We start from the raw sequence: 72,089 nt of genomic DNA, 5'->3' as shown, positions 1-72,089 counted from the left end.
TGAGCTCTGCTTTATCTCTGACCATAAGCAGCTCTAACTGGCTCCTGTGATTTAGCTTTTTACAGAGACTGTGAGTTCGGACCTATTTAAAGACCTGTTTAAGTCTGGCCTTTCCCTTCCCCAGCATTAATTCTTTCCTTCCTCTTGGGCCCCACTGCCTCATACTCTGGCTTCCTCTGAGACTGGAGGGTAAGCTGGAAGCATTAACCCCTAGCTTGCCTCTCTCCTCTGTATACACATAGCTAAAGCAGGGGATTTGAATGCATGTGCAAGAATGTGTGTTGTTGAGATTACAGGAGTGTGAGCTTATCTGTATGCATGCATTTTTTGTTAGTGAAACAAAATGTGGAATGTGGAATGTGAAAGTGTGTTGATATGTTTGTTGATGTGTATCTGAGAGATGTGTTAATAAACATGTGTAAGGACTGGATTTGCATGTGAATGTATGTGTATAAGCTGTGTTTGTGTAGGTATAAATAATCATTTGCTGTTGGTATACATATTTAGTGGGATAGTGTGGCTCTGTGAGTACAAAGCCACTAAATACACATGTTTTATGAAGGCATACACTGAGCTCCAAACCTGACACTGTGATTACACATCACTGTGTGTCTATACGAGTATGTATAGGCAATATTGTGGGTTTGATGAGGGTGTTGACAATCTGTTGGTGCTTCTGTGTGTCCCAAGGTACAAAAGTCCCTTTCACTTCTTATTAGGAGAGGGAAAACAAATTCCAGATGGAGGTCTTGCCATAGTTGTTCGTGAAAAGTTGTGAAGCTGGAAAGCCCTCCTAGCTCAGCCTGAATAGCTAAGTCTGTGTAGAGCTTCCTGTCACTCCCTGTGTAGGCCTAGCTGGTATTCTCATATTTATTTTTCTCAGCATTCCTTGATAGAGGATATGTCAAAGGAATATTTGACAAATAAATAACTAAAACCAGAAAGTAAGGATTTATTTGCACAGATGAAAGCTGTCAGACTTCAGAAACCATGCTTTGCAAAATCTAAAACCCAACATATAATTATAGGGAAACAAATCACATGTAATATTACCACCATTATCAGGATTACAATAACCTGTTTATGGTGAATTGCCATCATTATGTTCACAAAGGTCATGATTTAGTTTAAACTATCAGCAGAAGAAAAAATATGGGATACAACTGGTTTTGTTAGGGAGTCCAGGTTTATAGGAAATATTCAAGGTTTTATTATTCTAGGGAGCAGGGGACATTGTAAATTTGGAGTTATCTCTGGTTGCAAATTAGTTTTCTTTGCTTCTTTTAGCTGTCATAGATTAAACACTTGCTGTAATGAAAGTAGAAGAAAGTGCCTTGTTGTTGTTGATGATGTTGTTGTTGTTCTTTTCCTCTTCCTCCTCCCTCCTCTTCCCCTTCTTCCTTCTTCTCTTCTTATTCTCCTCCTCCTCCTCTTCCATCCTTCATCTCTCCCCCCCCCCCCCATTTCTTTTGTAATGAGAGGAGCTTTTCTCCTTCAATACAATGTCACATCTAAGGGTAGGAACTGAGTTTCCTCATCTCATGAATCTTCCCAAGATTCTCAGTGCCATGGTGCTTCCAAGCAGACATGGTACCCAAGTTCTTATAGAAATAACTCGTTAGGTCAGCCACACTGTTTGTCAAGTTTAGTTCGGTATTGCTTGCTGAAATCAATGTGTAGTAGGCAGGTCAGTACGTTCCTGATTTACTCTTGTAAAGTTCTTTTCATGGTTTGTGTGTTTCAAAAGGTGGTGTTTCTGCAGGATCCATGGAGGACTTGTGAACCAGGCTCACATCCGTGCTCTAAATCTCAGTCTTTGGTAGAATGTACAGATTTGTGGGAAGTATTGAGAGCCTAGTTAGGGTGTTTTACCATGAACTTGTAGCCACACCAATCTTTAAGTTAGGTTTTGTGGGGTTATGATGGCAGAGTCAGAGAAAAACGTTTGGAAAGGAAGTTTTGATGGAAGAAGATGTTGTTGAGAATATTGACCTAAGAATCCCGGGACACTTCAGTGTAACTATGTCAAAAGATCCCCATCCAGAGCCTCATAGCTTTTTGATCCTCACTTGTGTTTTCCTCTGTCTCCATATAGATACTTAGTCAATATCGAATGGACATGTCCTGAACCTTGCCACAGCATATCAATCAATCTGAATCCTTGAGCATGTTATTCTAATGACACCATTGTATCTTTCTACTTTTTTTTTTTTTACTCATTTTGTGTTTCCTTGTTAAAAATTTAATATATTTTTTAATGTTTATTTATTTTTGAGAGAGAGAGCGAGAGTGAGCGAGCATGAGGCATGAGTGGGGGAGGAGGAGGAGGAGAGAGAGAGAGAGAGAGAGAGAAATAGAATCCAAAGCAGGCTCCAGGCTCTGAGCTGTCAGCACAGGTCCTAACGGGGCTCAAACTCACGTACCGTGAAATCATGACCTGAGCTGAAGTTGGATGCTTAACTGACTGAGCCATCCAGGTGCCCCTCATTTCTTGTTTTTCACATCATCAATTCCTTCAAAACTTATATATATATATATAGCCAATCTTTTCACTACTCTTTTCAAGTTCTTGTCTATGAAATATAGTCCTCATAGTTCATCATTTCAACCATACTTGTGTGAATAACCTCAACACGATCTATCCATCACAGCTACTATTATGTCATTGTCTCCTGCTACCCCTGTACCACTGAGCAACTGCTAGAAGCAATAGCACCAATGATCAGATTGGGACCATTGCAAGTTCATGGCAATGACTTTACCTGGGCTCTCAAAGCAGCCCAAACTATTGTCACATTTCTCTCCCTTTAATTGTGCAGAGACATTGTGTTTGGAAACTAATAACTGACCTCCTTGACTAAGTTTATTGTTCAGACTCTGTCCACTAATTACAATGAATATCTTTTGTTACTTTGTGCATCTTCTCAAGAGGCAGAACTTCCAACCATAATGTAGAAGGTTAAACTGTCTGTTATCTGACCTCAGAAGGTGTATAACGATGGTTTTTTGTCCTCATTTCTTACTCTCCTGAAGAAAGTGCTCTCACTGCCAATTGCTCCACCATGCAGGGCTCATTACCACATTCAGGAAGGAAATCAAACATGGTTAGAGGGGAAATAATCAGGGCTATGCTCTGCTTCCTCAAAGTTCAGGGAGAACCTTGCTGATGTTAACACTGTAGTGAAGGCCCTGGAGACAGAAAAAGACAAGAAAATGTATGTGCACTGCTTGGACAATTGTTGTGGGTTGAATTGTGTCCCCCCACCTCGATTTATATGTTGAATTTCTACTCCACTGTACCTCAGAATATGACTTTGTCATCAGAGTGTAGGTGGATAAAATGAGGTCATGTTGGAGTAGGGTGGGCCCTAATCCAATGTGACTGCTGTCTTCGTACAAGGGGAAATTTGGAAACACAGATGTATAGGTAGAGAGAAATTGCATTTGGCCATGAAGGTAGTTATCAAGATGATGTGTCTATAAGCCAAAGTTTCTGGGAAAAAAGTTTCCACACTGACAGCATGGAGCCTCCTTGGTATTCTCTCTCTCCTCTTTCTGCCCCTCCAATACTCTCTCTCTCTCTCTCTCTCAAAACAAATAGATAAAGTTTAGAAAACAAAAGAAATAACATGGCTCTTAACTCTAGGGCTTCTAGAAAGTAGTGAATCCCAAACACTTCCGTGATGGTTCATACCTAAAATATGCACATTCAGAACTGGAAATCAAAGACTGAGACTCCAGGTTTATCTGGGATGGGGATGAGGACAAGGCTCTGCTAAGTGAGGCATCATACCTCCTTGGGCCTTTCTTCTTCTTCTGTTTTCTGAGCTCTAGCCTCAAAAGATAGAGTAAGATTAGTTAGTGAGCTCAGGCATAACAGATGTAGCAGAGAATCAATAATAAATACATAATCAGGTCATCAGGGTATAAGTGGGTGAGGGTGATGACTGTAGATTGTAGCAGGTGCTGGAAGAGGTTGGAGGAGGGGATTTTAGGATCAACTATGAACTTGTTATGTTCATAACCCCAGCACCAAACACAGTACTGGCACATAGTAAGTGGTGAAGAAATGCTTGTTGACTTTGAGCATGAAATACATCATACTAATAACACTGTGTTTGGCTCTGTGCAGAGTAGACAATACTGATGATGCATTATTCCCCTCTTGAAGTTACTGTAGAACTGAGCTCAGACAGCAGATCTCAGCCCTGAATAATGTTTAAAAACCAGGAGAAGCTGACCTTCTTTTGTTAAATTCTGACTGGCTTCTCTTAGCCACTAGGTCACCCTAGAGGTGTGTGCTGAGAGAAGAGAGGCACTGGGATGACTCTGCCCATGTACAAATGGGAAATCAAGTCTCTTGCTCAAAGTACTCACTTGCTAGTTTTTGGAAATGAGTACAGGTGCCTGGGGTTAGTTACAGATTTGATGTCCTGGACCCACTGGTTCTTCAGGTTGTAATGAAGGCAGTCTTCTATTTTCACTGATTCATGATACTTAAGGGTACTTCTAGTCATGATAGAGCTGCACAGTTTAAGTAAGTAGGTTTTCTACTGGAGCTGGAATTCAGTGTGCTTCATTTGATCGTTTCATACTAACTAGGTTGTTTGATTGCCATTTTCTCCTGTGTCTATGGTAGTCCCATCCTCTCATAGAATAATATTTGGTGCAACATAATCACTTCATAGGTATTTCTTGAAGAGAAATGTAAAATGTTCCACATATTTTATATTTGTAAATAAAAAGAAGTGAGTGAGGGACAAATTGTTATTTATCTGTCAAAGGTATCTTATCAAACAGATAACAACCTTCAAAGTTTCCATGGGAATAATGAAAGGAGGCCTTAGGACTGAAATGTCTGGTATCCCATTTTGCAGGAAGGAGGCAAAAATGGACCTGCCAATGCCATCTTGTGGCCAGGAGTGGAATTGTTGTGACGATGGTAGCAGGCACATGTAAAAATTTAATCATTCATTCATGTAAGTAGTTTTTTCTGGTGAGCTAGGTTTGGGATAGAATAGTGAACAAGTATGCTATACTTATGGAAGTTATATTCAAGTCATACTAACTGATGGTGAATAAGTATTTGAATATTTACATATTCTGTTAAGGAGGAAATAAAATATTTATGTTGAAAGAAAATTACGGTGGGGGGCAAGAATTAGTTGACATATATGAGTTAAGCACACTTCACTGATAAGGTTGTATTAGTTGATATCTAAAGGATGTTGAGAGGAAGATAGAATATTCTAGAAAATAACAACTGGGGAACGTGGAACGATTTAGAGCAAAACCCTAACACAGATAAGAAGAGAATATGTTTGGAAGAAGAATAGAAGGGCTGAAGTAAAGGAAAATGGTGACAATTGGTATGTTGAAAAAATAGAATATACTGCTCAGAAATAATAGTAAATAACTACTTATCATATACATACAACAGTATGGCTGAATCTGAAAATCTCTATACTGAGTGAAAGACACCAGAATTAAAAGAATATATTATTTGTTCTTAGATTTATGAAAGTTTTAGTGAGAGAAAATAAATATATATTGAAAGAAATCAGATCAGGCTTTGCCTGGTTTGGGTACAGAGGTGGCGACTGGCTCCAGAGAGGCAAGAGAAACTTTTCCAAAGTGTTGAAAATGTTCTATGTCTTAACTGGGGTGGGAGCTACAGAGGCATTTATATATGTTAGAACTCTTCAAACTGTGCATTAAAATACTTACATTTTATTGTCACAAGTTATACAGAGATAAAGTTGATTTTTAAAAGAGGAAGAGGGGCTCACAATCACTAACTGATTTGCTGATAACAGTATAACAGTCTGTTGATAACTCTAAAATTTGGGGATCATGAAAATGCTCCTTCAGAATACCTATTCATTTTTGGGGACACGTTTAGTCTCCAATAGTGTTTCTTCTGGGAGAAGCAAACATGTTCCTGATTCTTCTTAAAGTACCTTCAACTGATGTTGGTTTTAGTAACATAAAAGCCTCAGTGCCTAGAACCTTTTCAGTATTGGCTTTAACAGGAGAATGGTGCAGGATGATAAAAAGACCAATTCAATAATTGTGGTGGGTGATTGTACCTTGTTTGTGGTGATGGTATTATGTCTGTAGCATATGTTCAAACCATCAAAATATATACATTAAATAAGTACAACTTTTTGTAGAAGTATACCTCATAAAGAAAAAAATGAAAGTAAAAAATAGTTTCTAATAATAGCTTAAAATTTTAATATAAAAGGAAATTAAATATTAACAAATACTAAAACTTCTAGTGATTTTCTCACTACCTTTAACCATACAGTATAGTTATCTTCAGAAGGGAAATTCTCCTTCATTCTTTTCCCACACTCTGTTATTCTGAAATCCATTGAATCAGGGATTTAGGAAATTTTGGAAGGAGAATCCAATGCTCAGCATACCTAATCCTCATTCTTACCAGTCTCAAAAAGTTGTGATTCTGGTTTAATTTCACATCTGGAGTTTAAAGATTTTCTGGAAGTTATTCTAGAGTCCTTCATCTTCTCAGGTTGCCCACTGTCTTCCCCTAGGCTTAGGCACTGAAATAACCTCTTTGTACACTTTTGTTGTTTCAATTACATTTGCTCACACTAAAATTAAGCTTCCTCAATCAAGGATAATTTTAAATAATACATAAAAATGAAGAAATAAAATTAAGAAACCACAAATATCACTCCTCTGAGTTGCTATTATTAGATTTTGGATGTATTTCCAGAATATTTTTCTATGCCTTATATTTCTTTTTGAATTGGCCATAGCCTTATGGGCAAATGTTTTTTTCTTTTTTCTTTAATGTTCTATCTTGGTCATTTTACATACCTTTCCATACTCTTTGCAAATACATTAGTTAAATGTTACATGATATTCAATTGTTTATTCTTCATCTGGGTCTTATAGGTTATTATTAGAATGTTTTCCAGTTTTTGTTTTTATAAATAATGAATCTGTATGTGCCTTTGAATTTTTTTTTCAAATTCTATTTTTATAAAGAGATCCCAAGATGGAGAATACATGTGTTTTCTAATTGTTCTGGTAGAAATTTCAAGTGCCCTTTTTAACAAGGTTTACCAACTTGTACTTCTAGTGATAGTGTAAAAATAATTTTCACCTTGGTGGTCTATGGAAATGGCATTCTTTTATTTATTTATTTATTTTTTCAATATGTGAAATTTATTGTCAAATTGTTTTCCATACAACACCCAGTGCTCATCCCAAAAGGTGCCCTCCTCAATACCCATCACCTACCCTCCCCTCCCTCCCACCCCTCATCAACCCTCAGTTTGTTCTCAGTTTTTAAGAGTCTCTTATGCTCTGGCTCTCTCCCACTCTAACCTTCTAACCTCTTTTTTTTTTCCTTCCCCTCCCCCATGGGTTTCTGTTAAGTTTCTCAGGATCCACATAAGAGTGAAAGCATATGGTATCTGTCTTTCTCTGTATGGCTTATTTCACTTAGCATCACACTCTCCAGTTCCATCCACATTGCTACAAAGGGCCATATTTTGTTCTTTCTCATTGCCCTGTAGTACTCCATTGTGTATATAAACCACAATTTCTTTATCATTCATCAGTTGATGGACAGGAAATGGCATTCTTTAAAATCTTCACTAATTTGGTAGGTTGACATATTTTTCACTGTTTTCTTATGATGATGAAAATTGGTCAACTCAGCATTTGTGGTTAATCACATCTCTCAGAGAGCTCTTGTGGGCATCCTGAAAATTGGTTCTACTCTGGAGGGTTACTAAACTCTGGGCCTTTTGCTCACAGAGATGACTTTGTGCTGATATGTGATGGCATGACAAATTATCTGCATTTGTGTTCCTAGATCAGTGAGGTGATTGGGTTGGTTGTTATACTATGACTTTTGGCTCAGGGATCTTTCCAACAACAACCTTGAATAACCCTGTTCCTGATCTGCTTGGTTCTAACTCCATAGATGATGGGGTTGAGCATGGGAGGAACCAGGAGATAGAGATTGGCAAACATGATATGTACTGCTCGGGGCACATGATGTCCAAAGCGGTGGGTGAGGAATGTAAAGAGCGCTGGGATATAAAAAGCCAAGATGACACAGATATGGGACGCACATGTACCAAAAGCCTTGAGCTGGGCTTGACCAGAAGGCAACCCCAGAACAGTTCTCAAAATCATCACATAGGATACACTGATGACAATCATATCAAAGCCAACCACAGAGAAGGCCCCAAAGAGCCCATATGCACGATTTACTCTAGTATCTGCACACACCAGCTTTAGCACAGCCATGTGTTCACAGTATGACTGAGGAATGATCTGGTTGGGGCAGAAGGGCATCCTGGAGACCATAATGCAGAAGGGGCTCACCAACAGCAATGCTCTCATCATCACAGCTGCTCCCAATTTACCCACTACAGCTGGGGTCAGGACACTTGAGTGACGGAGTGGGAAGCAGATGGCCACATAACGGTCCAAGGCCATAGCCATGAGTACCCCAGACTCCACAGAGGAAAAGGCATGGATGAAGAACATCTGGATGAGGCAGGCGTGGTATTCAGTCTCATGAGCATGAAACCAGAGTATAGCCAGCATTTTAGGTTGTGTGGAAGATGAGAGGACCAGGTCAGTGATAGCCAGCATGGCTAGAAAGAGGTACATGGGCTCATGCAGAGTGTGGTCAATTCGGATTATATGGAGGACAGTGGTATTGCCAATTATAGCCACAACATACATGGCACAGAGAGGAAAGGCAATCCAAAATTGGGAATTCTCGAGTCCTGGGATCCCAAGTAGGATGAAGTATGCAGGATGTGAAGAGCTGTTCTCTAAAGCCAGCATCACAGGATGGTTAATTTGGTTTCCTTGGGAAGGTAATCTATGCTCTACAGGTGATAACAATGAAATAAGTTATTAGTATTATTTATAATATTTTAGAAGAAGCCATTGAATAATAGGTTGATTGACTTTAAAAGTAAACTGGAATAATTTCAAATGTTTTAATAAATTAAATTTTGGAACATAAAGTGATGTCATTCTTTAGCCTTCATTCATATTTATGTCACTCAAAGTAGTGTCAGAACATACTAGCTGCAAGTGTAGTTTCTGTATAAGAATCAATATTATCCATGAAAGTAGAATCTGTTAAGAGAAAACTATCTTAACAAATAATGTCACTAATAGTAATTCTCATCCTTCTATTGTTTAGGACAAAATGATTTGTTTAACCTTTCCAACAGGTTCTTTTCAGCCATTTATTTAAGCCACTTGGGAACTTTTCAGGACAGGAAACCAGTTTGCAAAGCACTTTGTCTTAATGGCATTGTACGTAGTGAGGATGAGTTATTTTTGATTCTAGGAGTTACCAGGAGAATTTGGGCTGGAGGATAACTGAGTGACAGATTGTACACCTGCAGTTAAACCTGTTATGTATAGTGAATGTCTCCTCCTAGATTAGGGGCCAGCAACTGTTTTCTGTGAAAGGTCAGATCACGCATATTTTAGTCTTTGTGAGCCATACAATCTTGTTGGTATTAGTCAGCTTGGGCATGGTAGCATGAAAGCAGCACAGTCAATATGGAAATGTGTGAGTGTGGCTACATTCCAATACAATTTTATTTTCAAAAACAGGCTGCAAGCTGGATTTGGTCTGCAGGTGATAATTTACTAACTCCTGTCCTGCATGATGAATTTTCATGAGGTCGGCCCTAACGAGTACACCAACCTGAGCACTTCTCTACTTGGCACAGAACAGGGTTTTAATAAATGTTTGCTGAAGCAAACAACAAATAAATGTCATTGTTCAGGGGCAATGGACTTTTTACCTGGTTAGCCATATCTTAAAAATGTCCTAATAGAACCTCCTAAACACTACTTTGATGCCAGGTCACAAGACAGCTATATGTATTTTTCATGCTGGAGTCTGAGCTGCTGTCTGTTGACAGACATGAATGTCATCCTGTGCCAATACTTGCATTACATGGTTGACCCTGTCTGATCCCTCTGCTGACTGTTACCTATGTGGAGTCAATGACCAATTTAATCTCAATTGACCAGAACCTTTGTTCGAATGTCCTCCCTAACGGAAACACCCAGATAAGAAGAGTATCTTTTCAAATCTCCCTTAACCAGCCTCTGGAGACTAACAAAATTTCATTCAACCTGATGTAATGGTTCCTAAAAAGGTTTTGTTCAAGATCCCAAATAAACTTAATCTCTTTCTGACTTTCCCTATATTTATAGCATTATGAGAGAAATGTGGATCAGAACTTATAAATTTTGCTTTAATTTGGAAACTCTACTATCCTACCTAGATAATAGCTAGGGCTTTGCTCAGAACAAATACTCCTCTCCAGGGCATAGTGAAAATTCAGAAACACACACGTTATCTGGTGTTTAACGTTCTTTTTCATGCACTTCTGCCTGGCTTTCAGTTTTATCTTCTGTTTGAACCAGAATCTTCTTTTCTCCTTCCCTTCTGCCCCCTGTAAGTCACCCTCCATTTGTGAAGACATACTCACTGGGTCTCATGGGCACCTGGGAGAGCATAATGAGGCCATTTTTGTTATACTGATAAAGGTGCTGGGTAAACCTACAATGTCTCAAAGTGCATAATAATCTACTTACTCATAGAAAATGTTGCTATTTTTGTAAATATAACACTATTTGCTTTTACATGTTATTGTTTTTAATACACACTTACACACTTCTGCCCATCAGCCTTCGTGGGGAACTTACCTGTTCTACATACTCTTTTTGGAGTGGTGACTCTTCTTAGGTGGTGACCAGGAACCCAAGTCTGAGGTAGGAGATGGGGCTCTTGACTGGTGCCTCTCTTTCTTCTCTACATTTACATTCCCATGGAATCTGATGTCCTCACTATCAGCATTTCCTTTGTCTTTTTCCCTCCTCAGACTTGCAAGGAGTTAAGTCTGCAACTAATGTGGAGTGGACAAGGAGTTAACCAATTAACCATTAGTCAAGACTAACCAATCTTAGGTCATTTTTTTTTTTTTTTTTTTTTTGTGTGTGTGTGTGTGTGTGTGTGTGCAGTGTGTGAGGTTTTCAATAGTAATTCTGAGGGGAGACACAGGTCATCAACTTGCTGCTGAGTTGGGGGAAAGAGATGTACATTCCCTAAAAAGTAGGAAAAAGAAGAGCAATATAATTTCCCTTCTTGCCCAAAATTCCTTCCCCCTTTCCCTGCTTATAAATATGTCCCTGTCCTTGCCTACCATATGCTAGACCTCATGTGAGCATAGTGCTTATTGACAGAAGAAATTAAGCCATCTTTTTTTCTATGTTACAGCCAGGGTGATCACACATTGAACTTCAGATTCAATGTTTCTGTTCTCCAAAGTACAATATAATTTGTGAGAACTTGGCGTAACTTTTGTTTCAGGGAATATGGTTGCAAGAAAAATGTTCTCACACTGCTGGAGCTCAGTTTTCATCTGTGAGTATGGGTTTGAATCCAGTGCTGATACCACTACCTCTGTTGACTTCAATTACCCCACTCATTATGTAGAAATAGGTATGTTCATCAGTTTAATCGAGTTGCTCAAGTCTGAAAGGGTAAAGGATAAAATGGACTGAGATCTTGCTAAGGAATGGCTTCAGAGAAATTTAGTCTGTTCTCTCACTTTGGGGTATCTAAAACTAAGGCATGTAGCAAGAATGCCGAAGTGGGGTAGGGTTCAGATCCTGTGTCCTTTGTGGAGGGATTGAGTGTGGAGGCAGTCTGCCTACTTGTCTAGAATTTCCCTGGAGGACACAGTGTGAGCAGCGAATTGTCTCCCCATCTCAGAAGGAAATTCACCAGTCATGGATCTCTGGACCTGGAGCTGGCATAAGTCAGGTCATTCTGCACAGTGCATTGCGTTGCATTTCAGATTCTTAGAGACTCTGTGAGTCCTACTGTTCTCTGGGAAGGGCAGAGATGACTGGGGCACAGGGGACCACTCACCTTGAGCTCTGCTTTATCTCTGACCATAAGCAGCTCTAACTGGCTCCTGTGATTTAGCTTTTTACAGAGACTGTGAGTTCGGACCTATTTAAAGACCTGTTTAAGTCTGGCCTTTCCCTTCCCCAGCATTAATTCTTTCCTTCCTCTTGGGCCCCACTGCCTCATACTCTGGCTTCCTCTGAGACTGGAGGGTAAGCTGGAAGCATTAACCCCTAGCTTGCCTCTCTCCTCTGTATACACATAGCTAAAGCAGGGGATTTGAATGCATGTGCAAGAATGTGTGTTGTTGAGATTACAGGAGTGTGAGCTTATCTGTATGCATGCATTTTTTGTTAGTGAAACAAAATGTGGAATGTGGAATGTGAAAGTGTGTTGATATGTTTGTTGATGTGTATCTGAGAGATGTGTTAATAAACATGTGTAAGGACTGGATTTGCATGTGAATGTATGTGTATAAGCTGTGTTTGTGTAGGTATAAATAATCATTTGCTGTTGGTATACATATTTAGTGGGATAGTGTGGCTCTGTGAGTACAAAGCCACTAAATACACATGTTTTATGAAGGCATACACTGAGCTCCAAACCTGACACTGTGATTACACATCACTGTGTGTCTATATGAGTATGTATAGGCAATATTGTGGGTTTGATGAGGGTGTTGACAATCTGTTGGTGCTTCTGTGTGTCCCAAGGTACAATGGTCTAAGCCCTTTCACTTCTTATTAGGAGAGGGAAAACAAATTCCAGATGGAGGTCTTGCCATAGTTGTTCGTGAAAAGTTGTGAAGCTGGAAAGCCCTCCTAGCTCAGCCTGAACAGTTAAGTCTGTGCAGAGCTTCCTGTCACTCCCTGTGTAGGCCCTTGCTGGTATTCTCTTATTTCTTTTCTCTTAAAAAAAAAGTTGTTTTAATGTTTGTTTATTTTTGAAGGAGAGAGGGAGAGAGCATGAGTGGGGGAGGGGCAGAGAGCGAGGGAGACACAGAATCTGAAGCAGGCTCTAGGCTCTGAGTTGTCAGCACAGAGGCCGATGTGGGACTCGAACCCACAAACTGTGAGATCATGACCTGAGCTGAAGTCAGACACTTAACCGACTGAACCACCCAGGCGCCCCTCTTATATATTTTTTTCTCAGCATTCCCTAATATGAAGGATATGTCATAAATGAAGATTTGACAAAAATGTGTTTAAAAACAGAGAGTAATATTTTTTTTTGCAGAGTTCACAGTTGTCAGACTCAGAAGATACACTCTGCCATTTAAACCCAACATACATTTATAGGGAAATAAATCACACAAAATGTTACCAACATTATCAGGGTTATAGTAATCTGTTTATGGTGAATTGCCATCATCATGTTCACAAAGGTCATGGTTTGTTTTAAGATATCAGCATAACAAAAATCTAGGGTACAACTGTTTTTGTTAGGGAGTCCCAGTTTACAGGAAATATTCAAGGTTTTATTATTCTTGGGATCAGGCTCACATTGTAATTTTGGAGTTATCTCTGGTTGCAACTGTTTTTCTGTGTCTGCTTCTGTTAGCAGTTGTGGATTAAACACTTGGTGTAATGAAAGTAGAAGAAAGTGCCACATGCTTCTGTTTCTCCTTCTTTCTTAACTAGAGGAATTTTCTCCCTAAATAACATGAAACATCTCGGGATAGGACCTGAGTTTCCTCATCTCATGAATCTTCCCACGATCCCCAATGCTATGGTGGCTCCAAGCAGACATGATATCCAAGCTCTTATTGAAGTAACTTGTTAGGCCATCCACAGTGTTTTTCAACTCTAGCTGGGCATGACTTGCTGAAATGAGTGTGCAGCAGGCAGGTCAGTACTTTCCTGATTTGGTCTCGTAAAGTTATCCTCATGGTTTGTGTGTTTCAAAAGCTGGTGTCTCTGCAGGATTGTGCACTTGGCTCGCAGACCTGCTCTAAACCTCAGTCTCCAGTGGACAGTGAAAAGATTTGTGGGCAATATTGAGAGTCTAGTTAAGGTTGGTTACCATGAACTTGTAGCCACACCAATCTGTGAGTTAGGTTTTGTGGGGTTGTGAGGGCAGAGACAGAGAAAAATGTTTGGAAAGGAAGTTTTGATGGATGAAAAAGCTGTTGAGGATATTGACCTGAGAATCCTGGGATACTTGCATGTAATTATGTCGAAAGCTTGTCCCCATCCATAGCCCCATAGCTCTTCTATCCTCACTTGTGTTGTCCTCTATCTCCACAGTAGATACTCAGTCAATCATGAATGGACATGGCCTGAACCTTGCCAAAGCTCAGAGATACTCAATCTCTGAATCCTTGAACATACCCTATGTATATTTTCCCAATCTTTTCAGTCCTCTTTTCTTTTCAAGTTCTTGTCTATGAAATATAGTCCTCATAGTTCATCATTTCAACCATACTTGTGTGAATAACCTCAACACGATCTATCCATCACAGCTACTATTATGTCATTGTCTCCTGCTACCCCTGTACCACTGAGCAACTGCTAGAAGCAATAGCACCAATGATCAGATTGGGACCATTGCAAGTTCATGGCAATGACTTTACCTGGGCTCTCAAAGCAGCCCAAACTATTGTCACATTTCTCTCCCTTTAATTGTGCAGAGACATTGTGTTTGGAAACTAATAACTGACCTCCTTGACTAAGTTTATTGTTCAGACTCTGTCCACTAATTACAATGAATATCTTTTGTTACTTTGTGCATCTTCTCAAGAGGCAGAACTTCCAACCATAATGTAGAAGGTTAAACTGTCTGTTATCTGACCTCAGAAGGTGTATAACGATGGTTTTTTGTCCTCATTTCTTACTCTCCTGAAGAAAGTGCTCTCACTGCCAGTTGCTCCACCATGCAGGGCTCATTACCACATTCAGGAAGGAAATCAAACATGGTTAGAGGGGAAATAATCAGGGCTATGCTCTGCTTCCTCAAAGTTCAGGGAGAACCTTGCTGATGTTAACACTGTAGTGAAGGCCCTGGAGACTGAAAAAGACAAGAAAATGTATGTGCACTGCTTGGACAATTGTTGTGGGTTGAATTGTGTCCCCCCACCCCGATTTATATGTTGAATTTCTAACCCCCAGTACCTCAGAATATATCTTATTTTGAAATAGAGTCATTAAAGACATAGTTAGCTAAGATGAACTTACACTGGAGTAGGGTGGGTCTTGGTCCAATATGACTGATGTCCTTATAAAAATTGAAATTTGGACCCAGAGACATATAAATAGATAGAGAATACCATGTGGACATGAAGGCAGAAATCAAGATGATGTGTCTATAAGCCAGTTTTATAGCAAACCACCAGAAGCCAGGAGAGAAGCATTGAACAGATTCACTTTCATAGCCAACAGAAGAAACCAACATGTCTGATACCTTAATCCTAGACTTTTAAGCTCCAGAACTATAACGCAATACATTTCTGTCAGTTAAGCTATTCAGTTTGTGGCACTTTATTATGGCAGCCTAACAAACTAATACAGCAATAAATACATTTTATCCTTAATTTTAAATCTTCATCTATAAATAATTATACTCCACATGAGCCAGTGGGTTTTTTTTTTTTTAACTAGGCTTCACGCCCAGCATAGAGTCCAATGTGGGGCTGAACTTGTGATCTTAGATCAAGACCTGAGCTGAGATTAAGAGTTGGGCAGTTAACTAACTGAGCCATTCAAGATCACCAGCCAGTGGATTTTAAACATAGTTTTTATTAGTTTATCTAATTAATTGCTAAATGTAATTTAATTCAATTATTTATCTAATTAAATTGTTTTCTATTTAGGCAGTGATCCTACTGTGTCCCACATAACTTAGGGGTGGCCTTGTATGCATGTAAGGATAGATCAATACATTATTGAAAAAAATGATAAAGAAACCAGAAATAGCTTCAAGCAGAATTAATTTTCAGCAGAGAAAGTAATGCAATTCAGGGACAGAAAAATGTCTTTATGGCACTAAACTAATTGTCTGTATAAAAGAAAAATGAACCTTAACTCCTACCTCAAAAAAATCTTTACTGAATTATAATATAAACCTAGATTTGAAAGCTAGAACTATAAATATTCTAAAAGAAAAAATAGAATAATATTGTCATGAACTTTAGGAAAGGAAAGATTTCTTAGCCTGCAAAAAGCACTAGCTATGAAAGAAAATAAATCAACAGTTGAACCTCATCAAAATTTTAAAAAATCAATTTGAAAAGGTGGCATTATAAATTTGAAAAGGCAAACATGGGGTGCCTGGGGGGATCGGTCAGTTGAGCATCTGACTTCGGGGTCAGGATCTCACAGTTTGTAAGTTCAAGCCCCATATGGGGCTCTGTTCTGACAGCTCAGAGCCTAGAACCTGCTTCGGATTCTGTGTCTCCCTCACGCTCTCTGTTTCTGTCTTTCTCTCAAAAATAAATAGACATTAAAGAAAAAAGAAAAGGCAAGTCACAGATGGACAAAATATTCACAATGCCTATAACTGAAAAATAAAGTTCCATAATCAATTAATGAAAAAACAAGCAGCTTATTAAAATTTTAAGCAAATGATTTATTAAACTGATAAGAACAGATACTACACTTGATCTTAGCCAAAAGGCCGAGAAGCAATTTAAGCAAATGATTTAAATAGGCACTTCACAAAAGACAGTAGATGAATACACATGTGGAAAGTGCTCAGCATTATTATTCATAGGAAATAAAATACCAAATCACAATGAGATACCAATATAAACTTATTAGCATAACAAAAATTAAATACATTGACAACACTAAGTATTGGCAAAAATATGGGTCAATTGACACACTCAGGTTCTAAGTACAGCCACATCAGGAAACTTTTTGGCAATTTCTAATAAAGGTGAGCATCTCTTTAAAAAATTTTTTTTAATGTTTATTTTTGAGAAACAGAGAGAGACAGAGCATGAGTGGGAAAGGGACAGAGAGAGACACACAGAATCCAAAGCACACAGAATCTGAGCTGTCAGCACAGAGCCTGATGCGGGGCTTGAATGCATGAACTGTGAGATCATGGCCTGAGCTGAAATTAAATGCTCAACCGTCTGAGTCACCCAGGTGCCCCCAAGGTAAGTATCTTTTTGACCAAGCAATTCCGCTTATAGTTCATACCCCAAATAAGTGTTTTATATATGTACCAAAAGTGTCAAAGAATGTTTATAGTTGCTGTATGTATAAACAGCTAAGATGTGAAAACAACTCAAATCTGCCAATTGGAGATTAAACAAATTTGCTACATTTATCCAATTGAATACTACTGAGCAAAGAAGGAAAAAAGAATAAAGAACTGGAAAAAAAAAGCATATATAGAAACAATATTGTGAAATTTCAAAGTACCAAGGATAAGAAAAGTAGAACCTAATGCTTTAGAGTAAAGACCTATAAAGAAAGACCAGAAAGTTTAATTTTGGTTTATACAAACCTAGCTATGAATAGGGGAGATTTGCTTGATAGTTTCTATATGCCAATTTGTATTCTAACAGTTTAAAAACTACAGATTTACTGATTCTGTACAACAACTCAATGAAATAGGTATCAACATTTTACAGGTAGAGAAACTAAGGCAGCAAGGAGTTAAGTTTTACAGTGTAGACATACAGAACCAGAATTTTTATCTCTAGTCTTATTCATTACATTAAACTAAACCTTGAAAATGTTCAGAGAAATTATTATAGCCTAACAATTCTATATACAGCCAAATCCATCAATAAAGTGTAAGAGCAAAAACAGTTTTTTTGACAGGCAGGAACACAGAATATTTATCATTTTCTGCCTCCTTTTTTTTTTCTTAATAAAACCAGAGTGTGTGCTTCAGCAAAATAAAATGGATATCCAATCGCCAACCAAGTATGAGTGGAAATTATTCAAGGATATCATGTAAAGTACTCCCAGGAAAGCAGCATTTTGATATACTTTAAAAAATGCAGAATATAGGAGCGCCTTGGTGGTTCAGTAGGTTGAGTGTCTGGTTTTGGTTCAGGTTACGATATCACAGTTTTCTTAGTTCAAGCCCCACATTGGGCTCTGTGCTGGCAGCGTAGAGCATGGTTGGGATTCTCTCCCTCTGCCCCTCCCCCACTCATGCTGTCTCTCTCTCCAAATAAATAAATAACCTTTAGAAAATGCAGAATGTTTTAAAGCCTTGCACAAAATAAATCCTCAGAGAAGAAGGGGTGTCAGAAATTCAGAAATCATGCTCCATCTCAGACCTAATGAATCAGAATTTTCATTTTAATAAGATCTTGAGAATATTTGTATGATCATTTGATTTTGCAAGCATTTAATTATCATTAGGAATAAATAGCAGTAAGGCATTAGGGAGATGATGAAGAAAGCTTGTCTTTATCCTGTAAGCAAGGAAAATAGAAGGTAATTTGAATTTCAGAAAACAGATAGTTGTCCAAGAAAACCATGGTCCAGTGTAAATTAAATAGAAATTTGGCATAATTATGGGCAATAGAATCAGTAGAAAAGGAAAGAATTGATTTTATATTAGTAGCACCATGTATTCTAGATTCTGTGTTGAATAATGTGTATTTAATCAAATAAAAATCAAATAAAAAAATTTCAGTCAAAATTTATTTCCTTTAAGGCTCAAACAACTGAAACACAAATATGCAATATTTAATCATAGCTTTAACACTTTACATAAATTTATATGTCTTATCCAGACAAATATTACAGTGTAGGTGACTAAATTTGGGAATGAAGAAGGGAAAGAAGGAGGAAGTGTGAGGGTATTTCTTGCCTGCAGCTTATATGGCAATAAATAGGATCTAAAGTTAATGGAGAGAAAAAAGAATGTTTATATTTATTGAAAAATATTACAAATATTTAAATAGTTAAAATTTAAGTAATTAAATATTAACAATAATTTTAAAAATAATTAAAAGAGAATGGTAAACATATTACTGATCTGCTTCAGTCTAGTGATGAGCCCCTTAGGGAAAGCCTAGTCCTCACACCTAGAATCATGCTGCTCATCTGATTATATTATTTCTAAGCCCCAAGGGTCTCTTGGCAGCAGGGCTGGGTTACGTGCTGGGCTCCTTATAGAGGCACCCACATGCATAGGTGGCTGGTGGGTGAGTGGGAAAGGCAGCTCTGCCTCTGTTGGGAGCCAGGTAAGATGGCAGGAGCAGAAAGAGCAGACCAAGGAGAGGGACTGTGAGAGCCAATGTGGAGGGTGAGGTTGGATGAACCAGTGGGAGGCATGGAGCAGGGTAGGTACTGAGAAACACAGGACTGCAAATCAGAAGTAGAAGAGTACAGATAATGGGAAGAGGCGTTCAGAGCGGCAGGCACAAGCTGAATGTTGTGGGAATTAAGTGAGATATCAGCCAGAAGTTTGCAAACGAATATTTATTCCAAGGAGAAAAACACTGAATTCAGTTATGTCAAGGAAGTGGAGTGAATTGTTGTAATTCTGTGTGGTCCAAATTTGACATGTATTGTATACTTTATTGCTTCACTCAGCTTTTAAATTTGACTGATTTCCATATCCTCATTCGCTAGAAAATAAGTTTTTTGAGTTCTTTCACTTGGCATCAGCTCCACCTTTTTACAGGATCCTGGTAGTCTGAGCTCTCTAACAAGTGTCTTCACACAAGCCATTTATATTTAGAAAGAAGTAATTCAGGGACATCTGGGTGGCTCAGTCGGTTAAGCGTCCGACTTCGGCTCAGGTCATGATCTTGCAGTTTATGAGTTAGAGCCCTGCACTGGGCTCTGCACTGATAGCTCAGAGCCTGGAACCTGCTTAGATTCTGTGTCTCCCTCTCTCTCTGCCCCTCCCCCACTTGTGCTCTGTCTCTCCCTCTCTCTCAAAAATAAATAAACATTAAAAATTAAAAAAAAAAGAAAGAAGTACTTCAAATGCATCTTGGTATTTGACCAGTTATCACAGACAAACTGGAAATAGGCAGGGATATTTTTTTAAGTTCCAGGTTTACAGATGAGGAATCTTAAATGGGAATGGGTCACCAAGGTCCTACCTCCCATCAATGTAGGAGTAAAGACACCTGCCTTCATCCTTGTTATGGTACTGGATCAGAATAATACATTCCAATGTCCACTATGTCCTTCATGACCAAAGCCTCTGGAAACAGAAATCTGCTTAGTGTTATGTTTCCCATTCCCAACTCCCTCACCATCGATCAAACCACAGACTGTCCTCAAGCAACAGACACACAATCTATTTGGAAGGGCATGCAGCAGCAGTCTTTGGTCTTAGCCTTCTAATGCATGTATGATATGCTGTACTTTTAATTTTGTTTACAGGCATTTTTGGTAATCAATAGTATTTAAGTTGGGTGCAGTGTTTTCTATCAGTATTTTATTTAATGGTTTTATTTTCATCTTAAGTAGAAGGCGTTCCCTAAAAAAGTCACAAATGCATTTTCTTTTATTTACTCTTTTTTTAAAAATTTTTTTTAACGTTTATTTATTTTTGAGACAGAGAGAGACAGAGCATGAATGGGGGAGGGGCAGAGAGAGAGGGAGACACAGAATCTGAAGCAGGCTCCAGGCTCTGAGCCATCAGCCCAGAGCCCTACGCGGGGCTCAAACTCACGGACGCGAGATCGTGACCTGAGTTGAAGTCCGACGCTTAACCGACTGAGCCACCCAGGCGCCCCTTATTTACTCTTAATATTATTATAGGGGTTGGTTTTACCTTGAATTTTTAAATTCAAAAGCAGGGGTCTGTGTAAAATAGGGATAGATGAATATTTTTATAAATTGTTAGCCAATTGACCAAATATCATTTATCACCTATCAGTTACTTTTTCTAGTGATATAAAATGCCATTGTCATCATATTCTTTATCCTCATCACACATTTTTTTGAAATGCTATTCTTTCCTGGGGACATATATTTTTAAACTTTGACAATATTATATTTTGTTATTATAATAACTTCATCTTACATTTTGATATATCAAAGGACAAATCCCCTCTCTTTGTCATTTTCAATATTATACTGAATATATTTATACATTTATTGTATCTAATACACTTTAGGATCCATCTATCACTGTCCATTAAACAATCTTGTGTGTTATTGATTGATAAATGCTTTAATTTATGAGAATATTAATGCAAGAATTCACATTGTTTCACTATTGGATATTTCTATCTTCAGGAAAGAAATAAAGGACGTTTTTTATGTTCTTCACTAAATTTTTAGAGGCCTCTTCTCTCTAACAATACAGACATTGTATTATACCAATACTTTTATAGTTTGGTGGCGACTGTAAATAAATCCTTATTTTTATAAAATTCCCTCAATGGTTAATTTTTATGAACAGGAATAGCTATTTATTTATTTATATTCTATGTGGTCACATTATTGAACTCTATTTTAAGAGTTTGCAGTCTTTTCTTTTAGATTTTTAAGTAAAGAATCAATTAAAACCTAAATAAAGTTCTTTTAAAAATTTCTTTTTAAGAGTAACACTCTCTTTTTATTTACTTATCTTTTTTCATTTACTAAGATTTTTCCATAGAATGTTGAATACTAGTTGTGATAGTAAATATCTTTATCTTGTACTGACCTTAATAGAAATGCTTTTAGGGGCGCCTGGGTGGCTCAGTCGGTTGAGCGACCGACTTCAGCTCAGGTCATGATCTCACGGTTTGTGAGTTCGAGCCGCGCGTCAGGCTCTGTGCTGACAGCTCAGAGTCTGGAGCCTGCTTCTGATTCTGTATCTCTCTCTCTCTCTGCCCCTTCCCCACTCATGCTCTGTCTCTCTCTGTCTCAGAAATAAACATAATAATAAAAAAAAATAAAAAAAAAAGAAATGCTTTTAATTGGTCACCAGTAAATATGTTTTGTTCCAAATTTCTAGAAGATGTCTTTCATTCAGGGAGCTATTTTCTTCCTAAATATTAATAATTTTATCATGAATTGCCATTGCATTTTCTGATTTTTCCCTCAAGTCTTGATCAGGTTTTCCACCAGTAATCTGTTAGTATAGCCACATCATTAATAGATTTCTTGAACTGAATATTTTTTTCATTTGTAAGACAAAGTGTACTGTTTCAAAGTGCAATATTCTTTAAAGGAACAGTTACATCTGACTTGCTAAAAGGTTATTTATAATGTTTGCATGTGCCATCATAAGTAATTAGATGAATAGCTTTTCATCTATTTATATGCTCAAGAATAGGATTTCTCAACCTCAGCCCTGTTAACAATCTGGGCTGGATAGTCCTTGTTGTCTTGTGCATTTGAGGATATAAGCAACCCTGACTTGGACCCACTAGATGCCAGTAGCACTCCCTCCCCAGTCGTGACAACCAAAACTGTTCCCAGGCATTGCCAAATGATCCTTGCTGGAGGGGATGGTAGTGCAAAATTTCTTCTTTTTCACTCTACTAGAATTTTAGAAATACTCTACTTTTTTTTTTCTTCAAATTTGGTTTCTTCAAATTTCCTCATCATTGCCATTTCTGTTGGATTTGACTTCTTGGGCTAAATTGGTGATTGATGTTTTTCTATAAAGTCAATTTTATATCTGTTACCCAATATATTGTTATACTTATGCATCCTTAAACCATTATATTTAAAATTTTATTTCTCTATCCTTTTGTTTTCTTTTCCATTTCTTATGCCATTAATCATGCTTTCTCTAAAAATTTCTTGACCACTTTTAAATAAGTTCATATATTTTCTTTTTGGCTTTTTTTTTTAATGTTTATTTATTTTTGAAAGAGAGAGAGAGAGAGAGAACACAAGCAGGGGAGGGGCAGGGAGAGAGGGAGACACAGAACCTGAAACAGGCTCCAGGCTCTGACCTGTCAGCACAAAACCCGATGTAGGGCTCAAACCCACAAACTGTGAGATCGTGACATCCAAAGTCGGATGCTTAACTGACTGAGCCACCCAGATGCCCCCATATATTTTCTTTTTAAGTAATCAACTTTGGTTTTATAGTTAACTCGTTCATTTGTGCCCTTAATCTTTGTTAATTTCTTCTTCTTTCACATTTATTTAAATATTTTCCTAGCATCTAATATTGAAAATTTTTTAAAAATAATAGTTTACACCCTTGTTTTCTAATAAATTTATGTTATTCAGACTACACATTACACTCCAGTGTCTTCTTTTATAGAGCACTTCTCTACTTGGCACAGAACAGGGTTTTAATAAATGTTTGCTGAAGCAAACAACAAATAAATGTCATTGTTCAGGGGCAATGGACTTTTTACCTGGTTAGCCATATCTTAAAAATGTCCTAATAGAACCTTCTAAACACTACTTTGATGCCAGGTCACAAGACAGCTATATGTATTTTTCATGCTGGAGTCTGAGCTGCTGTCTGTTGACAGACATGAATGTCATCCTGTGCCAGTACTTGCATTACATGGTTGACCCTGTCTGATCCCTCTGCTGACTGTTACCTATGTGGAGTCAATGACCAATTTAATCTCAATTGACCAGAACCTTTGTTCGAATGTCCTCCCTAACGGAAACACCCAGATAAGAAGAGTATCTTTTCAAATCTCCCTTAACCAGCCTCTGGAGACTAACAAAATTTCATTCAACCTGATGTAATGGTTCCTAAAAAGGTTTTGTTCAAGATCCCAAATAAACTTAATCTCTTTCTGACTTTCCCTATATTTATAGCATTATAAGAGAAATGTGGAAATGTGTGACTTTCTCATTTTTATTCAGTCTAAAGGATTGTTTAGAGGATTGTTTTCTTGTTTTTTTTTTTCTGGCATAGAGAAGATGCTTAATAAATGGATGTTGTTATTGCTTTGGAGCCCTTGTCCTTTTATATTTATAATATGTTATTATTATTTGTAGGTTAATTTAATAGGCATGGTTAGATAGCATGAAGATCTGAAAGAGATTATTTTGTGCTTAAATAAAGAAGAGGTGGAAGGAGAAAGTCTTTAGAGTTTGAGCAGAAGGGACTTGGTGATTGGGAAAGATGTAAACATACAGGGCAACTCCCAGAGTTATGATTTAGAGAATTGGTTAATTTTGTGAAAATTATAAGCTTTGTTCAGAATATAAAGGATTAAGAACAAGTATAGGGCATAGGGGAAGATGATCAGTTTGGTTTTGAACATAATTGAATTGAACATGAATTTGATTTACGCATGAGAAATCCATATGGCAATGTTCAGAAGGAACATCTATCTTCAAGAACTTGGAAACCACAGCTGCCTTCAGATATTATTTGAAATTTTTCATTAAATAAATGAAAGATGAAACTGTGAAAATGGGCAAGATAATTTAAATGACTTGAGAATGGCCAAAAGGCAGATTCCTGAAGGATTCCAAAGTTAAGGTTCTTTGGGTGGGGAGTGGGAAGCCAGAGAGAGAAATTGCTGAGTGGTGGGAGAAAAGTAATAGAGATTAGTGCCAGTACGTGAGGAGAGAAAATTCCCAGAAAGAAAGTATCCTTAGCATAATAGGTAAATGAAAGGATAAATGAAAGGATCACAAAAGTGAGTGAATCAAGGGCTCCTGGGTGGCTTAATCAGTTAAGTATCTGACTCTTGATTTCTGCTCAGGTCATGATCTTACAGTTTGTGAGTTTGAGCCCTGCATCTGGTTCTGTGCTTATAGTGTGGAGACTGCTTGGGATTCTCTCTCCATGTGTCTCTGCCCCTACCCCCATTCACTCTCACTGTCTCTCTCAAAATAAATAAATAAGCTTAAAAAAAATTAGTAACCAAATCTGGCAATTCTATTTTACTGTTGTTTTCCATAGTGGGTGTAGCCTCAACACTAATTCTCTGGCCCTTTGTGCACACAGACCATCAATGAGATTCTTTTCCCCAGAAGCCTGAAGAGCTTTGTATTTACATAATTCATAGAGAATTAACACCTGAAACTTAAGACTCTACTCCAGAGATGCTACGTTGACCAAAATGTGTCTCTGGAAGGTACAAATTTGAAAAATGTTTGCCAGGGACATTTGTCAGACTGGTTTAGAGATTCCTCCTATGCATTCCTCAGCCTTATTGAATGAAGGAATTGGAGTCTTATATGCAGATTCTGACTTCAGCTTTTCTATTGTCTAACTGTATTATATGGGGAAAATTAATCACTTTAAACATCGTAATAAAAATATTAAGAATGACAACTTTCTATACCTCATTGGATAGTTGTGATGATTGAATGAGATTATGGATATGAAGATGATTGCATTTGGCACATAGTATGTGTTCAAGAAATGATGGCTATTAAGGTTCTTTGTGTTTTAGGAGCAGCCTGTGCTATTTATCAAAATGTAGTGCTTACTGCACTATGTTAAAATAATGGCAAGGTTTATCTTTCTCTCTCCCTCTTTCTTCCTCCTTTCCTCCCTTCCTCTCCTCTATCTCTCAATTTTTCCACCTTCCCTTCCTCCCTCCCTCCCTTTCTTTCTTTCTTTCTTTCTTTCTTTCTTTCTTTCTTTCTTTCTTTTTCTCTCTCTCCCTTCCTTCCTTCCTTCCTTCCTTCCTTCCTTCCTTCCTTCCTCCTCCCTTCTTCTTCTACCTTAATTATGTATATGGTTTCTCTCAACAATTAGACAGTACTTTATAAAGATAACCTTAGGAGATTTATTTTTGAGTCTTAGTTTCCGTTCTACCTCCTAGAGTTGGTATATGGATGAAATTACATGATGCATATAAAATGTCAAATAACACATAGAACTTTCAACAAATGGGAGTTACAATTATTTTGTTAGGATGGTACTTTGGACCACCTTATAATCACATATATAAACATGTGTGTCTTGGGGTTGTCTTTGGCATTCTTCTGTATATTTCCCAGGACAAAAAATAATAATATCCACATTTCAAATGTGACTTGATTTTTCAGTGCTTTATTTCAGGATTAGTAATTTATTTTCAAAAAATACTTCAAACCATTATATTATTGTATTGTACAGCTGACACTACTATAACACTGTATGTTAATTATACTTCGGTAAAAAATATTAGAAACCAATTTTCTCATCATATTGTTTAAGTGTTCTACTGGGAACGTTGAGAGGAAAGGATGACTTCATTGTGATGTTTGTTGTCATCAAAGAGAACTATAGATTTAAGAAAAATTAGATGTGGAATAATTCAGGGAATCTTCTCTCTTCAATAAGTGAGGAGAAGCATGGAGAGAGGCTTCCAGTACTAGCAAGCTCATAAAAAACCTAAAGTACTTACAAAATCAGCAATAGTAACTCAGTGAATGTTAGAGTGCCAGAAAGATGTTCTAAGTGATGAGCTATATATTTATTATTTATATTATGTTCAGTTATTCAAATATCCCTGTCTTTTCAGTCCCTAATTATGTTGGTCCTCAATAATACCAATGCTCAACTTCTGACCTTCTTCCTGACGGGTATTCCAGGCCTGAGAGCAGCCCAGGTCTGGGTCTCCATCCCTTTTTGTCTCCTGTATGTCATCGCCCTCTCTGGGAACAGCATGATCCTATTTGTGGTCCTCTGTGAGCAGAACCTCCATGAGCCCATGTATTATTTCCTCTCTATGCTTTCAGCCATCGACCTGAGCTTATCCCTGTGCACACTTCCTACTACCCTTGGTGTTTTCTGGTTGGAAGCTCGTGAAATCACCTTAAATGCCTGCATTGCCCAGATGTTCTTTCTCCATGGATTTACTTTCATGGAGTCTGGGGTTCTATTGGCCATGGCCTTTGACCGTTTTGTAGCCATCTGTGATCCACTGAGATATGCCACCATCCTCACCAATGCCAGGATTGCCCAGATTGGGATAAGCATGTTGATAAGGAACTTTGCTGTAATGTTACCAGTGGTGCTCTTTGTCAAGAGGCTGTCCTTCTGCCGTGCTGTGGCCCTTTCACATTCTTACTGCTACCATGTTGATCTCATTCAACTCTCATGCACAGATAACAGAATCAACAGCATCCTTGGTCTGTTTGCACTTTTTTCCACGACGGGGTTTGATTGTCCTTGCATCTTGATCTCCTATGTCCTGATCATTCGATCTGTTCTCAACATTGCCTCCTCTGAGGGGAGGCAAAAAGCCTTCAACACCTGCATATCCCACATCAGCGCTGTTGCCATCTTCTACATCCCTCTCATCAGCTTGTCTCTTGTCCATCGCTATGGCCATTCAGCACCTCTGTTTGTCCACACCATCATGGCCAATGTATTCCTTCTCATCCCTCCTGTGCTCAACCCTATCATCTACAGTGTGAAGACTAAGCAGATTCGAAAGGCTATTGTCAAGGTCTTAATTCAGAAGCAACAAATTTAATCATTAGTAATCTCAGAGTAGAGACAAAGCCATTTATGAATGAATGCCTTGGTAGAATGGTGTAATTATCCACAAATGGCCTACATGTGCTTTCAACAACCTAAACTATGCAACTTATAGGTTGTGTGATATTTGCTTAGTTTCCTTGTCAGTAATTCCACATTAATGTTGCCTAAATTTTGTTTCATTTTCAATGTAAAGTGAGATATGTATGTAAACAACTATTCATATGTGCAAGTAGTATGTGTCCTGAATAAAATGTTCGTTCAGACTGCATACGATAAGTCCAGATTTAATGTAGGAAACTTTGTTAATAAACCAATTGTTCTTTTCTAAATGATATAAAAAAGATAATTTATAATTTGATGTTTTTCTTCTTAAAATTCTTGATTAACTACAAAAATAGCCATTCTATAGAGTGAATCTTATAAGCATATCAATGCAATTCAACATTGGATAATATATAGGTAGTTCTTTTACCCTCTATTATGTGTAGGAGTATATCTAATGCACATACAAAATGTCATATCAAGTGCTCAGGATCAGTTCCTACTGCTGTTAGCTGAACATTAAAAGTTGGTAATAACATTACTAAACCCAGGAGTGAGGATTACACAGTTTTCCTAAGATTAGCGTCGGTAAGAAGGAACTCATACTCTTGGCTCTTTCTTTATCCTCATCTCTGCCATTATTACTCTATCTGTGGGCCCTCTGAATCAGAAGTAGTATAGCCAAAGCTTGCTGATATTTACACATAGGTTCTTTCTTTCTGATTGTTGAGTTCCTCCTCTGAGATGGGTACTGTTTTGTGGATATTAGCATGAGATGCAATATGTCTACTTCAATATGTATTTCATATACATCTTCTACAGACTACCTTATCTCTTTTCTTTTAAGTTTGCTAGTTACATTCACTGGCCAGCTATCCAAGCCCTTCAGCAAAGTACAGAAGTCCATGTATATCCACATACCTCAGACAACCTCTCTTTTTACATGAAGTTAACAACCAAGGGCACTGTCCATTAAGGGGATTTTCCTTCAGCACTCTTTTTTTTTTTTTTTTTTTTTTTTTTTTTGTGGCCTCCCATATGTGAAGGTATTGTGCTACTGTATTCTACTTCTGGTTAGTGCCAACTTGCCCACTAATCCATCCATGAACCGAGCCTGAATATTTTCCTTCTTTTCCATTAACGTATCAGAAACCTTCAGTGAGGCCATGAATGTGAATTAATGGAGAGCATCTATATATCAGTGATAAGTGTCATGGGATCCTGGGACAACTATTCATAAACTTTACTTGTGCTTGTTTTGACTTTGTACTTTGTCTTCCCTACAATAAAGGTGCAAACTTTACAGATGAGAGTTTTCCCAGCTCATAAATGTAATATAACCAATTATATACTTAGGAACCTGGAGAATAAGCACAGGTATGAAAATCACTGGGCTCACTTGGAGACAAAATTTGCCCAAAATTCCATTAATCATCTTACCCCAATAATCTCATACTTTAATCAAAAAAGAGCATAATGTTATGTTTGGTTGCTTATTATCAGTGAGAGATTGTATCCTATATCCAATAGTTCTCAAAGGTTTTGGGTATTCTCCTTTCCTTAATGAACATTTGTAAATGGACATAGGTCCATTTTGGAAAAGATATAGATAATTTGTATTGCATGTTTCCAGTAGCATAGCAGGTTATTTCATCAGGGACACCAAGATTCATGTTCAGTTAATGGGCTCTGGATATGTGCAGCAACTTAAATTTTTAAATAGGTGAAGCAACTTAAATCTTTAAGTTTCCTATTAGGGTGGTTGATGTCAGCCTGATGCTCTGAGGCTCTTTATTTTAAATGCATGTCAATTAGCTCCCAGTTACTGTCCATTGCGCTCATCTTCAGAAACATTATCATCTATTGCAATAGGTCACTATGGGTCCTGTCACCCTGATTGCCATTTTACCTTTGCTATTCTCTACAGTAATTATATTTACCTTATGATTTTAAGTCCTTCCATGTGTCTCAGGATCACTTCATCTTCATTGTCAGTAGGGAGGCCAGTTCCACAGGGGCAGATTTCATTGCCAAGTCTAGGCTGCAGTGCATAGCAATCACCGAACTATTCAAAGATACCAAATACCCTCTTACAAATGCGTTCTTTATTGCCTTAGTGAAGGAGTGTCCTCTCTTTTCTCCCAGAGAAAATAATCATGTAATAAATTCTCTGGTCCTACATGATAAATCCATTCTAACATGTCTACCACTTTGAGATTTCTATAGTCTATATTTTGCAAAGAAGATCTGACATCTCTATCTAATTTGCTATAGGTAATCATCATGTTCAAGTTTCAATCAACCATCCCAGCAGTGCATTATCACAGTTGCTAGGTATCCTTGATATAATGTTAAACCTCAAATCATAGATGAGTATCCTCTGTCAATAATGTCAAATTGTTTGTGTCAAATTCTTCTCTATCTTAATTAATATTTATGTCACTAGCCACTTCCTATGCTGACTTACATCTAATACCTTCGAGATATACTCCTATAGGTATTCATTTGATTCTAGTTAGTACAATCAGGTAGGCTTTGCAATGATGTCACTGGTTAAACTATTTTCTCCCCAAATGTTAATAACATTTCCCTGCTCAAGCTTTACTGAAATCAGACTGGTTATTGGCTTTGGTACAGTGAGAAGCGATGGGGCAAGATCTTGCATAGGAAAAGCATTGTAAAGCATTGTCCTCAGGTTTGGTTTTTGTAAGGTTTCTGTATAAGGTAAAATAAATATCATCTGTAAATCTTCTCATGAGAGGGGAACTCCTTTGGCTAACATGGAATATTCAAAATTTCAAAGATTTTTAGGCTTATACACTCAAATGTTAATATCCCAGCAGTGAGGATCATACCACTTCCCCATTTTTTTATTCCCAGTATTTTTCAGTGTTACAACTTTATAAAAGAAGATTTATCAAGACTGAGCATTCAATTTGCCTTGCAGTTCTGTTACTCTTTCAGTTGAATCATGTGCTGGATTTTTAGAAGTATATGATCTTTGGCTGAAGGAGATAAAGATTTCCTTAAATGTTCCTATAGGGGGCATTCTGACTTTCACAGCATGTCCTGAGTTGTCAATTGGCTGTCCTAATCTAATCATTTTCTATTTAAGGTTTCTAATGCAGATACACAACAGTTATCCCATCTCATAATCTTTATAGTTAATGTTTTTTAGGTACAAATGAGAGATTGGATTCAATGTCCATAGTCACCATGTAACCTAACATCTCCCTTCCACCTGAATCTCATCCAACCAACCACAAGTGACAGTCATAGTAATTTTGATGCCATTGCATGTCAGGAATCATTGTAAGCCCACTGACCACTGGCAATAGAGCCTTAGTTGTCAGTTGACCATGCTATTGTAATGTGATTCCAGGGAGCATGAGTGAGGGATAGCTGATGTCAAAAAAGGAAAGACAGTGAGATGATACAAAAATTTATTATTGATTTGGACACTGCATTATCCAGACTCCAATCAAGAGACAGAGACCACATAATTATTTGAGAAGAAAAAGTTTAATAAAGAAGTAGATTAACAGGGAAGTAGATTAGCAGGGAAGTTGGCTAGTAAGAGTTAAAAGATGAGAAGAGGATATAAGGAGTAACCACCCTTCCTAGGGTAGAGATGGAACATTCAAGAAAGAGCCCTCTTCTCCTTCCTGTAAGCTTGTGAAGTTATAAGGTGTCTATTGATGAAGCTTGCAAAAAATCTTCCCTCTGGGAGTTCCAAGGAAGGTGCCAACTCTCTGAACTCTAGGTGCCAGACAAGCTTATGACTGCTGGACACTGCTGGAACTGGGATATGGATAGAGTACCCTTTATAGGATTATAATGCATTTCCATGTGAGGCTCAGGCTGGGGTAGCTCCAGGCTGCCCTTTTGGGATGAGGGTTGGGTGGCCAGCTTGCTAACTAGATAGCCCTATGTTGCCCTAATTTATATACACATACCCAGGGCTAAGGAGAAGATGTAGGAGATTCTCCTTCAGCTAGAGTGCTGCTCCATACTGTCTGGGCCGCTGGTTATGTCACTGTTCTCCCAGTGAGTAGCTGGAGAACAAGCTCAGTAGCTAATTCTGGAAGAAACTGTGCACCACTGGAACCAAGCACTGAAGCAATCACACAGTGCCAAGCAATGGAAAAACAACATGTTCTGTGGGAATCCAGCCAACAAGCCACACAGAAACCAAGAAGAGAAAACCCCTTCTCCCTACAGTGTTCCTCCACTACTTTCCACTAACCAGTCTTAATAATGTGCCAGCTGACAAAAGAGAAATATTTACAGAGTCCAACACCATCATCATAGAGTAGGCAAAAGGCACTTTGGAGCTGAGAGATGGTAAATCAAGAATGAGCCAGACATCATTATGGACGACTATTGACCATTCCTGCAGACCCATCTCTGAAGCCTTACTTATCAAATATGTCTCATGACAGTCAATCCAGGAAAATAAGGAGGGGAACAATAATCCATTGGATCACATTTACCATTGGTCAAAGTTTATCCTATGAGCTGTTAATTCCATCATACTTCCTCACATGTATGAACACCAAGTGAGTATCTGAGAATGTGTCATGACTTGGTGTCAGTCCTGGGACAAGAATAAAGAGGTGCACAGTGCAGGCCTAAGGCAAGGGATTATCATGTTCTCCCTGTGTGAAGCCAGCCAATGATTGATGAGCCCAGTTGTTGCAACAGTGACAGGACAATGAGGTCAAAGGATTTGAAGTGGTTCACTATAAGAAGCTGATTCACCACATAAACTCAAACCCTGATGTTCTGGCCTGGAGAGCTTGTAGGCTGACAAGGGATTGGTTGCCTCTGAGTGAGGTTTGAGCCATCTCTCCTGTTGAAAAGTCCCCTTGTTCTTTTCTGGTACAAGATCTACTCTCCATTTAATTCTATAAATCAGTTGGTGGCATACTTACCAACTTCTATTTCTTTACCTTTTTTAACCTCAGGTAGAGAAGGGAAATGGTTCAGAAAAGGGTTTTCATGGGCTAAATGTTTTAGAAAGGATGGAGTCAGATCCAGGACAATGGGGAAATTTCTACAAGCATATCAAGCACATAGATGTGGTCTCAGAGAGGGCCAATGAGAGAAACTCCTTTTATTTTTTTTAAGTTGGGCTGTGGAGCTTGAGCTCATGACCCTGCGATCAAGAGCTGAGCTGAGATCAAGAGTTGGACACTTAACCAACTCAGCTACCCAGGCACCCCAAGAGAAACTCCTTTTATAGGGAATATAAATTCCCTATAATTCATAGCTTTGTACATTAAAATTGTCATATTAACAATAAAAAGAGGAAAAAAGAAGGGAAGAAATGGAGAAGGAGGGGTTGGGGCAGCAATTTGAATTGGAGAATGAAAAGCAGGAGGAAGATAATACATTTTATTTAATTTTTCACCTATATTTTCTTAGGTAAATTTGCCTTTTACCTAAATTTATCCCTTCTAAGGACAGAGTTCTCAATGCCATGCATCCTGAAAAGAACAAAGCACTAATTTTTTTTTAGTTCCAGCTGCTTTTCTTCCTGGTGATCTTAAAGCTTTCTGGACCTACAGTTCAAGGAGTGTTCAACTCAGAATGATGCAGATATATGTCAAGGAACAATGGGAGGATGTAGACATAATTGAACCATGTAACTCCATTATGATCCTAGATAGATGCTGGATTAAGCATAAGAATTTATTTTACTTCGTCTAATGTTCTGACTATAATATATATTTTGAAATGTGGAAAATCAATATGAATAGGTTAGAGCCCTCTTTTCTCCACTTTTCTGCCTGACCTACTCTGATGACTATAGCTCTTACCTCTAGCACATCCTCTTTTATATTAACCTGAAGACCAGTGTGATCATTGCTGGTCTATGCAAATTGGTTCATTTATCGGTCGTTACTTTGTTTCAAGTCAAAGGTGTTTGCTAGATCTAATTTTCTGTTCTCTCTCTGAGAACCACATGTCCTCCTACAACATGCACCAGAATTATACTTTTTATTTATTTCCAATTTTCAAAGTTGAGGCTGAATAAAAATTGATAGTTCTTCTGAAATTGAGGGCCTAAGAGGCCAGAATCTTGTGATTCTGGGCTTTTCTTTCTCTTATGTGAGATTAAATGCCTTCAATGGCTGATAAATATGAAGGGACTGGATATAAGACAGTGAAGAAAGGAGTCAATGATAAATTTGAGAGCTTGTGACCTACCTAAATCCACTCACATTTAAAATAAAAGTAGACATTGTGATGACCAAACAGAAAATATCTGTTGGTACAATTCCACATAAGGTCTGTGATAGTCTTAGATTGAGTTTACTAAGGCCTACACTTAATCTTGGAGCCATAGCTGGATATAGGCGACCTTACCAATGTCTGAGACAAACTGTCCTCAAAGTCTGCACCTGATGTAGGAACAGCATCTCAAGCATTAATTAAATCTACAACTGTGAGTCTGAGCCTGCTCTCTGCATTTCTTGGGAGAGCAGGTTATAGATAGACGTAATGAAGCTAGAGAGTCATTGTTCCTAGGGGAGTAGGTGTCTGTTAATTCTCAGGAGGATGTGCCTATGCTAGGGAAGAGTACGAGGGTATATATAAGGATATGGATTCCCAACATGGTGCTGGAGCAGAGAAGTTATAGAACCTGGAAGAATTTGAAAACTTTTCACCCTTGCTCTGGGGTAAGGAACCCAGGAGCCTAGTAGGTGTCCTAGAGACTCAAATTGAATTTCCCTCAGTTTATTTTATGTTTCCCAATGAAAACTCTGCAATTTATAGAGTTCAACCTTATGGCTTTGAAATGGTTGTAGGTAAAATGCTTCATGGCTTCTTCAGCCTAAGAGATCAAGCTGCATTTGGGACAGCATTGAAAGCTGAAAAGATTAGAGAACATATGTGGGATGGGGTACATCTTTATATTGGCATGATGGACACAGTTGAAAAGACAATGATGCCAGTAGTAACTAATTTGTTTAGTTACTTGATTTAGGCTGGCAGCTTTTCAAAAAATAACTCAGACATGGAATCTTAGAAATGACCATTTTAAGGTCACCTTTTGAACAAGAATGGATAGTGTATTATCACCTTTCTCCCTGTGAATCCCATTCCCCTGACAAGAGCCGAGTGTCACATGCACTATTGGGGTTTTTCTGGTTTAGAGCTGCTAAAAGGAGGGTTGCCCAAGGTGTGAGTGATGCTGACACCAAGAACATGAGCAGGATCAAGTCCAAATACCAGAGGTAAGAACCTGAATTGGTCAGCAATCTAAAAGGTAGACACTGAATAGCCAAGAGAAATGGTAAGCCAAAAGAAATCCAAGAACAGGGAAAGAAGGACAAGAACCGTGGCCATTCTGAACGGGGCCACTAGCGATTGAATGGAACCAATGTGAGTGTTTCAAACACCTACAAATGACGACTGTCTTATGTTATTCACTACAAGGAAACCCACCACATTTGAAAGGCTGAGGTGAAATGGACACTCAGTACTGAAATATGTTCTCATCACTTCTGCATATGACACATCCTACACACCACAAACCTTACAGTCCCTATCTTGAGTCAAGTGGAGGCAAAGGTCCTTTAAAATTTTAGTAGCAGAGAAAAAGACTAGTAAGTGTCCTCCCCTTCTTCAGTGCTATTTCCACCCCTCACCTTGTAATTTCTTCCATCTGGATACAATTCATTCTTTCTCTACCCTTGCCAGGAAATGCTCATAAACCCTCCATGAAAGGACAAATACTTGTGGCCTGGCCATTCCCTTCTCACCGCTTCTTGTGGTCTTCTAGCTGGAAGCTCACCACTTAGGGGATGATAGCTGGTGTCCGAGGAGTCCTTCCTCTGCTCCCTGAGGTGCTGTGCTCACTCAAACTGCCTCAGGCTACAGTAATGTGCTGGCATATAGTGTTTCAACCTGGAGATCTCTTGGTGATTTATGGTTCTGGAAGTGGTGTTGTATAAGACAATTAGGAGGGGGTAGAATTAAAAGAATATAAGAAAGTACTGAGCATCACCCTCCATTTCCAAAGTTCTGATGGGAAAATTTAAAACATTTTGTATATTTGCTTCATGTGTTATTGGCTTCTTAAAAATGAAAATAAAACATTACTCTTAAATTTGAAGTTCCCTTTGACACATACTCCATTTCCACCATGCTCATTGTACTGTGATTTTTTGTGTGTGTACACACATGTGCACACACATGTGTGCTTGTATGCATAATTTTCTAGTACAGGGGTCAACAAACTTTTTCTGTAAATGGCCAGGAAGTAAATATTTTAGACTTTTCAGGCCATGTATTTGTCTCTGTCCTATATGTTTTTTTCTTCTTTTTTTCTTTTGATACAACACTTTAAAATATTTTTTAAATTCTCACAGGTTGAATTTGGCTCTGCAAATTAGTTTCCCAAACTCTGTGGTAGGTCAATTTTATATTTTCACACACATGTATCATGAACAATAATATGTTAGGCCTCCTTTAACTCCTGCTACTGTAGCATCTGTGATTTGTATGAATATATGAGCATTGACCACATCCAAGATGTTATAGATTTTCCAGATTGCAATATGTTCCAACTTAGTTTACTTGATGCATAAATCTTAAAAGGTGGTGTTTTTTTAAAAAGGTTATCAAACACCTTGTTGCTTCCAAGCTATAAGGAAGAAAGGTAGACTTGAAGGTCTCAAATGAATATCATGAAGAACCTATTTAAATCGACTCTGTATTTTTCTTTATATAGAAAAAGTTACATTATTGCTTGATACCTAAGGATGAGCTATACTTAATTTAACTGACAACTGAACTTAATTGTGTTCAGTACACACAACTAAGAGAATTTGTTGTTGATGTTATTTATCTACCAGGAGCATATAAATGAGAGACCTATTTGTAATGTTTTCTCTTAATACCTCAGAAGTTGAAATCTCCACCTTCCTGTTGGTTGGGATCCCAGGGTTTGAGAGTGTACACATTTGGATCTTCATCCCCATCTGCTTTATGTACCTCCTGGCCACCCTGGGCAACTGCACCACCCTGTTTGTCATCAGGACAGAGTCTTCCCTGCATGAGCCTATGTACTATTTCCTCTCCATGCTGGCCTTATCTGACCTGGGCTTGTCTTTGTCTTCTCTTCCCTCTATGCTGAGGATCTTCTTGTTCAATGCCATGGAGATTTCTGCTGATGCATGTATTGCCCAGGAATTTTTCATCCATGGATTCACAGGCATGGAATCCTCAATGCTCTTGATCATGTCCTTTGATTGCTTTCCAGCCATTTTCAACCCTCTAAGGTATAATTCCATTCTTACCAGCTCCAGAATTTTGCATCGTGGGCTGATATTTGATATTAAAAGCATTCTACTAGTTCTTCCTCTTCCTTTCACTTTAAATAGACTCAGATACTGTAATAAACACCTGCTCTCACACTTCTACTGTCTCCACCAGGATGTCATGAAACTGGCCTGCTCTGACAATAGGGTTAACTTTTACTATGGTCTGTTTGTCTCACTCTGCATGATGTCAGACAGTGTTTTCATTGCTGTTTCCTATGTGTTCAACCTGAAGACTGTATTGGGTATTGCATCCCATGGGGAGCAAGTTAAAGCTCTTAATACCTGCGTGTCCCACATCTGTGCTGTGCTCATCTTCTTTGTGCCCATCATCACCTTGGCTACCATACATCACTTTGCCAAGCATAAATCCCCTTTGGCTATGATTCTGATAGCTGATGCATTCTTGTTGGTACCACCTTTGATGAATCCCATTGTGTATTGTGTAAAAAGTTGGCAGATTAGAGTAAAAGTCCTGGAAAAACTGAGTCTAAAGTCTAAATGATGGGGCAGAGGTAGAAGTTCCATTTTCTCTACAATAAATTGTCTTAGGAGCAGGGCAATATTTCTTTCAAAGAGGAGATATTTCCTTTTACTTCATAGCCCTTAAATGATATTAATTAATTCATTAATCAATCAATCAATCCCTAAAGGGGACCTAATATACCACAGCAAATCTGCTTTTAGGGAAGAGGAGGCCTGCATTTCATAGCGTATGTAGGAATGCTTTTGTTATTGCTTGGGGGATTGATGGCATCTATCCTCAGGTATGAATTATGAGCAAGAATCCAGAGGAGCTTCTAAGGAGGAAGTATGATCAGTGGCCCTAAACTGTGGTGGGTGGAACTCTGCAAGGTTTTGGAGCAATTTAGCATCTTCATATTTGCTTCCCTTATTTAATTCTTTTTTTGTGATTTACATTAAGCCCTTTATAATGTGTCTAAGTTGGCTTAAGTATGTTTTTTTCCTTGCCACTTAAAGTGTGGTCGAATGTTCAGTGGCAGCGTCTCACCTGGAAAGTAACTAGCTGCAAGCCTATTAAGTCAGAATCTGCATTTTAGCAAGATCTTAGATGATTTGTATGAACATTAATGTTTGAGTTGAAAAAAAAACCTTTTTGGGGCAATGTGAAAAGGGAACCTAGAGAGTATGTCTTCTGCTGAAGCCAAATTGGGGAAATTGTAGGAGGAAATTATAGGTGGTAATTGGCATTTGGCAACATTTGTAGTAAAAGCAAGGGGCTGAGTCCTCGGAGCACAGTGGACGGAGACCCAGAGACATCTCCAACATCATACATATGTCTTTCTTATGGACTACATTGTGAATTTCTACAACGAAAGAGTTGTGAGTTATTCAACTTTAGGAGTCTCCTCACAATAAAATTCCTTGTTCATAGTATGCACTTGGTAGATGTATATCAATTTGAACTGAAAGAATAGTTCAAAGTTTTGCTGGGGTGGGAATTCAGGGGTGAATCAGGGCAGTCGTAACCTAGACTCAACTCACCTCTGCACTTTCTGCACCTCTTACCAGGGAGTTAACATTGTCAAGAGATATAAGGGTCCTTTGTGAGAGACAGAATTTAGGGCAGCCCATAATGCCTTTAGGTGAAATAATAGCTGTCAAGCCACAACACAGAATCTGCACCACTGTGGCCAAACAGACCTTGAAACAAGTTTCTTATCCAAGCCTCACTGTATCCACCTATCATCTCCTGGCCCTGTAAATGGAGCCAGATTAGAGCCCTTTAAAGACATCCTATTAAGAAAGTGTCAACAAAGAAGCTTTAGGAGCTACAAGGACGATGCCATCTTGATTTAGGGGATCAGAGTCCAGGGCTACTATTAATCAATGAGAAATAACATAACTCCAGACAGGGGATTTAGAAGCCAACCCATAGAAGAAAGGGTAAAAAGACCCTATCAGGGATAACATGTCCTCTAAACCATTTAGTGTGATAACTTAGTCCTGCAAGGGAGGTGGCAAGATGACTAAAAAAGCTCAAGACTGAGGTCAAGACTCAGTCCTCTGGTTTCAGCTCTGCCATTTCCTAGCTATGTGACCTTGAGAAAATTACTTTCTATGTGTTGTGTATTATATTTCATATGTACTTTGAAATTAAAGGGGATAATTCCTTCTTTCTTCATTGTCTGAATTAATATGTTAATCTTTTTAAGAGCCATACAATCCAAATATGGTCTTCAGACGGATTTGTTTAGACAAGATAGTGTTTAGATGAGTTCATATAAAAAATAGAGATTTATGAGTTATCTTAAAAGTAGGAAGATATGGCAATACTAGGCCTACATTCCCACATGGAAAAACTCAGTAGGAACACACTGAGAAGTGTTGGCCCTTATACAGGCCCCACTACTCACAGTCTGAGTATGTGTTTGCTCCATTTACTGCTATCATGACCTTGTTCTTCTAGGTATTTGAACTTAAGATCCCTGTTACAAATTCTTTTTTTTACGTTTATTTATTTTTGAGAGAGAGGGAAAGAGAGAGAGAGAACACACATAAGAGAGTGTGAGAAGGGGAGGGGCAGAGAGAAAGGGACACAGAGAACTCAAAGCATGATCAACACTGTCAGCGCAGGACTTGAACCCATGAACCCTGAGATCATGACCTGAGCTAAAATCAAGAGACAGATGCTCAACTGACTGAGCCACCCAGGCACACCCCCATTAATGAATTATTAATTGCTTTCTCATCCTCATCCCCACCTCTCTCTCTCTCTCTCTCTCTCTCTCTCTCTCTCTCTCTCTCTCTCTCTTTCTCTCTCACACAGGTTACAGGTCTGGAGTCTTTGTTTAAGCTTTGTTTAGCAGTGGGACCAACCCAGAAATCTGGATTTTGCAAAGCTTTTCCTGGTTTTCAGTTTCAATCAGCTCCCCTGTATCACTGTTACATTTTATTTACAATTGTAAACATTCCTGCTATTACCTCTTATGCCCCTGTGTGCTGTTAGAGGAGAAAGATTTTCCTTCAAATCTGTCAGGTGATTTGCAGAGACAACAGTGCCCCCTGACTGGCCAAGAGTGGTAATACCAAGCACTTGGCACTTGAAAACTGACAGAATTGAGTGGATGTGGCCCTGACCAGGAGAGAGCAGTGGAGCCCCTGCCGTGAAAGAGTTCTGTGTTCCCTGAACTACTAAACACAGAGGTTTAGTTCATCTTCCCTGACTTACACAGGCCCATGCAAAAGTGCTTTCAGCAAATCCCAAGTTGCAGTTTTCCTTCTCTAAAATGAGGTTGTATCAGCCGAAAGAATCTTCCACCTGTAATGTTCTTTATTCACATTGAATATACATACAAGGTGTAACTACAGTTATTTTTGACTTCATTAATTCCAAATAACTATGATTTATTGAATATCTCTTATGTTCAGACACTATGATAAAGGGACGTGATTTCATGCAATCCTTATTATACCTATTTTGCAAACATAAGAACAGCTGTTGCCAAATGACACAGGAAGTAGTGAAGTGAGAATTCAAAACTAGGCTTGTGGGACTTCAAACTGTTTACATCATTCTGCTGTCAGTAAATAAATGAGACTCTGGGGGTGGGTGCAGCAGGGAGGAGGAAATGGTAAACTTTGGGAAAAGCAGGGTTTCTCAGAGACCCCATTACTGTTGCCTCAAGACCAAGCTGTTTCTCTGTTCAACAATTAAAAAAAAAAGTATTTTATAGCAGGGGCTTTTTATTAAGCAAATCTGAAAATAAATGCTGCCTTTGCAACTAATTTTATATACTTTAAACATTCTGAAATCCTCAGTCGCAGTATTCTCATTTGTGAAATGGAAATACTAATTTTCTAATTTAGTAAGAGGATATATAATATACCTTGCAGGGAAACTTGGTATCAGATGAGGATATAACTGTTCTGCCTTGCTGGAATGTATCCTGATAGATTAGTATGGGTTCTTGTTTTGGTACTAAGTGGATCCAATTTGCTACTTTCATTTAGAATGCATTTTTCTATAATCACAATAGAAAAAAGATGTTTCTATATCAGAAAATTGAACAACACATTAAAGCAGAAAATTATAGTTATATTAGTGGATGCTGAAAAAGCACTTAATAGGGTTTATTGAGTAAGCTTATTAAAAATTAGTAAAATTGGAATACACATAAATTATTTGAATATTTACAAATTACCCAAAGATCTTGCAGCCAACCATTGTTCTAATAAGTGAACCACTAATGCCACTTCTGTTAAAATCAATAACAAGATTTGAGTGTTCACTTTCACTGTTATTCTTTCATAACAGGCTGGAGATTCCAATGAGTTAAATAAAGTAAAATGAAATAAGTTGTATGAATAGTAGGAAAAACCTACCAGTCACCTATTTTTACTTATAAATGATAAATATAAATAAAATCCAAAAATAAAAAGCTATATAATTCATATGATAATTTGGTAAAATATATATTAATGCAAGATAAAAAATGATTTTCCCCAATCTAGCTTTATGGATGTGGAAATAGAATAGAGAATTATTTTATTTATAAGAGCAACAAAATCATATAATTAAAAACTATAGAAATAAATTTAATTAAGCAAATAATTTTATTGAAAAATTTAAAAAGGTATTAATAAGTGAAATATCTATCATATATTTTTGGGTGTGAAAGGTTATCATCATAAATGTTAGCTTACACTTAATCTATAAAAATAATGTAATTCTTGTTAGGATTCCAAAGCTCTTGTTTGTTTCATGAGAGGGGGATCACTTTATACCACATATTAACAAGTCAGACTATGAGCCTACACTAATAGATCAGTGATATGTGATTATATCCATGACACATATATCAAAATCCATAAAAAGATCCATAAAGCAATGTACAAACACACACACACACACACACACACACACACACACACACACACACACACACGTAGAGTGCCATGGAAGGTTTCTGTGTTCTCATTTCTCTGCTGTGTAACTGTTTAACTCCTCCAGTTTCCTCAGGCATTAGGGTACAGATGTGGTGGGGAAATTAACAAAAACAAAACAACAACAGACACACACTTGGGTGGTTGTGACATGACCTAGATCCTGGACGTTCTATGCCACGATCTGTAGTGTAACAGTGGGTAGACCACTGTCACTCTCTGGAGCTTGTAAGTTTACCTTAATAGACACATTCACACTTGCAAGGACAGGCAGATACATCCATGTATATGTGCTTATGTGTGCCTGAGTGACCATTTCATGCATTTTGAACTGAGTTCTTCATCATGGAAAAACTACTTTTGTATCAGGTAGTTTTAAGCCACCAACTGTGGAGGGGCATCCTCTTCACTGAGCACAACCCACCTTCCTGGGCTGTAGTCTCTTGACTATTCTCTCTCTAATCTCCTTCATCTTGACACTGTAGAGAATAGGATTTATCAATGGAGGAAGCAGGAAGTGGACATAGGAGAGAAGAGTATGGGCAGGCTGAGGTATTGGCACTCTAAGATGGTCAATGAGGGCAAGAAGGATCATGGGCATGTAGAAGAGGAGCACAGCAGAGAGGTGGGCAGCACAGGTTTGGCCAGCCTTCCAGCGATCCTCACTGGATCCCAAACCTTGCAAGACTCTGCCAATTAAGCCATAGGAGAAAAAAATAAGCAGAGGGTCTAATCCCATAACTGACAGAACCACAAAGAGGCTATAGATTGCACCCCAACCTCCAGGGCAGGCCAAATGGGCTATATCTGGGTGCAAGCAGTAAGAATGGGTCAGGACCTGTGGGAGGCAGTAGGGCATGTGGGCCAGGAGGAATGGCAGGGGCAGATGGAGACCCAGGCATCGGAAAGCAATAGCCAGGCAAATCTTGCTAATGACATCATTGGTGAGGAGCGTTGGGTAGTGGAGAGGGCGGCAGATGGCTAGTGCTCGATCTAAGGCCATGGCGAGCAACACAGAGGACTCCATGACAGAAAAGATGTGGACAAAGAACATCTGTAGGAGGCAAGCCGAGGCAGGGACAGCATGAACGCCAGCAAAGGCAAGACCCAGCAGGGTGGGCATCAGGGCTGTGGCCAAGCCAACATCAGACACGCTAAGCAAGAAGAGGAAGAAGTACACTGGACGGTGCAGGGTGGAATCCAAGGCAATGATCCAGAGAATAGTACCGTTGCCCAGGGCAGAGAGAAGGTACATTGTGATGAGTGGTATTGTCCACCAGGAGGGTGCAGCTGACAGACCTGGCATGCCCACCAACAAGAAGGTGGGGGCCATTGAAGTGTTATTGGGGGCTGCCTGATTGGGGAATGTTGACATAGTTCAGGATCCCACTTTGAAGTCTGGAACCTGAAAACTGATTAGAAAGATTTACTTAATCTTTTGACACATTTGCATAATGCTATCTAAAGCAGCCTGCCTCCTTCCCCAGCCCCCAGCACACACTGGCTTTCACATTCCCTCCCAGAACACACAGACATTCTAATATCTATGCCAAAGTCATCCCATGTCTTGGCAATTTTTCTAAAGCTGTCCTCAAATCTGTGTCTCTCCCTAAATTGTTTTTCCACTTTCCTTTAACCCTGCTTTTCTTACAGCTTTTTCCTAACTCATAGCCCTCCCTTAATGGCAAACATCTGTGAGAGGGTCTATACTGTTATAAACACTTTTTCTGCTCCCCTCAACCCCGGGCATTCTGACTTCAGTTCCCTTTAAGTGCTCTCAATAAAGTCACCCTTTACATCTTTACTATTAAATCAAGGGGCACTCATATTTCCTAAACTGATGTATTTCTCAATGAGCTTTGACTGCTACAAATCCAGTTTCTCCTTTTCTTTCTAAGTTTACCTTTTGAAGCTAATTACTTAGTTCACCTTGCTGTGTCCCATTCAGGGTATATATTGACATTAAAAAATTTTTTTTAACGTTTATTTATTATTGAGAGACAGAAAGAGATAGAGCATGAGCATGGGAGGGGCAGAGAGTGGGGGACACACAGAATTTGAAGCAGACTCCAGGCTCTGAGCTGTCAGCACAGAGCCCAACGTGGGGCTCAAACTCACCAACTGTGAGATCATGACCTGAGCCGAAGTTGGATGCTTAACCAACTGAGCCACCCAAGCACCCCTATATTGACATTTTTGACAGATCTTAATTTGGCCCTCTTCTTTTTCTTCAGTGGTAGTATCTAGTCTTATGACTTTTAACTCTGTGGACTAATGAATTACAATTATATCTCCTAGCTCATTCTATATTCATCTTATCCTGGAAATCTCTACTCTTATGTCCCATTTATTTTAAATTCAAATAATCCCAAAAAGATCTTCACAAATGCATCTTAAAAGTTCTTCCAGCTTCCTCAGTTAGGGGACAGTGGTGGGAAAATCACAATGACAAAAGGGAAAAAAAAAGAAGGAAGAAAGAAAGAAAAAAAGGGAACATATATTGGTTCCCTACATCAGTTTGTGGCAAGACCACTCACCAATTTCCCACAATAAAAGCCTTACAATTAGCGTACTTCACATATAATATCCAAATATTATTCATAATTTCAACAAGAAATACTGAGCACACACTGTAGTCCTATCTCTTTCCCTCAGTCAAATGCCCAGAAAAGTTAGAACTGAAATTCCAGACAAAAGTACCATGAAATTGTGATCTGGGGAAAAGAAAAAATAAAGACATGTTGAGTTATGTTCTTAGGGGAATAATAAGGATATAAATTAACTCCAAACACTTATTTAAAAATTCTAAATGTATATATCTTAAAATATGAAATTAAACATTTTAAAATTAAATGTAAAACTTTCAAAGTATAAGGGAAAATAAATGAAACAAAGATCTTAATGTAACAGAAAACATTTAAAGAGGAACGAATAGGAGCAGATATTTATTTGTAGTGTGATTGAGTGAGGAAGTTGAAAAATCCTCTCTCACAAAAAGCAAGTATAAAACTGGCAAAATGGTCATTAACACCATTTTAATACCATTCATTCCTGAATGAAGCCCATTCATTAAAGCTACAGAACTTTGGGAAATAACTCCTATGGTAAAGACATTCTGGCCTAGGGCTGCCCTCATTATCCCCACTGTCTCCAGTTCTGTCAGAGGCAGGAAGGAGACAGGGAAAGCTGAGGGCGTTGTTCCAGTTGCCTGAGCTAGCTTCCTTGATTTGGAGCTTGTCGGTTAGTGTGGTCATCTTGGTGGCCAGCAAGTAGGGATGGCCCAAGGCTCTACTAAGTTGGTATTCCTATATCAGAAAAGAAGTTCTCAAATCAATAACATGAGATTCTACCTTAAGTATTTGTAAAACAAAGAACAATCAAAACTCAAAGTAAGTACAGGTAAAGTAATTCAAGTAAAGAGCAGCAAAATGGAAAATTGAAAACAACAGAGAAAATCAATAAAACCAAAATTTGTTCTTTGAAAAGATGGACAAAATTGAAACTCTTAATAAGCATGGATAAAGAAATTGTGGTTTATATACACAATGGAGTACTACGTGGCAATGAGAAAGAATGAAATATGGCCCTTTGTAGCAACATGGATGGAACTGGAGAGTGTTATGCTAAGTGAAATAAGCCATACAGAGAATGACAGATACCATATGTGTTCACTCTTATGTAGATCCTGAGAAACTTAACAGAAACCCATGGGGGAGGGGAAGGAAAAAAAAAAAAGGAGGTTAGAGTGGGAGAGAGCCAAAGCATAAGAGACTCTTAAAAACTGAGAACAAACTGAGGGTTGATGGGGGGTGGGAGGGAGGGGAGGGTGAGTGATGGGTATTGAGGAGGCCACCTTTTGGGATGAGCACTGGGTGTTGTATGGAAACCAATTTGACAATAAACTTCATATATTGGAAAAAAAAACTCTTAATAAGCCTTACAAAAAAATAAAAGACATAAATTATCAAGATCAGGAATATAATAAGGAACATGATTACTGACCTTACAGAAACCCAAATGATAATAAGGGTATATTATAAACAACTATATGCCAGCAAATAGGTTAAATAAAAAAAAATCCAAGGAAAACATAAATTGCCAAACTGACTCAAGGAAAAATAGGAAATCTGAACAGACCTATAACAACATAAAGAAATTCAAATACTAATTTAAAATTTTTCTACAAAGAAATCCCAGGTTCAGATGGCTTCCTTGGTAAATCACAGGAAAATTCAGCATAAGAACAAATACTAAATGTTTCTCAAACTTTTTTTTAACAGGGGAGAGTTTTATAAAATCCAACTCATTGTAGTCTCCATGGTGAGATTAGTGATTTTATAAAGAAATGAAGGACCAGAGTTCTCTTTGCCTGATGAGGATAGAATAAGAAATTGTCCTTCTGAGGGACAGGAAAGAGTTCTGACCAGGAAAAAATGAGCTGGAACCTAAAATTTGGACACCTTAAATTTCAGGTTGTGAGGAACCAATATATGTTGTTAAAAGTGGAAAAATGAAAAAAAAAAAAAACCAACTCATGCTAGGAGTATGGTGTGACCTTAATTCCAAAGCCAGACAAAGATACCACAGGAAAAACAAAAACAAAAACAAACCAAACTATAGACAAATATCTCTGAAGACATATACAAATTATTAACATAATAGCAAATCAAACTCAACAACATATAAAAAGAATTATATACTTTGATTAAGTGAGATTTATCCCATAAGGGCAAGGTTGGTTTTACATTTTAAAATCAGTTACTATAATATGCCATATTAATAAAATAAAGACCAAAACTTCATAGTCATCTCAATAGACACAGAAAAGGAATTCATCAAAAACCTCATTCATGGTAAAAACTTCACAGAATAGAAATAGAAAGGAACTTCCTCAATCTGATAAAGGGCATCTGTGAATAAACCTATAGCTAATATCGTACTTGACTAAGATTTAGAATGAGGCAAGTTATCTGGTTTGGTCACTTCTGTTCAACATTGCACTGAAGATTCTAGGTAATACATTAAAGAAAACAAATTAAAGTGTCCAGTTTGGTAAGGAAGTTATAAAATGATCTTTATTTACAGATGACATGAATCTATACATAGAAAATTCTAAGGAATCCATCGAAAAAAAACTAAAACTAATCAATGAATTTTACAAGGCCATTGCATGCAAATTCAAGATACAAATATCAATTATATGTTGATAAATAGCAATGAACAATCTGAGAATAAAATTGAGAAAATAATTTTATTCACAATGCATCAAAAATTTTACTAGGATTAAATTTAACAAAAACATACTATCATACACTGAAAACTTTGAAACAATGCTGAAAGAAATTAAAGAAGCTCCAATATAGTTAAAATATTTATAAATATGGAAAGTTTAGGTATCTCTCAATTACCCCCAAATTACCTGTACCTTCAACAGTATTCCTGATAAAGGGCCAGAGGCCTTTTTGTATAAACTGATAAGCTTATCCTAAAATTTTTTTGGAAATGCTATGGGACTAGAAGAGCCAAAATGATTTTGAAAGAGAAAAAACAAAGTTGGGAAAGTTACACTACCCAACTTCAAAACTTACTAGTCAAGACAGGGAATGAAAACAGATGTACAGACCTATGGAATAGACTAAAGAGCCTGGAAATGAACTCAAGCATATATGGTCAACTGATCTTCAACAAGGATGCCAGGAATGTGCAATGAAGAAAGGAAAGTCTCCTTAACAAATGGTATTGGGAAAACTGATATCCATATGCAAAAAAATTAAATTGTATGCATATCTTGTACCATACATAAAAATCAATTAAAAATGGATTAAAGATATTTATTTATTTATTTATTCATTCATTCATTCATTCATTCATTTATTTAATATAATTTATTGTTAAGTTGGCTAACATACAGTGTGTAAAGTGTGCTCTTGGTTTTGGGGGTAGATTCCTGTGATTCATAGTTTACATACAGCACCCAGTGCTCATCCCAACAAGTGCCCTCCTCAATGCCCATCACCCAGACCTGGAAACATAAGAAAACATAAGGGCAAAGCTTTATGACATTGGAATTGACAGTAAGTTCTTATTATATGACCATAAAAGCACAAATAACAAAAACAAAATTAGACAAATAGGCTACATCAACCTTAAAACTTCTGCACAGGAAAGAAATAGCCAACAAAGTGAGGAGCCAACCTACAGAATAGGAGAAAATATTTACAAATTGTATTTGACAAGTGTTTAATATTCCAAAATATATGAGAAACTCCTACAAGTCAATAACAAAAAACAACTTAATTTTAAACAGGCAAAAGAACTAAATAGACATTTTTCTAAAGAATACATACAAATGGCTGATAGGTATATGGTAAAATGCTCAAAATCGCTAATCATCAGGGAAATGCAAATCAAAACCATAATTAGATATCACCTCACACCTGTTAGTTAGGATGGATATTAGCCAAAAAAATAAAAAATAAAAAAGATAATAACAGTTGGTGACGATGCAGCCACTATGGAAAACAGTATGGTGCTTCCTAAGAAAATTAAAAAGAGAATTATCAGGGGCACCTGGGTGGCTCAGCAGGTTAAGTGTCTGACTTTGGCTCAGGTCATGATCTCACAGTTCGTGAGTTTGAGCCTCGCGTTGGGCTCTGTGCTGACAGCTCAGAGCCTGGACCCTACTTCAGATTCTGTGTCTCCCTCTCTCTGCTCCTCCCCCACACATGCTCTGTCTCTCAAAAATAAGGGAACATTAAAAAAAAGAGAGAGAATTATTATATGATCCAGCCATGCTGCTTTTGAGTGTATATTCAAAAGAATTGAAATCAGGATGTTGAAGGATATCTGCACTCCTGTGTTCACTGCAGCATTATCCACAATAGCTAAGATATGAAAGCAACCTAAAGGTCCATCAATGGATGAATGGAAGAAATTATGGTATATACATACCATGGAATATTATTCAGCCTTAAAAATGAAGGAAATCCTGCCATATGCTGCAACATGGATGGATCTGGAGGATAACATGCAAAGTAAAATAAACCTTGTTGTTATAGAAGGACAAATACTGCATGATTCCATTTGTATGAGGTGTATAATATTCAAACTTATAGAAACAGAGAAGAGAATGGCGGCTTCCAGGATCTGGGGTGGGGAGAGACAAGGAATTACTGTTCAATGAGTATAAAGTTTCAGTTATGTAAGATGAATAAGTTTTAGAGATCTTCTGTACAACATTGTGCCTATAGTTAACAACTTAACATTTTGTTCAGAGGCCAGATCTCATGTTAAGTGTTCTTACAACAACAATAACAACAACAACAACAAATCATCACAACAACAACAACAACAACAACAACATCTCATAACAATAGTACCCTATAGGGGTTGAAAGATAAAAGAAAGAATGGGACAGAGTGTCCCAGAATGGGACAGTATTTGCAACTTGTATTACTGAAAAAAGTTTAAATTTGGAATAAAGAAACAAATAAGTAAGAAAGAGATGGGTGATCTAATGTAAGATCTAGCAAAATATGAGGTGTAATTTTACATAAGACTTTATAGAAATGCTAAACAAATGTATAATAAAAGCAATCTCATTGGTTACTAAGATAAGACATATTTTATAAATGATAAAACAGGGATGCCTGGGTGGCTCAGTCAGTTAAGCGTCTGACTCTTGGTTTCATCTCAGGTCATGATGAGGTTTGTGAGTACGAGCCTCACGTTGGGCTCCACACTGTTAGCTGTTAGTGTGGAACCTCCCTGTCTCTCTGCCCCTCTTCTGCTCTCTCTCTCTCAATACATAAATAAACTTAAAAAAAACATTTTTTACCTGTCATGTGGGATAAAATCATAAAATTTGATAAAATTATATGCTGGAAAAATATTAAAAGACTACTTTTAAGTTTATTTATTTTTAAGGGAGATAGAGGAACAATCAGGGGAGGGGCAGAGAGAGAGAGAGAGAAGGAGACAAAGAATCTGAAGCAGGATGGGGAGCCTGAACCCTAGAACCCCAAGATTATGAACTGAGCCAAAGTCAGGCACTCAACCAACTGGGCCACCCAGGGGCTCCTTAAATGACTTAAGCCTTAATCAAGGCTGTCAACACTGTAAAACGTTGTAGCTCTTTTGGGAGCAATTTGGTGCATTTCATTAAGATAAGAAATTTAGGGGAGGCTTGGTGGCTCAATCAGTTAAACGTCAGACTCTTGATTTTGGCTCAGGTCATGATCTCACAGGTTTGTGAGTTCAAGCCCCACATCAGGCTCTGCACTGACAGTGTGGAGCCTGCTTGGGATTCTCTCTCTGCCTCTTTCTCTGCCCTTCCCCTGCTCATGCTCTCTCTCTCAAAATAAACTAACTTAAAAAAAGTAAGACATTTACGTAATTTGGCAATTCTAGTTCTTGATATATCTATCAGAAAGAAAGACCCGTATGCACGAAGAGGCATAAAATATTTTCGTTTGCAAGAGGACAAAAGCAGAGTTCTGCATAATTCTCATATTAATTCTGATAACTAATTAATCAGAAAAACAGTCATGGTGCATAGCAGTCTCAACAGTTAAGAGTAAAGATATATTGTTGAGTTAAAAATATGCATAATGATTGATCCAGTATAGTATTATATATGTTTTAAAAGCCTCCTAACACTGTACCCCAGACAGCTATATTTGTACATAAGTGCCTAGAAGTCCTGGACAGATTTGCATTACTTGATTTGATTAAAGTAATAATGACTGGGGTAAGGGACTAACAGTGAATTGAGGATAGGATTAAAAGATGACTTTGGCCTTGGGGTGCCTGGGTGGCTCAGTCGGTTGGGCGGCTGACTACAGCTCAGGTCATGATCTTGTGGTTTGTGAGTTTGAGCCCTGCATCGGGCTCTGTGCTGACAGCTCAGAGCCTGGAGCCTGCTTCTGATTCTGTGTTTCCCTCTCTCTCTGCCCCTTCCCTGCTTGCTCTCTGTCTCTGTCTCTCTCTCAAAAATAATAAACAGTAAAAAAAATGTTTAAAGATGACTTTGGCCTTAACCCCAACACTTTTCTAATGTTAAATGAGTAACTATGCTTAGTAAACTCCATCGTCTCATCTCAGATTTTTCTTCCACATCCACTTTTACTCATCAAAGGTGTTTTGGGTTTTGCTGAGGCTTTTGTTTGTATTATCCTGATTGGTTTCTGTGCTGCCAGTTCTTCTGCCTCCCAATCCTCCCTGCATATAGATTTCACAGTGTTATTTTATAATTTGCAATCTGATAATGTGGCTGTGGCATCTTTCTTTTGAGCCATCTGATTTTCCACTGCTTTAAAATAAAGACCACACCTTTATTTGTCATAGAAACCTCTTCACCATCTGGCCCCAACATCCCTTACTGCTTAACTCGTTTCTAGTCTACTTCTACATTCATCTTAGCCTGGCAGAACTACTGTGATTCCTCAGATATGTCATTAATTTTTGTATTTTGAAATGTATTTTGAAAATACATTTTATTTTGAAATTTATTTTGAAAAATACATTTAATAAGTGGAATGTCCTCCTCTCTCATGTATAGCATGATGTTCCAACTCAAACATTGTTCCTCTCTTTCCTGAAAACTGCTGACCACCTTTTCTCTAACAGACTCTGGGATAGCTTATTTATCCTCTCCTTTTTTTATTAAGTTTATTTTTATTATTCATTTTTGAGAGAGACAGAGGCAGTGTGAGCAGGGGAGAGGCAGCGAGAGAAGGATAGAGAGAGAATCCCAAGCAGGGTCTGTACTGTCAGCGCAGAGCCCAATGTGGGGCTCAAACCCACAAACTGTGAGATCATGACCTGAGCAGAAACCAAGAGTCAGATGCTTAACCAACTGAGCTACCCAGGTGCCCCTATTTACCCTCTCCTATCACACTATAGCACATTCTCTAATATAATCCTGATCATTCTCAATTCTTAATATGTCTTCCTGTGTTTTCCTTAATGAACTGTTAACTTCCTCAAGAGATGGTTCTTCATTTTATTCATTGTTATGAATCCAGCTCCTGGTTTATATTATACTTCAAATAAATGTGCTTCATAAAACCTTTACACTTCTATTTTACACATTCTCAATTCTGTTTCTCCAAATTTTCTCCTGGATTTGATCCCTTCTCCTGAAATGCTCAGTTTTATTCCATAAACTGTCACTATTCTCAAAATCTTCCCAGCCACCCCTCTTGCACACCTCATATAAGTTTCTCCAAAATGTTAATCTTTTCTTCAGTGGAGTCAACACATTTCTAGTCCCCACCATCTTGGAGTCTCTGCCTCACCTTGAAGTGTTTTCTACATGGAGCTTCTTCTGAGTATCTGGGCTTACAGTCCCAAGAACAGAGGCTCCTAATGTATCTCATACATTTGACTGAACATTCCTGCTCATTAAAAACAGGTCAGGTGGTGGGTAGACATGTTAGAAGGTAAAGCAGAAAGAGATTTAGGATAGATTCCTGTTGAAAAAAAAAACGTGTGAGCCTTTTTTTTTTTTTTTTAACTTTGGGGGTGGGGCATTGAGAGTGAAGGAGAGAGTGAGAATCTCAAGCAGGCTCTGCATTCAGTACTGTTCCCAACATGGGGCTCAATCTCACCAAACATGAGATCATGACCTGAGCCAAAACCAAGAGTCAGGCACTTAATCGACTTAGCCACCTAGGCGCCCCCTGTGAGGCTTTTGTGAGGATATTTAAATCTTTATATGTGACCTTCGTATTTGACAGGTTCACTCCTTCCCGGAATTTTGAAAGTGCTCTCATACATACCTAGCTAGCATACAAAAAGCACATGTACTTTCTGCCATTTACACTATTCAAACACAAAAATATACATTTTGTGGCCAATATTTATTTCTACACACAACATAGACATATATGCATGCCCTTACACACATGCATGCACACACAGACACATACTTATCCACCCTGATACACAGAAACACTCATGCAAGGAAGGTTTATATTCATGGGCAGAAGTATTTTTGAAACATATGCATATCAAATTAACAGGTACTCAAACAAAAGTGTAACTTATACATTCAAGGGTGCAGAAATATACAAATGCTCATTCCCTCAGATAGAAAGAAGCACTTCTGAATACACACTGATATAAATGCATGTATGAACAAAAAGGCATGTGGAAGCCTAAGTTTGTGTTGGTGGACATATGTTATCATATATAGACTCCTGTCCACAGATTGTGAATGACAAGTGTTCCTAATCAATCTTTTGCCACCTCACACAATCATAGCCAGGTAAATTTAAAGATTCAGTCATTCTTCAAAACACATGCATGCAGCCAATGAGTAGCTCTTATCTTCTTACATACACACATACTTATCAGATGTTCACAAACATCCCTGCAATATGCAGCTATGTATATACATCTATATATATCAGAAATACAGGTGGTCATAAACATGCATCTTGAAACACATCTCACATTGCTCAATTAGGCATCCTTATTTCACTTCAAATATCTGGTATGTTGCTAGAAGGATAAGTAAGCTTCTTTTTTCTCACACTGAAACCTTGCTCTCTACAGATTTAACTCTATGATTCAAAACTGAAAGTGGGGACATTGTCACCAAAACATGTTTATACATACTGGAGAATGTTTTTTGGGACAGAACAGAAGTTTCATTCATTACCAGACTAGTTCCCTTCCATCTGAAGGACAAATGGAACATTGGATATTTGGTTACAAGGGAGATCTGATGGTGGCTTCATGGAAAGCTGTGAGCAGCATATAGAGATGGCAGAGTATTATGAACAGATTTTCTCACTTTACATTTCTGTCCAGACCTAGTCCTGGCAACAAAGGCCTCACCACAACTCTCCCTGCTATTTATGAGGCCAGCATTGAAAAGTGTATGTCAGACAGGGTCTCTGGTTGCGGGCGAATGCTGCAGCATTAGGATGGCTTTAAGAAGTGGCCAGTGTGAGAAGAGGTATAGCATCAGCGTCACAGGAGTTGAGCCATAGGCGATAAAATGGAAGAAATGGTTAAGAGGGTAGATTTCTCTCCAAGACAATGATTGCCCCTCCACCTCCTGAGAGGCCCCCTTTTATCTCCAGATTAACCCTGACTGAAAGAGCTATGTTGAGTGCCAAGCACCAAGCAATCCTTTGGAAACAGGCGGCATATCCCATGGATAACCACTTAACAAAGTATGAGATCAAAGCTGGCACATTATAAAATGTTGATATGGTAAGAGACCTATGCATATAGGGAGGATAAGGGAAACAAGCACAGCAGATGGGGTGGAGGAATACAACAATCTAGGGAAGAGAAAGGTTTAGATAAATTATAGGGCCCAAACTTAGAAAATAATTTCCCATGTTCTTAGTCTCAAATCTGTGTGGATAGTTGGAAGGTAAGGCAATGATCAGTTCTGCTGCTCCCTGTATTCAGATTCTTTTTCATGCTATGTTTTTACTGGGGAGATTTAGCTTTTCTCTGAAGAACCTGGGGACAAAGGACCCTAGCAGGTTATAATTGGACAAGGTAAGCAGAAAGCCAGCCCATATATGGGGGATAGAAGATACCACCACTGAATTCTCAAGGTTCCCCAGATTCTACCATGCAGAGGTTCTGGCCACCAGTAAACTCAGAACTGCACTATACAATTTGAAGACATCCCTCAGTGATAGATTTGGTCAGCAAAGTCTGCTCCACATGACTTCCTAGTTCTAACGTATGATGTTAAATATTCAGTCCCAATTCCTAATACTATATGCTAAGTCATATCCTTCCCTTTGCACCTATAGCTACCTCTAACTTCTCTGCATTTTCCATCTCAGGAAACCACTTTTCCTTACTAGAACTCAGATGCTACCAGCTCCCATAGGCCTTCTAATGTATTTCTCCCTCCAAATGAATCACTCCCCCCTTCTACAATTCTATGCATAAGTTAGTGTACTTCTGGACCTCTTCCCATACCTTCCTGCTGCTCTGTGAGCTCTTTGAAGACAAGGACTATTTTGGATTTTTTATTCCTATAATCACATATTTCCATTAGATATGAAATAAGTTTGTTGAATTCCATGAACTGTTTTAACGAGTCAGCTTAGACAAAACTTTGCCTCACTGCCCAAATTCTGAACCCCATGCGTCCCTCCCTTCTACAAAGGACACTGTGCTTTTCTGATCTCTCCATCTGCTCTATCCCAACCCCCCAGCCCAATCTACCTTCCAACTCTTCAAAAATTGAAGAAACTTTCTGAGAGTGGTCCCATTCTTTGCCCCATCTCATTTTTATCCTTCCATGTTCAGAAACAGGAACTCCCATACCTATTTCTCCCTCCTCTTTCCTTTCTTTCTTGTTTTCTCTCCCATTTATTTCATCACTCTCACCATAAGTCTTATTGTCCCTCCCCATACCTACTTCTCCCTTTGTGCAGTTCACTCACCACACTTGGTTCTCTCAGCGACCCACACACTTTGGTGTTCTAGTGGACTGCCTCGGGTATATTCTTTATGCAACCCTTGATGTACCTCATCTGGGGGAGTGGGTGGGGTGTGGGATACACGAAAGGCGAGCACAGGTGTCCAGCCTCTTGTTGCCAGAACCCCATGGGGAACCTCGATGAGAATGTTGTGGTTAGTTAAGGGCTTGTTGTTCAGCCCAGAGGAAGCACAATAATGACCTTTAAACTGCAGCAGGAATGAAGAGTCTCTCCATCCCTAGGATCCAGTCTTGTTCTCATAGCCCATGAAGCAGGTTCTCCTCCACCCTATACTAATCCTGAGCTCATAGTCCTGATAGGTCCCTGTGTCCTGTCTCACCCTGGCCTGTCTGCTCTTTGACCATTACCACCACCTCTTCCCAGCCTTTAATTCAGAGAGCGGATAATGAGCCCTAGAGGGTGCCTCAGGCTCAGTCCGCAGGGATACCTTCTGGTTTTGTTGCCTGTCTGTTTTGACTAATCGTCCTTAGCTCAGTGGAGTACCACATGGTGCTAATGGCTCTAAGGTCACAGGTTCCATCTCTGCAGAGATCACTTAGTCACTTGCTTTGCAACCTCAGGCTAAGGCCTAAATCAATTAAAAAACTTGCTGGAACTATAAAATGGCCTCTTACCTTTGTTATGGTTTCATCCCCATCCCTGGCCACATGCACACTGCTATCCATAAAGTCAGCTCTCTCCGAAATACAACAGTAGCTCGACTGGATCCCTTCACTCCTCTAGCCCAGTCATTTTGGCTTACTCTCTGTCTCTCTCTCCCCTGTACTTTGCACTTTCTCATTCTCCCTGCCATTTCTTGTTCCCTATAGATGCCTTGTTTTCTGATGGATCAGGTATCACCAGACACCCTACTCCGCACACCAGCTTGTAGCTTTTCCTTCACACCCTGGACACAATCAACCCAAATCTCCATAAATGCTCATTGTGTGCCATGCTGTCCACTGCTCCTCCCCTCCCGGAGAATTTTCAGGGTGCTTTTGTTCCTGTAATCCCTGCAGCAGACCTGGGTAACCAGATCCCAGCTTGGGGGTTTTACCGGGCTCATCCCTGTCACTTCTACTCCCTTTCAGGAGATGGTACTTTAATCTCTCTATCCCCAGGGCACAGCTACACGTCTCCTGACTCAGGTTACCCTCCTCACACTCCTTCCAGCAATTCCAGCAGGTGTGATCTGTTGAATCTGGAAGCTGCCTCAAAGTCTGCAACTAAAGTTTAACCCCATGGTGAATGGAGCTGAGGACACTGACTACATTCGTCTAGCACCTCAAACACGCACAACCCCATAAACAAGGGCTGTCTCTGGCTCCCTGATAAGTTCAGTGAAACATTCTATATCCATCGATCTATATCCACTTGGGATCTGGGGATGCCTCTCCTCGGACGTCTAAACCACAGGAAGGGCCCCATATCTATCTGCAGCCTGCTTTCCTGGATGTTCAGGATAGACATTTATTCATATGATAAATGAATCTGGCCTAATAGGTTGGAGGGAGGGACAGAATTAAACCATTCTTGGGTCCCTTCTTTTCTCAGGTCAACGTGTGTGTCATTCGATATGATGTTTTAGGAGCCCACTGTGTGGTGCTGTGGCTTTCATAGTTAGACCATCTAGGTAAAAATCCTTGCTTTGCCATTTTCCAGCTATAAGGCTGTGGACAAGCTACTTCACATCTTTGAACTTCAGTTTCCTCATCAGTAAAAAGAATTTGGATGAAATGTGAGTGAAGTGTCCAGAACAATGCCTACCTCCCATTGCTAGTGTTTGTAGGGGCTGATGGCAGGCTGCCCCAAATGGCATATTGATTATTTTGAATTGAACCTGGGAAACAGCCAGTACAAGGACACCCAGATGCTTTTTTGTCACCCCTGAAAGCAGACAATAAATCTCCCATATGAAAGTTACCTTGCCTGTACTAAGAAGTAAAAAGACATCTTAATCACCAGAGATAGAAGCTTTAAAGCTGAGAAAGCTGCAGAAACAAACCTTGTTACTTAAAAAAAATTTTTTTAACGTTTATTTTTGAGAGAGAGAGAAAGAGAGAGAGAGCACAGAGGAGGGACAGAGATAGAGGGAGACACAGAATCTGAAGCAGGCTCCAGGCTCCGAGTTGTCAGTACAGAGCCCGACACGGGCTCAAACTCACAGGGCTTGAACCATGAACTGTGTAATCATGACCTGAGTCAAAGTCAGGCGCTTAACTGACTGAGCCACCCAGGCACCCGAAAACTTGCTACTTTTTTACTAACTTACTACCTCAGCCCAAATTTCATTTACTAATAAAAGCTCCCAAACGTCTGTTTTCTTTATTCTGACAATTTCTTACACATTTATTATCTCTTTGTCTAAAATGTATAAACACTGCCTGCCTTATTCATGTGTTTGGGTCTCAATTTCATTATTAAACCTCTGTGTGCACATATTGAAACCTTGGATTTTTCTCCTGTTAATCTGTTCCATGTAAATTTAATTCTTAGTCCAGTAAGAAGAACCTTGGACAAAGGAAAATTTCTTCCTCCCCTTCATAATCTATATAGGTAACTTAATTGCTCCCAAATTAGCTAGTATTCCCCAAAATATATGTGACAATGGAATACAATATTTCTGCCAAGAAAATACATGTCTTAAGCCCAAGAGAGTGGCATAATAGAAAAGACAAATTGGACTCAGTCTGTAGGCTCTCTAACTTATTGTTGGCTGTCAGGGGTCACTGCCATATCCTAGAGGCTGCTCTTATCCTTGTATGTAGTCTCCTCTACCTTGACATGTTGAAGCCAACGTATGTTCATGGCCCAAACTCTCAGCAAATTATAAATACAAAGGGAACTTCCATGATTTTATAAAGGGCATCTACAAAAATGCTGCTAACTAATATAATTAATGATGAAAGACTTAATGCTTTCTCCCTAAGATTGGGAGAAAAGGCAAGAGTGTATGTCCTCACCATTCTTGTACAGAATTGTACTAGAATTCTACTCAGTACAATGAGGGGAAAATGTAGAAGGCTTACAGATATATATTAGAAAAGAAGAAATACACAACTGTGTATTCATAGATAGCATGACAGTCTATATAAAAAAAACACAAGAAATATACAAAAAGTTCCTAGAACTTGAAGATCAGTTTGGCAAGATCACAGGATTAGAGTCAATATTAAAAAAAAATCAATGATATTTCTACATATTAGCAATGAGTAATTCGAAATGGAATAAAAAATTCTTTAATGTTTATTTATTTTTGAGAGAGATACAGAGTGTGAGCAGGGGAAGGGCAGAGAGAGAGAGAGAGAGAGAGAGAGGGAGACACAGAATCCTAAGCAAGCTCCAGGCTCAGAGCTGTTAGCACAGAGCCCAACACAGGGCTCGAACTCATGAACCGTGAGATCATGACCTGAGCTGAAGTCAGACACTTAACTGACTGAGTCACCCAGGCGCCCAGAAATGGATTTTTTTAAGTACCGTTTATAATAGCACCAAAATGACACACCAAGCTATATAGCTAATAAAATTTGTACAAAATTATCATGTTGAAAAATACAGAGCATTGTTAAAAGAAATAAGAGATGGCCTAAATAAATGGTGAAAATGAATTACAGGACTCAACATTTTTTAAGATGTCAATTCTGCCTAAATTATTCTAAAAGTTTAATGAAATTCCAATCAAAAGCCTAGCAATGTTTTTGGTAGAGATAGACAAGCTGATTCTAAAATGTATATAAGAAGTCAAAAGAACTAATATAGACAAAACAATTTTGAAAAAGAAGAGAAAGTTTGAAGACCCTTAATACCTGACTTCTAGAGTTCCTATTGTTTTGGCAAAGGGACAGACACATAAATCAGTGAAATACTATAGAGAATCTACAAAAAGAGACCCACAGAAATATGGTCAATTGATTTTTGAACAAAAAAAATCATAAACATAAATGTAAATCATAATACTATAAAATTTCTAGAAGAGAAAATATGAGAAAATCTTTGAGACTTTTTGTTATGCAAATATTTCTTAAATTAGACACCAAAAGCACAACTCAAAGCAAATATATATATATATATATATATACACATTTGTATGTATATATGTATATATATGTATATATATATGTGTGTGTGTGTGTGTGTATATATATATATATATATATAAAATCAAAAATATTTTATAAGAGGGGCACCTGAGTGGTTCAGTCAGTTAAGCATCCAACTTTGGATTTCAGCTCAGGTCATGATCTCACAGTTCATGGGTTCAAGCCCCATGTCAGGTTCTGCACTGACAGTGCAGAGCCTGCTTGAGATTCTCTCTCTGTCTCTGTCTCTGTCTCTCTCTCTCTCTCTGCTCCTCCCCCACTCACTCTCATGCTTGCTCTCTCTCTCAAAATAAAAAGATAAACTTTAAAAATATATTTTATAAGATTTTTAAAAATAAAAATGCTTAACAAAAGACAGTGTTAAGATAATGAAAAAGAAAAGACAAAACACAGACTAGGGGAATAAGTAAAAAATCATATAAACAACAAAGGTTTTTTAATCAAAATATATAATATATTAAGCTATAAATTCAACAAGAAAAAAAAAGTAACCCAATAGCAAATAATGGGCCAAAGATTTGAATAGACATTTCATCAGAGAAGACATTATGTATGGCAATAAACACATAAAAAAAGGCCCAACATTATTAGTCACTAAGGAAATAAAAATTAAAACCACCATGATAAGTTGTCACTATAAACCTGTAAGAATGACAAAAAAATGATAATTTAAGGTGCTAGTTGGAACAAAAGCAGGTAGGACTGTCATACATTGGTGATAGAATACAAAATGGCACAACCACTTTGAAAAATAATTTGGTATTTTTTATTTTATTTTATTTATTTATTTATTTATTTATTTTTATTTATTTTTTTATTTTTTTTTTAATTTTTTTTTTATTTTTTTATTTATTTTTATTTTTTAATATATGAAATTTACTGCCAAATTGGTTTCCATACAACACCCAGTGCTCATCCCAAAAGGTGCCCTCCTCAATACCCATCACCCACCCTGCCCTCCCTCCCACCCCCCATCAACCCTCAGTTTGTTCTCAGTTTTTAACAGTCTCTTATGCTTTGGCTCTCTCCCACTCTAACCTCTTTTTTTTTTTTTTTTTTCCTTCCCCTCCCCCATGGGTTTCTGTTATGTTTCTCAGGATCCACATAAGAGTGAAACCATATGGTATCTGTCTTTCTCTGTATGGCTTATTTCACTTAGCATCACACTCTCCAGTTCCATCCATGTTGCTACAAAAGGCCATATTTCATTTTTTCTCATTGCCACGTAGTATTCCATTGTGTATATAAACCACAATTTCTTTATCCATTCATCAGTTGATGGACATTTAGGCTCTTTCCATAATTTGGCTATTGTTGAGAGTGCCGCTATAAACATTGGGGTACAGGTGCCCCTATGCATCAGTACTCCTGTATCCCTTGGATAAATTCCTAGCAGTGCTATTGCTGGGTCATAGGGTAGGTCTATTTTTAATTTTCTGAGGAACCTCCACACTGCTTTCCAGAGCGGCTGCACCAATTTGCATTCCCACCAACAGTGCAAGAGGGTTCCTGTTTCTCCACATCCTCTCCAGCATCTATAGTCTCCTGATTTGTTCATTTTGGCCACTCTGACTGGCGTGAGGTGGTATCTGAGTGTGGTTTTGATTTGTATTTCCCTGATCAGGAGCGACGTTGAACATCTTTTCATGTGCCTGTTGGCCATCCGGATGTCTTCTTTAGAGAAGTGTCTATTCATGTTTTCTGCCCATTTCTTCACTGGGTTATTTGTTTTTCGGGTGTGGAGTTTGATGAGCTCTTTATAGATTTTGGATACTAGCCCTTTGTCCGATGTGTCATTTGCAAATATCTTTTCCCATTCCGTTGGTTGCCTTTTAGTTTTGTTGGTTGTTTCCTTTGCTGTGCAGAAGCTTTTTATCTTCATAAGGTCCCAGTAATTCACTTTTGCTTTTAATTCCCTTGCCTTTGGGGATGTGCCAAGTAAGAGATTGCTACGGCTGAGGTCAGAGAGGTCTTTTCCTGCTTTCTCCTCTAAGGTTTTGATGGTTTCCTGTCTCACATTCAGGTCCTTTATCCATTTTGAGTTTATTTTTGTGAATGGTGTGAGAAAGTGGTCTAGTTTCAACCTTCTGCATGTTGCTGTCCAGTTCTCCCAGCACCATTTGTTAAAGAGACTGTCTTTTTTCCATTGGATGTTCTTTCCTGCTTTGTCAAAGATGAGTTGGCCATACGTTTGTGGGTCTAGTTCTGGGGTTTCTATTCTATTCCATTGGTCTATGTGTCTGTTTTTATGCCAATACCATGCTGTCTTGATGATGACAGCTTTGTAGTAGAGGCTAAAGTCTGAGATTGTGATGCCTCCTGCTTTGGTCTTCTTCTTCCAAATTACTTTGGCTATTCGGGGCCTTTTGTGGTTCCATATGAATTTTAGGATTGCTTGTTCTAGTTTCGAGAAGAATGCTGGTGCAATTTTGATTGGGATTGCATTGAATGTGTAGATAGCTTTGGGTAGTATTGACATTTTGACAATATTTATTCTTCCAATCCATGAGCAGGGAATGTCTTTCCATTTCTTTATATCTTCTTCAATTACCTGCATAAGCTTTCTATAGTTTTCAGCATACAGATCTTTTACATCTTTGGTTAGATGTATTCCTAGGTATTTTATGCTTCTTGGTGCAATTGTGAATGGGATCAGTTTCTTCATTTGTCTTTCTGTTGCTTCATTGTTAGTGTATAAGAATGCAACTGATTTCTGCACATTGATTTTGTATCCTGCAACTTTGCTGAATTCATGTATCAGTTCTAGCAGACTTTTGGTGGAGTCTATCGGATTTTCCATGTATAATATCATGTCATCTGCAAAAGGCGAAAGCTTGACTTCATCTTTGCCAATTTTGATGCCTTTGATTTCCTTTTGTTGTCTGATTGCTGATGCTAGAACTTCCAGCACTATATTAAACAACAGCGGTGACAGTGGGCATCCCTGTCGTGTTCCTGATCTCAGGGAAAAAGCTCTCAGTTTTTCCCCGTTGAGGATGATGTTAGCTGTGGGCTTTTCATAAATGGCCTTTATGATCTTTAAGTATGTTCCTTCTATCCCGACTTTCTCAAGGGTTTTTATTAAGAAAGGGTGCTGGATTTTGTCAAAGGCCTTTTCTGCATCGATTGACAGGATCATATGGTTCTTCTCTTTTTTTTTGTTAATGTGATGTATCACGTTGATCGATTTGCGAATGTTGAACCAGCCCTGCATCCCAGGAATGAATCCCACTTGATCATGGTGAATAATTCTTTTTATATGCTGTTGAATTCGGTTTGCTAGTATCTTATTAAGAATTTTTGCATCCATATTCATCAGGGATATTGGCCTGTAGTTCTCTTTTTTTACTGGGTCTCTGTCTGGTTTAGGAATCAAAGTAATACTGGCTTCATAGAATGAGTCTGGAAGTTTTCCTTCCCTTTCTATTTCTTGGAATAGCTTGAGAAGGATAGGTATTATCTCTGCTTTAAATGTCTGGTAGAACTCCCCTGGGAAGCCATCTGGTCCTGGACTCTTATTTGTTGGGAGATTTTTGATAACCGATTCAATTTCTTTGCTGGTTATGGGTCTGTTCAAGCTTTCTATTTCCTCCTGATTGAGTTTTGGAAGAGTGTGGGTGTTTAGAAATTTGTCCATTTCTTCCAGGTTGTCCAATTTGCTGGCATATAATTTTTCATAGTATTCCCTGATAATTGTTTGTATCTCTGAGGGATTGGTTGTAATCATTCCATTTTCATTCATGATTTTATCTATTTGGGTCATCTCCCTTTTCTTTTTGAGAAGCCTGGCTAGAGGTTTGTCAATTTTGTTTATTTTTTCAAAAAACCAACTCTTGGTTTCGTTGATCTGCTCTACAGTTTTTTTAGATTCTATATTGTTTATTTCTGCTCTGATCTTTATTATTTCTCTTCTTCTGCTGGGTTTAGGCTGCCTTTGCTGTTCTGCTTCTATTTCCTTTAGGTGTGCTGTTAGGTTTTGTATTTGGGATTTTTCTTGTTTCTTGAGATAGGCCTGGATTGCAATGTATTTTCCTCTCAGGACTGCCTTCGCTGCATCCCAAAGCGTTTGGATTGTTGTATTTTCATTTTCGTTTGTTTCCATATATGTTTTAATTTCTTCTTTAATTGCCTGGTTGACCCACTCATTCGTTAGTAGGGTATTCTTTAACCTCCATGCTTTTGGAGGTTTTCCAGACTTTTTCCTGTGGTTGATTTCAAGCTTCATAGCATTGTGGTCTGAAAGTATGCATGGTATAATTTCAATTCTTGTAAACTTATGAAGGGCTGTTTTGTGACCCAGTATATGATCTATCTTGGAGAATGTTCCATGTGCACTCGAGAAGAAAGTATATTCTGTTGCTTTGGGATGCAGAGTTCTAAATATATCTGTCAAGTCCATCTGATCCAATGTATCATTCAGGGCCCTTGTTTCTTTATTGACCGTGTGTCTAGATGATCTATCCATTTCTGTAAGTGGGGTGTTAAAGTCCCCTGCAATGACCACATTCTTATCAATAAGGTTGCTTATGTTTATGAGTAATTGTTTTATATATCTGGGGGCTCGGGTATTTGGCACATAGACATTTGTAATAGTTAGCTCTTCCTGGTGGATAGACCCTGTGATTATTATATAATGCCCTTCTTCATCTCTTGTTACAGCCTTTAATTTAAAGTCTAGTTTGTCTGATATAAGTATGGCTACTCCAGCTTTCTTTTGGCTTCCAGTAGCATGATAAATAGTTCTCCATCCCCTCACTCTCAATCTAAAGGTGTCCTCAGATCTAAAATGAGTCTCTTGTAGACAGCAAATAGATGGGTCTTGTTTTTTTATCCATTCTGCTACCCTATGTCTTTTGGTTGGCGCATTTAATCCATTTACATTCAGTGTTATTATAGAAAGATATGGGTTTAGAGTCATTGTGATGTCTGTATGTTTTATGCTTGTAGTGATGTCTCTGGTACTTTGTCTCACAGGATCCCCCTTAGGATTTCTTGTAGGGCTGGTTTCGTGGTGACAAATTCCTTCAGTTTTTGTTTGTTTGGGAAGACCTTTATCTCTCCTTCTATTCTAAATGACAGATTTTCTGGATAGAGGATTCTCGGCTGCATATTTTTTCTGTTTAGCACACTGTAGATATCGTGCCAAGCCTTTCTGGCCTGCCAAGTTTCAAAGGAGAGATCAGTCACGAGTCTTATAGGTCTCCCTTTATATGTGAGGGCACGTTTATCCCTTGCTGCTTTCAGAATTTTCTCTTTATCCTTGTATTTTGCCAGTTTCACTATGATATGTCGTGCAGAAGATCGATTCAAGTTACGTCTGAAGGGAGTTCTCTGTGCCTCTTGGATTTCAATGCCTTTTTCCTTCCCCAGTTCAGGGAAGTTCTCAGCTATAATTTGTTCAAGTACCCCTTCAGCACCTTTCCCTCTCTCTTCCTCCTCTGGGATACCAATTATGCGTATATTATTTTTTTTTAGTGTATCACTTAGTTCTCTAATTTTCCCCTCATACTCCTGGATTTTTTTATCTCTCTTTCTTTCAGCTTCCTCTTTCTCTATAACTTTATCTTCTAGTTCACCTATTCTCTCCTCTGCCTCTTCAAGCCGAGCCATTGTGGTTTCCATTTTGTTTTGCATTTCGTTTAAAGCGTTTTTCAACTCCTCGTGACTGTTCCTTAGTCCCTCGATCTTTATGGCAAGAGATTCTCTGCTGTCCTGTATACTGTTTTCAAGCCCAGCGATTAATTTTATGACTATTATTCTAAATTCACTTTCTGTTATATTATTTAAATCCTTTTTGATCAGTTCATTAGCTGTTGTTATTTCCTGGAGATTCTTCTGAGGGGAATTCTTCCGTTTGGTCATTTTGGAGAGTCCCTGGCGTGGTGAGGACCTGCAGTGCACTTCCCCTGTGCTGTGGTGTATAACTGGAGTTAGTGGGCGGGGCCGCAGTCCGACCCGATGTCTGCCCCCAGCCCACTGCTGGGGCCACAGTCAGACTGGTGTGTGCCTTCTCTTCCCCTCTCCTAGGGGCGGGATTCCCTGTGGGGTGGCGTGGCCCGTCTGGGCTACTTGCACACTGCCAGGCTTGTGGTGCTGGGGATCTGGCGTATTAGCTGGGGTGGGTAGGCAAGGTGCACGGGGGCAGGAGGGGCAGGCTTAGCTCGCTTCTCCTTAGGTGATCCACTTCAGGAGGGGCCCTGTGGCAGCGGGAGGGAGTCAGATCCGCTGCCGGAGGTTTGGCTCCGCAGAAGCACAGAGTTGGGTGTTTGCGCGGAGCGAGCAAGTTCTCTGGCAGGAACTGGTTCCCTTTGGGATTTTGGCTGGGGGATGGGCGGGGGAGATGGCGCTGGCGCCTTTGTTCCCCGCCAAGCTGAGCTCTGCCGTCCGGGGGCTCAGCAGCTCTCCCTCCCTTTGTCCTCCAGCCTTCCCGCTTTCCGAGCAGAGCTGTTAACTTATGACCTCCCAGACGCTAAGTCGCGCTTGCTGTCGGAACACAGTCCGTCCGGCCCCTCCGCTTTTGCCAGCCAGACTCGGGGGCTCCGCTTGGCCGGCGAGCCGCCCCTCCGCCCCGGCTCCCTCCCGCCAGTCCATGGAGCGCGCACCGCCTCGCCGCCCTTCCTACCCTCTTCCGTGGGCCTCTCGTCTGCGCTTGACTCCTGAGACTCCCTTCTGCTAATCCTCTGGCGGTTTTCTGGGTTCTTTAGGCAGGTGTAGGTGGAATCTAAGTGATCGGCCGGATGCGCTGTGAGTCCCGCGTCCTCCTACGCCGCCATCTTCCGGAACCCCCGGTATTTTTTAAATAAAGTTAGACACATAGTTAACGTATGCCTGGGCCATTGACTTTTATGTATTTAAACAAGAGAAATGAAAACTTAGGCACATATAAAAACCTATGTGTGAATGCTTATAACAACTTTACTTACAAACTTCCTTCAACTACCAAATGGATAAACAGAATATCAACTATATCCATACAATGGATATGCGTACAATGAAACCCTGTTTAGCAATATTGTGTATAAATCTCAAATGCACTATGTTAAATGGAAAAATTCAGGTTTGAAAGATTACATACCATTTAATGAACCAAAGTTATAGGGTCAGACAACAGATTAGCAATTGCCAAGGGCTTGTGGTGGGTGGAAGGGGTCAACTACAAGGGGTAACATGATGGAATGTTTTGGGTTGATGGAACTCTTCCATATTTGGATTAAGGGGGTGGTTGCGTGACTCTAAGACAGAATTGCACAAAAAGATGTAAATTTCATTGGCTATAAATTTTAAAATCATTTTAAAAATGTAAACTCTCATTAAGAGCATATGGCAGTTTAAGTTTGATAAAATTTACCTTTCAAGCCTCATCCATCTTTTCTTATGTCCTCCCTCTCTCTTGCCCATTTTCTCATTATATTACCTTCCCTTGGTTTCCTGCTTTTTCCCTTTTTTCCTTTCTTCTGTTCTTCTACTCTTCCATTTTTTTAAAAAAATGCAACAAATATGTTTTGGTCACTTTGATCACACAATGTATTGCTCTGGGTATGAATTGAAGCATTTGTGCTTCAAAAATTATAGTAATTCAGTTTTTTAAATACTTCAGAAATGTAGTAAGAATGAGTCAGCAAGAAAAAATATTTTGGGAAAAATATACACTTGCATGAATATGAAGTTGTCTTGATGTTATGAAAACTGCTTAAGGATAAACAAGATATATAGGCTTACAGATTATTTGCAAACGCATTTTCAGCCTCTCATGATTATGATTTTTTTCATAAGGCTTTCATAAAAAATAAAATTTATGTGGCAATGAAATCATTTAACTACATGTAATAAGACATCTGTCCAGTTCAAATTTGGTTAGCGCCAAATATTATGAGTAATATTTTCTAAAGAAATTGACAATAAAAGAAACCTCATTACTTTCTCATAACTTAGAGAAAGAAGGAACAGGGAAAAACAAGAATAAACAAAGCAATTTATTTTTGTGTGAATAAAAAAAGTTAGAATGTTACTGAAGAAGTCCATGTAGGAGAAATAGAGTGTGTGGAATTGTATTACATTTGATATAAAAAGAAAGCAATATTAGAAATATTTAAAAGGTAAAAATGTCAGGATGTACTATTTATAGGATGATTTATATTTTTGTATTTACATGACTAGATGGATTGAACTATGAACTGAGATATAAAAATAAAGAAATAGCCAGTTAAAGTATAGAGGGAAAAGCATAAAGTTGCATTTTAAAGTTATGGATTTATTGATTTTAATGAGTATGTGTGATGCAGAGGTAAAGATAATGGCCACCAGGCAGATACATAGAACTGCCTGAAAGTCAACACAAGGATGAGGATCAGAGATACAGATTTGGAAGGAATCTGTTTGTATGTAAAGTTGAATGAGAAAAGCAAGAGTTACAGTAGGAAATGGAATCAGAGAAACTGGGATTGGAGTAGGGTTAATATTGAACCTGGGAAGAGGCAATTTATTTAAACTCTGAGAAGGAAAGTTTGGGTGTGAATATATTTCAAGAAGTAGCTAAGACAGGGTGGGATATTGAAAAAGATTGGAGCAAATCATCACAATTCTTTTGAATGAGTAGGGAAAGGGTTTTGCTATGGAATGTAATGGGAAAAAGACTGAGTGGGAGAGGGGTTAGAAATGTGAATATTTGAAATTGCTTTTGATAGGAATGGGATTAGTATCCAATCAAAGAAAATTAATTAATGAAAGATGGATACTCTAAATCTATAGGACCATACAATCTGACCTATTGCACAGTGTCCTCTATTTTCAGCTTTGAAGATGTTGAAATTTAAAAAGAGAGATAGTAATATTTGTCTAGTTTTATATTTGTGTTGACGTATAGACAGAAAGTGAAAAGAAATCAGAATCCATGTGATATGCAAATGATCAACCTGTACAAGTAAAAAACCCAAACAAACCAAAACTAAACACACACACATATACACACACAACCAAAGAACCAACAAACAATAAAAAGTGTCGACTGAGAGATTAGAATAAAATTACAGTGATTCAGTTACTCAAAGCCCTTATTCATCAATACGGATGAAAAATTTGAGTAAGAGTGTTACTGAGCTGTAAGATTCATTTATAATGAGCAGTAGAATATAGAGGTTAAATTATTGCAAGTAGAGCAATTCAACAGCTTACTTACTCCAAACAGTTTAAAAGAATTATTATATGATGTAGAGATGAATTATTTCTAGTTAAGAAACTGAACACTTTGAGATTCTATGGTGGTGAAGAGAATCTGAATTAATATTAAATTACTGTAGGACCATCATGTAGATAAATGGTAATTGATTAAGAGAGCTTAGTTTACATGAGCATTTCTTCCTTATCTAGTAATGTTGACCTTCAAGATCTAGTAAGTCTGGAACACACCTGGGGCAGTGAGGAACCCCTGCTCTATTATTTCTAGCATAAGTAATTTCTGCAATAAAAATTCTTGAAGTTATGTTGACAATCTAGACTAATTCCCAATATGATCCTCTTTTCTCTTTGGAAGCATGAAGATGATAATACTTACCATATCAACTTCACAAGAGTTTTAAAGTCATGAGGATTATTATAATGAAGGTGTAAAGCAAATGTGATAAATCATATAACTGATGAAACTCAGAATTAATATTAGATATTTTTTTATTAATGTTGTTGCTGATGTTAGTATTCAGGGGGGCAGTTAGGAATGGTAGCGTTATCTGAAGGTAATAATTGGATATTATGGAAAATTAATTGTTTCTTGATTGGTTGGTACAATTGATGACTCCCTGTAGGGTCTCTGACTTTCCTTTTGTACAGGGCATGGCTAGACTTCTTAGGTTGATACTGAAAACTGAGCAATGAAACATCAGGAAAAATTCATTTACTAGGGAGTCATTTCAACTGTAGATTTTGTGGGAAAATAGAATGGGAAAATCTTGGAGTCACTTTTCCTTGGGATTTTTTATTAGTTCTGCTGTGTTTTGAGAAAAATAAAGGCAACTGTCATTCATTTTAGGACATGGAAAGAGGCTAAGATGGCCCTGAGAGATCATAATTGAGTTCTAAGCAGCCTCTGAAACTAACCCCCTGCACACACATGCACACAAAAAATGCCTTTTTCTACTAACCTCCTCAATACTCTTTCATACCCCAGACATGAATATCTAGGAGGTGATTTTACAGCTCTGGGGAGACCTCCTCAAATCTCAGAAGCTCCAGGGAGTAACTCTGCTGATTGATCTGTGAAACTCTCCATGGTGTGATAGGAGGAGGACTTTTGGAGCAGTGCAAGAAATAAAAGTCCTCATGTGGGTAGTGGCAATGGTTTTGTCAGGCAAGCCTCAGGCTGCTTAAGATCCTCTTCCAGCTAGGGATATTCTCAGCAACCAGGTAAGTTTTAGAGAAAAAAAAAAAGTTGGCCTACCAACAGAGTATTTTAAGATTTTAAGATACCATCACTGAAGTTCTAATTATCTCCCAACCACTTCTTTCCTGTCCCCTTATCTTTCCTTTGTCCTTTATTCTCCAGCCCAAACACTCCATGTCCTATGTTCTTGCTTTCTTTCTCATTCACATCATTAAGGGAAAGATGTGAAGACAACTTCTTTAACCTCAGAATGAATTGGTCACCTTTTTCTAAGAGGTGGATAAATATCTGCTCCCATAATCTTAAAATGTAAGGAACGCCCTCCCTACTCACTCCCTACTCAATGTAAGCAGAAGATAAATGTCACCTATAGAATACTGAATAACTGTTTCTATATTGTTTACACATTGTACTTTTAAAATTCCTTTCATTTAGAACCTTAGAATGATTGGAGTTTGGGAATTTTCCCCTTGATATGGCAGTTTGTGGCTCTACTGTCAGGTGAGGTATGGTTACCATTAAACTCTTCCTCAGGAGGGTTTTTCTTTCTATTTCCTCAGGTTCTCTCTGCCCATCATATATCCTGGTAATAATGAAGAGTAAACCTCTGTTTTAAAGGCCAGTTCCAATCTTATTCTATCATCTACAAATATCCTAGATTGCCTAGAAACTTCCTAGTACTTAGAACAGATTGAAGTGTGTTTTTTGTTTGTTTGTTTGTTTGTTTGCTGCTACTCATATAATAGAGAAATTTTGTAGTTTTATTTCATTGTTCACCCGCTCCTACAATCTAGGATCTATAATGAGGCCATATAGCTTGTGGTAGCCTGGGCAGATGCAGAACACTTAGACAATCAGTTTTTCCATAAATTTTGCAGTATGGACAGCAGAGGGTCAGGGCTAGATGAAACTTTCAAAGGAAGAACTTGGGGTCTAAAAGCCTAATCATCAGGAGGTAGACTTGAACTCCTCCTGTTTTCTAGATCCTGGGCAATATAGATACAGAATAAAATCTAAGGACCTGTATTAGGGAGTAAGGGTCTTTGGCCAAGAGATGCAGTTTTAACTTGGTCTTCTCTAATTGCACCCTTAAGCTCCCATTGCATTTAGCTGTAATTTTCCTCAACAAGGCTGTGCCTTTGTCCCTCTCTTTTTTAAAAAAAATTTTAATGTTTATTTATTTTTGAGAGAAAGAGAGAGAGAGCGCAGGGGAGGGGCAGAGAGAGACACACACAGAATCCTAAGCAGGCTCCAGGCTCTGAGCTGTCAGCACAGAGCCAGATGCAGGGCTTCTACCCATGAACTGTGAGATCCTGACCTGAGCTGAAGTTGGATACTTAACCGACTGAGCCACCCAGGCACCCCTGCCTTTGTCCCTCTCTTACCTGCTTTGCTACTAATTAGGTGTTTGACTCAGGGCAAGTTATTTTCTTTTTCTGGGTTTCAGTTTCTTTATTAGTAAAATGTGAAATAGATCAACTTTTACTTCTGCTGGTCTTTGGATCTGTTTTTCTTGTTATTCATTTTCTCTTCTCTTCTTCCCTCCCCCTACCTTATTTACCTTTTCACTCTCATTTGTCTACCTCTTAAACTTTTCTCTCATTTCTACTTTTTATTATAACCATTTGAAAAACATAAGCACTTTATTTCTCAAAAATCACTAAAAGAGGCAAAAACTAAAGTAATAGGAAAGAAATGTATGCTGACATCTAATAGGCCAGATATTTGAACCAACAGCTAGCTCTTTTTCATAAGAGTAATGGAAAGAAATGAATATTTCATAGAAAGATAGAAAATGTCCTGGCTAAGACTGGGGAAATATGAATCAGAAATCTTTCAAAGAGGATCTTTTGGGAAATGTCAAAAAAAGGTAATAATATGGTTTTTGATTCATCATGAGCATGGGTCAGCCAGAAATGTATACGTAGCCTAGAGGTGAGATATTCAATAATTGAATAAAAGAGGATAAATTATTCAAAAATTACAAGATATACAAAGTTAATGTGATTCTTTGCTGATAGAGGAGAACCTATTAGTTTTCACTTCCACTAACTGTAAAGAACTCTGACCAAAAAATTCAAAACAAACAGAACAAAAAATGAGAAGGAAACAAATGAAAAACTCAATGTCAGCACAGAAAGCATATGAAGAAAGGAACTTTTTATTCCAAGTAATCATAATAAAAAGCACACACCCTGCTTTCTAATGTCTCTACATTTTTACATTTTTAATACTTACACTGCCCCTATGGGGTAGGTACTATGATTGCCACATGTTACACATACAGGACTGTATGTTGAGAAGCAGAGGAACTGGAATCTGAATCCAAGATGTGCCAGTCCAGAGTCCACGTTCTTGACACTACATTGCCTCATAGTCAACTTGATCCCAATCAACTGATGAAGGCAACTGAGGAGTGTCTTAAGCATGAGAGCCTCTCAGAGAGTGTGCTCTACGTCTAGCTAGCATTCATGTCTGAAGTCAAATGTCCCATCAGGGGGTCCTGTGGCATAAATATAGTTATTGATTCTAGCAACATAAGGGTGTCTCCCAGATGTCTATTAAGGCCTCTGTAAAGACTCAGAGTGTTACATGTGTTATGCATGATCACTGTGCCTTAGCAATAGGTCATTATCAGATGATCCCAATCCT

General features: G+C 38.3%; 4 protein-coding genes and 1 pseudogene across 4 annotated transcripts; 2 read left to right on the top strand and 3 right to left on the bottom strand.

Moving 5' to 3' along the window:
- Positions 1–7,896: 7,896 nt before the first annotated feature.
- Positions 7,897–8,850, bottom strand: LOC109267080 (olfactory receptor 52R1-like). The gene has a single exon (XM_019449583.2). It carries the CDS (start codon positions 8,839–8,841, stop codon positions 7,897–7,899), a length of 945 nt encoding a protein of 314 aa, XP_019305128.1. The 5' UTR covers positions 8,842–8,850.
- A 7,596-nt stretch (positions 8,851–16,446) lies between these two features.
- Positions 16,447–16,567, bottom strand: LOC128776357 (U2 spliceosomal RNA; annotated as a pseudogene).
- Positions 16,568–26,264: 9,697 nt separating this feature from the next.
- On the top strand, positions 26,265–27,212 carry LOC109267079 (olfactory receptor 51F2). The gene has a single exon (XM_019449582.2). It carries the CDS (start codon positions 26,265–26,267, stop codon positions 27,210–27,212), a length of 948 nt encoding a protein of 315 aa, XP_019305127.2.
- An 8,927-nt stretch (positions 27,213–36,139) lies between these two features.
- Positions 36,140–37,099, top strand: LOC109267078 (olfactory receptor 51A7-like). Its single transcript, XM_019449581.2, has one exon. It carries the CDS (start codon positions 36,140–36,142, stop codon positions 37,097–37,099), a length of 960 nt encoding a protein of 319 aa, XP_019305126.2.
- Positions 37,100–41,908: 4,809 nt separating this feature from the next.
- LOC109267076 (olfactory receptor 51S1) lies at positions 41,909–42,877 on the bottom strand. The gene has a single exon (XM_019449580.1). It carries the CDS (start codon positions 42,875–42,877, stop codon positions 41,909–41,911), a length of 969 nt encoding a protein of 322 aa, XP_019305125.1.
- Positions 42,878–72,089: the final 29,212 nt, after the last annotated feature.

Source organism: Panthera pardus, unplaced genomic scaffold (genome assembly GCF_024362965.1).
Source record: "Panthera pardus isolate Hobbes unplaced genomic scaffold, ASM2436296v1 HiC_scaffold_12, whole genome shotgun sequence".
In the NCBI taxonomy this organism is placed as follows: domain Eukaryota; kingdom Metazoa; phylum Chordata; class Mammalia; order Carnivora; family Felidae; genus Panthera; species Panthera pardus.
The sequence above is the reverse complement of the archived record's forward strand: the minus strand, read 5'-3'. Positions and strand labels throughout refer to the sequence as shown.

Bases quoted from the DNA above. Each gene is read 5' to 3' on its own strand.
- LOC109267080 (XM_019449583.2), bottom strand. From the start codon at position 8,841: ATGCTGGCTTTAGAGAACAGCTCTTCACATCCTGCATACTTCATCCTA.
- LOC109267079 (XM_019449582.2), top strand. From the start codon at position 26,265: ATGTTGGTCCTCAATAATACCAATGCTCAACTTCTGACCTTCTTCCTG.
- LOC109267078 (XM_019449581.2), top strand. From the start codon at position 36,140: ATGAGAGACCTATTTGTAATGTTTTCTCTTAATACCTCAGAAGTTGAA.
- LOC109267076 (XM_019449580.1), bottom strand. From the start codon at position 42,877: ATGTCAACATTCCCCAATCAGGCAGCCCCCAATAACACTTCAATGGCC.